Source organism: Zootoca vivipara, chromosome Z2 (genome assembly GCF_965207765.1).
Source record: "Zootoca vivipara chromosome Z2, rZooViv2.hap1.1, whole genome shotgun sequence".
Lineage (NCBI taxonomy): Eukaryota > Metazoa > Chordata > Lepidosauria > Squamata > Lacertidae > Zootoca > Zootoca vivipara.
In genome coordinates, this window is record NC_142585.1 from 18,149,885 (window position 1) to 18,221,451 (window position 71,567).

Genomic DNA, 71,567 nt, shown 5'->3' on the forward strand with positions numbered 1-71,567 from the left:
ATTCATTTATTAAATTTCTATACCGCCCTATACCCACAGGTCTCAATATAAAATGACAACATAAAATGATAATATAAAAACACAAAATGCATAGTAAGAATAAAAACAAGAACAACCCAGTAACGCCCCCATCTCCTACTTGAAAATGTTTGCAGTCTGCAGCTTTTTCCCAAAGAAGCATATTGGGCCAAGGGTGGCCCTGCCAAAACAATGCCATGCAGAGGTGGGAGTCTGGGTTAAGCTACAAAAACAGCATTTGGCAGCATTCAGGTCCACAAGTTCGGCCAGTTTCTGGCTGCAAGACGTGCTGGGGAAGAGCAGTATTCCAGTGTTTGACTTAAAAATTCTCTTTATTGAAGTAAAACTGGACGTTTCTGGGATCTAGGCTGGAGTGTTGATGGCAGTACTTTTGCAGAGTCTTAGCCAGGCTCTCTGGTCCACACAGAAACACACCTACTACAGACCTGCAAACCCCAAGGAAGAAGCAATTAATGTCAGGAAACAAAGCTTACTAATGGATTGCTTTGAGGAAAGGGAGAAGGGAAGAATAATGTGCAGCAATGTTGTGCAAGCTGAATCATTCCATTTAGATGACAGAATCTGGGTGCCTTTTCTGCGGAATTCCCTACAAATGGGAGCAATAGAAAGGAAATCTATATGTATAGCTATGGTCTCCGCTCCAACAACCTGGGTATACAGCAGCAGACCTCACCTGGGATGGGCAGCTGCCACCACTGAGAATTCATTGCTCCACATGGGCCTCCCAAAGAAAGTTTTCTGCCGCAGGCCCGTCACCATGTCGGTGGACCTGTCAAAGTTGACCGCTGCGTGACCAACCTACAAAAGCAGCAAAAAATTGGGCAGGCCTCACAGCAGCTGCATAAATATTCCATACAATTTCTTAAAATTGACCCTTCAGCTGCTTTCTGATGTTCATGCTAATGGGCTAATTTATGGACCTCAGCACAGTAGTTTTCACAGTAGTGCCACCCTGGGAGGGGGGTAACAAAGTGGCCCGCTGCCTCCCCCCCAGTTGTAGAGCTGCCGAAGGCCGCCCGTGCGCAGTCCTGCCCCAGGGGCCGGAGAGGCTTCCTCCACCATTGTCTGCTCCACAAACTATAGAAGCTTTGTCCCCTAGGTATCTGAACAAGCACTCTGCTCCCAAAGGAACCTGCCGAGGCCATTTTCTGAGGCTCTGCTCCAGAGGCAAGGGGCTATGGTATCACTTTTAAGGAGGAAAGTTTGTGCAGATTATGGGGAAATGAGCTTCAAATAACCAACATGCTTAAGTCTAATTAATACAGGAAGGGGTTAATAGCATAGACTAAGCTGTTCTGCCAGGCTTAGGTATATCCACTTCCCCTTACCTTGGGAGGAACTAGGTAATCAAGCTTTTACTGTCCCCTAGTCTACCTGAGAAGCTCAGCGGGTAAAGAGGTTGGACGTGGTTGCTTCTGCTCAAATTCATGGCTGTTGCATGCCATTCCTGTGTTCTGATACTAATAATTTAGGAACTTTCACCATTTTGTAACTAAGCTTAGTTTTACAGCCTGTGCAACTATTCTGAAGTACATAGACCTTTGGGGAGTTTGTTAGTAAACTATTTCTTAACTTACCACACGTGTGGTCTTTTTCCTATACTTGGGGATGAGGGAAACTTTGGAAGGGAACTTTTTAGGGAGCGTTTTGGAACTCACTTTAAAGAGCACATATTAAAGTTTTACAACCTATATTTCCATGCTTTACTTTGCTACATGTTTTGTGACTTTAAATCTCTGCTGGAGTTCTCTCATCAAAGAGTACTTGCAGCTTCTCCTGCAAGTTCCAAAGATCTCAGAAGTCTGCTCTGCAGTAACTTGAAACAAGGCTTTTAGTGTGGCTGCCCTTGTAAGCCTACAATTTATGCAAGGGTTCTGTTCCCAGGAACCACATACTAACGTCCAAGCACATGAAGCCAGGAAAACACCTTAAAACAGGGGTCAGCAAACTTTTTCAGCAGGGGGCTGGTCCACTGTCCCTCAGACCTTGTGGGGGGCCGGACTATATTTTTTTGGGGGGGGGGAATGAACGAATTCCTATACCCCACAAGTAACCCAGAGATGCATTTTAAATAAAAGGACACATTCTACTCATGTAAAAGCACCAGGCAGACCCCACAAATAACCCAGAGATGCATTCTAAATAAAAATACACATTCTACTCATGTAAAAACATGCTGACTCCCGGACCATCTGCGGGCCGGATTTAGAAGGCGATTGGGCCACATCCGGCCCCCGGGCCTTAGTTTGGGGACCCCTGCCTTAAAGCAACCCGTAAAACAACCCAAAAATGTAATAAAAACAAACCTGCACCTCCTCTTTCTCAGATCACCTCCTCTTTCTGTCTGTTTGCTCTCCATGCTTTTGCACAGCCCTATCTCACTCTCCAGCTCCAACTCTCTGACGATGCCCAAACACGCTCCCAAGGTGAGTGCAATGGCTAATGCCAACTGCTGTGTTCCATTCTCCCACCTCCTAATGTTTTTCAACGGTGTATTTTGATTTTCTCAGCATTATCTCTATCTACCTACCTACCTACCTACCTATTTATTTATTTCAGATACCTGCATAGGGATGCCATCACATAAGAAAAATGATTTTAAGTTGCGGTCTTACTGCATTGATACTTCTCTCTGAAATCTAGTATTATTTCCATATTTGCACCAATACCTTTTATGCAAATCAATCCCATCTTTTATCAACTTTTTGTGTGTGTGAAGCTAATCTCTCTTTTTGGGCAATGCACAACTGGCCACCCTAACCTCTGGCCATCCACGTATTGTTGGATTCCAACTCCCAGCAGCTCCAGCAGCGGACAGGGATGACCAGAGTTGTGGTGGCACAGCAGCAACCAGAAAGTGCCGCTGCCTCATAGCTGCTCTAAAAGAGACTGGTACTTGAAAGTGCCTTGGAACTTCAGCCCTTGCAAAAGGACAATGTGGTACATTGCTGACATCACAAATGAAAGCTGCTGCACGTTTTGTGCGTGTTTCCTTTGACAGAAGGATCGGGGCACTTTCAGAAGCTTGCTCTTCTGAGAAGGGTGTGTATAGCCTGCCAATGGAAGTAAAGTTCACAAGGGGGATGCTGCGTGACTCACCATACTGCTGTTCCAGCCTGTGAGGTAGAGATGGTAGCTGAGCATGCCTGCTCTGCCAGACTCATCCATCTCTTGTTCCAGAGAGGCCAGCAGATCCCTGAACCAGGCAAAGGCCCCTGTCTCTCGACAGATCCAGTAGAAGTAAATCTTAAGAACACAGGAACACAGAGGAAGAGAAGAGCTATTGAAACTGGAGACAACTTTTAAGACAATGGTTTGCAACGAGTAGGTTGGTTAGCTGACTGTGGAAGGCACCAGCGGCTTTGCAATGTTTGCTGCTGCTTTTTTTCTTTTTCTAATGTGAAGTAGAAGGATTATAGGGGATGAAGCAAGAGAGAGGCTATGGGTATAATACAAATTTATACTGGTTGTGTAATAGCTTAGTTGCCGTGTCTTCCTTCGCACCCGGGAACGTAAACTTGGTGCTACGAATTATACACATCTCTGCTTCCCAGAGCTTCATAATGAGAACAAATGCTTCTCCTTAACCTTTATAACTGTTAACTGGGAAACACAAAGATTTAGCACAGCAAGGGCATTTTAGAATTAGACCCAGTTCCATTTTACACATACACCCAGTGCTACACCCCCTCCTGGCGGTACTCAAGGCAAGGGTACTCAGTACTGGCAACTTTTTTTTACCAAAGGTTAAAAACATGGCACATACTGTAAAAACTTCATGGTGAGAAGCATCACCATTTTAATTTTAATTTTTAAAAGCACTGCATACTGCCCATCCCATCTTTGTGTTTGTCTTTTGGTTGCAAAATGATTTTTTAAAATGTTTGTTTTTCATTTTAAAGGCACAGGAAAGGCAAAGTTTCAAAGGAAAACTAAAAGGTGAAGAGGAAGTTTTGTTCAGGAAATTTTTGCAGGGGAGGGTCAAAGATTCAGCCTAGTTAACCAGGCGAGGTGTGTTTTCATGGTGCCCGGTGTGTGTGTGTGTGTGTGTGTGTGTGTGTGTGTGTGTGTGTGTGTGCAGGGGCGGGTGTGGAGGGCAACGTGAGGAAGACACAGCAGGGCAGGCATGCACCCTTCCAATCAGTCCAATGTGACTGATTTTGAGGGGTGCATGCCTGTTGCATCCTCCTCACACCACCCTGCCAACGCCACCAGAAAAATGCACCCAGCAGGCCCACTCACACGACGCCCCCCAGTCCAACTTATTGCTTTATTAAAACTTTAAGAAAAAGCTGGGGGAGGGGAACCTGTCTGCAGCTTGTTGCTTAGCAATGTTTAAGCGTTCCACCCAGGTTGGGCCAGTTAAAGTCCATGAGTTTTAAAAGTTGTTTAGTGGAGGCAACCAAAGAAAAACAGACATCCATTTAGTGACAGAGGTCGAGTTAAGGAGGAGGGCTTGGTTTGACTGGGTAGCTTTCCCACTTTTTCCCCATAGTGCAGGCAACCATCTGTGCCATCACAGAGACCTTTTAAGAAGATACAACAGAGCCATGGTTGCCTATGATGTTATACTCATTACTTCTGCCCTGTTTTGTTTTGTTCAAATGGGCGCAGCAGGTTTTCAAAAAATGCAAATACTGTAGGAGAAACCTTTCACAAAAATGCCAACTAATATGCCTCAGTACAGCTTAGCCATTAGGCTTTATGTGACAGTTCAATGTGCTTGTACCAATGCTAATTATCTACCTTGCACTATCATCTTCCTCATGGTGCTAGATAAGACAGCTAGTAATTTGGAAGGTGCTTCATGTACTCTGTAGAGTTTGTGATATGAGTTTGTGGGGAACAAGCCAAAGCTGGGATAGCTCAGTTGGTAGAACATGAGACTCATAAACTCAGGGTTGGGAGTTCGAGCCCCACGTTGGGCAAATGATTCCTGCATTGCGGGGGGTTGGACGATATGACTAGTGTGGTCCCTTCCAACTCCACAGTTGTATGATTCTAACTCCTGCACCCAGCAAATGTTAAAATCTAAGCCAGGCTGGTTCCATCAATAGAGACAAAGGGGAGATAACCCATTAAGAAAGCCATCAACCAAGCCAGCAAACCAAGCCAGCAAATGGGTGGAACCCCGCCATGGTCTTTGGGAAGATAGCAGAAGACAGTGTGAGAGTTTCTAGGAATGAGTTTCAGGACTGCAGAATGAGATGATGTGAGCTGGAGGAAAATTAGTTGCAGTTTGCAAGTGGCAGAAAATTTGAGAAAGGGGGCTCAGAGTACAATATGCTAGAAGCTCCTCCATCATAGGCTCAGGTTGTGTGTGTATATGTGTAAATAAACCATATATCCAAAAGGCACCACTGCCTGTGCCTCGTTTCCAAAGGAAACACGAACCCTGGGTAACTGCCTGGACCCCTGGAATCTCAGACCACTCAGAGACTGGGATGACATGTAACAGTCTGAAAGCTTTTAAGTGCACTAATAAATCCAAATGGTTGGCACTTTTGAGAACAAGTTCCATTTCTTTTTCATTTCATTGCATCTTTCTGGTTTATTGAAGTGTGTTTCTGGCTTGTACATATTTGAAGCAATCCAAAACCTGCATAATTGTTTGGAAAAGAGGTGGGTGGTGATGCAATTACATTTCCAGTCATTTTCAATATTCTGAGCGGGGACGGGGGGTGGGGTGGGAATATAACCTGTCCCTAGTTTGAGACTGCAAGATACTATGTGTCAGAGGGAGTCTTCACTCCCTGCAACTCAAAGACTAGCATTCTCTAGCAAACCAAATTTGTTTCATATTGGTCTCAGTGCAATGGGGCGATCCCACCATACCGTTTTTGTTTGGAGACCCTGGTCACCATGCTGGAACTTGTACCAGATGGATTTCAGCACAGAGGCAAATGGTGTCACTCCAATCCCAGCTCCCACCAACATGGCCACCTCGTACTGGAACACATCTTCGCTGGCAGTGCCAAAGGGACCATCTACTTCAATCCTGGAAAGTTGAGAAAATCTATGTGCTGCATAGAACTTTGTGCACACAAAAAATTTAGTTCCACAAACTGAATCAATAATCAATTTATTACTGAAAGTATGCAGCCTTTCAGGGAGAGCCTTCTCAAGAAAGTCTGCAAAAGATAGTTTACCTTAATCAGGAATGTTATTCCGGTGCATTCCACATTTAATGCTTCCAGGCCAAATGATCCAGATCACCCCAAATGATCTTCCTTTTACCCATAGACCTCACCTATGAGCAGTTCTGCTGTGCCTATCCACCAACGTTTCCCCCAGTCCTTTTGCCTTCTCCTCACCCTGCCTCCAAATCCCTCCTTCAGTGGCCCAATGCAAACTTTGTTCTAATGATGGAAATATTTTGGGATTTGTACAGCAGTTTCTTTCCTGTTTGGCTGGACTGTCTTGATATTTCTCTTCTCCAAAGCCCTTCGCATCTGCAGGCCAGGCAGTAACAGAGCAGCTCATGTACCTTAGCCTGAGCATAACAGGGAGGTTGCTGCTGCTTCACCCTCCAATGGCCTCAACGAAGGCAAATGGTTGCTGGTTTATACAGCTACTCACCTGGGCATCACTGGGTTCGGCTGCTTAAAGTTGTCAATCAGAGCCTCTGTCCAATCGCCTGCTGCCCTGATGTGGACAGAGAATAACTTTTCCTCTGGAGCAGATGTGAGGGTGAATGGATGCCACTCCAAATAGTAGATGGAAGGGCAGTTGAGGAAAACATACTGCCCTACTTCCATGCTGAATCCTTTCTTGTACAACTGCAGCTCAAGGACATTTGAAGGGTGCATGATGGCCTGCAAACAAAAGTCACGCTGACATCGAAAGGGTGAGGAAAACTCCCTCTACCATCCCAAAGGAAATATTAATTAGACTTCATAGTAGCTGGCCTTCTTCTGGGTCCAGATGGAAACCAAGAACATGCCAGAAATCTCAATGCCTGAGGTCTTTTCCTGGCACTTAAAAGCATCTAAGAGGCAACAGACAAGCCACCTGACTACAAAAGTTCGCTATTGCAAGCCCACACGCTAAACCCTGTCCCTGGAGCCTTCCCCCACCCACCGCAAGATGCTGAGATGGGGGCAGGGCGATGGCCACCCTGTAGCCAAGGTGGGTGGCACCCTGGTCCCAGGAAGCCCTGTGCAGTGTCGCAAACCCCACCCACCTCTTGGAGGACGTGAGCGGTAACTGTCATTTTGGCACCTGCTGAAGATGCCAAAGATTTTTATGGGAGACTTTTATCCTGGCTTGCATCTCTATTGGATTTTAATTGGTTTGATATACGGTTTATTGTTGTTGGTTACTCTTTTAAGATTTTTTAAATATTCATATGACTTGTTTAAAATTGGTTTTTATATATGCAAAAAATTTCACCGCTTTTAAAACATGCCATTTGTCTTTTGTTGTTGTACTGTAAATTGTATTGGGTGCTTCATGGGAAGTCATAAATAAATAACCTGTGACTCAAGGATCTCACAGCAAGCAACAGCCACAGGCTTCCACATTCCCACATTATGCTCAGTGTGCAGAAGTAACAAAACTCATTTATTTATTATTTAATGTATTAAATTTGTATGCCAACCTTCATTCGAAGGGCAGTTTACAGTATAAAGACACATAACATAATACTGTACAGTGGAACCTCAGTTTTCAAACGTAATCCATTCCAGAAGACCATTCGACTTCCAAAATGTCCGAAAACTGATAACTGAAAGCGTAAGCCTCAATACAATAGGGAAACTCAAAACGGAATCTGCATGGCATGTTCGGCTTCTGAAAACTGTTTGAAAACCGAAGCAGTTACTTCCAGGTTTATGGTGTTCGAAAGCCGAAACATTTGTCAGTGGAGATGTTCAACAACTGAGGTTCCACTGTAACAAACGGAACAATAACCCAACCACCACACACACAGTTTAAAAAGCCATAGTTTCTTTAATTAGTCAAAGGCCTAGGGGAAGAGGAATGTTTTTGTCTGGTGCCTAAAGAGGTGTAATGAAGGTGCCAGGCAAGCCTCCCTGCGGAAAGCATACAACAAATGGGGAATATTCGATTGGGAGCTGACCAGAGTGGCTGGGGAAACCCAACCAGATGGGTGAGGTATAAATATATTATTATTATTATTATTATTATTATTATTATTATTATTATTATTATTACCATTATTGATGTGTTAGGGAATTTTCAGGGTTCAAGCCTGATACAAAGGGCTGCCTGGAAACAGCCAACTGAATCTGGACACAAATTGTCAACAAAACAGGCCATCTTTATTGAAAAAGCATTGCAATGCATTCCAACTCGCTCTCACCAAGCAGGCGGGGCACCCCGAAAAAACAAAAAAATTGCACCTCTATTTCTACTAAGCAGATGTCATGTGACACCAAGGTTGCAGAGCAGAATCTTTTCCTCATAAGGTTTCTGCCTTCTCCCCTATTCATTTATTCCTCACCAGACTATCTTAACAAATAATAAATCCTTGAGATAAGAGTTGAAGCCTACAGTGTTCTTTGTCAAGGATTCCAGCTGTTATCTATTCACAGATTGGCTATAGGGCAGGCATGTCCAACACAGGTAGATGTGTTCCTGGTAGATCTCTGGCCCCTCAGTGATCTACTCCCCCCCCCCAAAAAAACCTCAATAACTTTGGCTTCCCCCAAAAAACTCAAGAACTTTGCCTTTCCTAAAAAAGCTCAGCAACTTTTGCTTCCAGGCAAAAAAGTAGGCCATCAGATTAAGTTCCACTATTGGACTGGGGATTCAGGATCCTCAACTGTGTTTTATATAATCAACTTTTGATTATGTTCTGTGTATATCACAATGCTCATTCAGTTCCATTCATTCAGATATTCAGTTCCATTCATTCATTTGCTCCCTAAAAAAAAGCTCAGCCACCGTGGCTCCCCCCCCAAAAAAAACCTCAACAACTTTGTTTGCCTCTCACAGAGCTACAATTCCCGACAACCATAACAAACAACAGTTCCATGATTCTTTGGGGGAAGGTGTCTTGAGGCACACTTAATGTATCCTATGTATCCAACTCAAAGTGAAGAAGAAGAAAGAAGAAAGAAGAAAGAAGAAAGAAGAAAGAAGAAAGAAGAAGAAGAAGAAGAAGAAGAAGAAGAAGAAGAAGAAGAAGAAGAAGAAGAAGAAGAAGAAGAAGAAGAAAGAGGAAAGTAGAGATGCTTACCTTTACAACAACCACCTTCTGGCAGGAACGCCAAATCCTCAAGGCTCTCTCAAAGGCATAGAGAATTATCGGGGCCAACACCCACTTCCAGGACTTTAAAGAAATAACATCCATGTTAGAATGGCAGTTTCATTGCAGGGCCAGCATTTCCCCACTCTTGTGAAACCTTCCACCTTTGTCACTTCAGTGCTTTCCTCGTGTTGCATGTCATTCTTACCTCAGCAGGAAGACCCTCAAACTCAGGCACTTTGCAAAGATGAGTGCTGCTGCCTTGAGCCCACTCTGTATACTGCCCAGCACAGAGCTTAGGATTGCTCTCCTCCAAGCTTTTGTCTGTCTGCCCACGAACAAGACCTCTGAAAAAAAGAGCAGAACCATCAAAACTGAAAATCTGAAAGAAAGGAACAAAAGCCCAGCAGTGGAAAAGGAGGTTTGCTCATACAGGCCATGTGGGCTAAGCAAACCTTTGCAATGGACCCTTTCAGCTCATATTGTGTTTGGTTTTCGGTTGTAATGTGTGGGTTACGAAAAGGCTGCTCTTTGCTTTAAATCAGCAGTGGGGAAGTGTGCACATAGAAACACGTATTAGTGAAAATAACATTAAAATGCATCATATGTGGATCAATTGTTTCGCAAAAAAAATGTGTATATTACGCAAAACAACACAACAAGATGTGCATGTTAGGAGAAATTTGCACTAAAAAACTAATGAATTTTCAGGAAGACTACTTAAAACACACACACACACACACACACACACACACAGACAGACAGACAGCTGTAGATTTGTGGAGAGCTTAACATTATGCTTGGGGGAAAGAGGAACATGAAATGGTTAGATTTGCCCACTCCTAGCTAGCCTATCCCACAACTGCAGAAGTGCCTTACGCAATGCCATGGATGATGAGGCCCAGAAAGTAGATAACAAAGAGATGATGGGTGTACCAGAAGACCTCAAAGTAGTTTCTGCGGATGAACTCCATAGAAGAAGTGACCATAAGGATGAAGGACAAAGTGATGATCACACCTGTTAGACCAGGAATGGTGGTGAATGCCACATACAAGGGTGTCTGCAGATGAAAGCCAGATTATGACATGTAAAGCTGTGCTGGATAAAAGCTCTGGCTTACAGGCAAGGTTTAATTATGACATTTATATACAGTGGTACCTCGGTTTACAAACACAATTAGTTCCGGAAGTCTGTACTTAACCTGAAGCAAACTTTCCCATTGAAAGTAATGGAAAGTGGATTAATGCGTTCCAGACAGTCCGTGGAGTACTTAAACTGAAGCGTACTTAACCTGAAGTGAACTTTCCCATTGAAAGTAATGGAAAGTGGATTAATCTGTTCCAGACGGGTCCGCGGAGTACTCAACCTGAAGCGTACTTAACCCGAAGTATGAGTGTAATTGGTTCTGGAAGTCCGTACTTAACCTGAAGCGTACATAACCTGAAGCGAACTTTCCCACTGAAAGTAATGGAAAGTGGATTAATCTGTTCCAGACAGGTCCGCGGAGTACTTAAACTGAAAATACTCAAACCGAGGCGTACTTAAACCGAGGTATGACTGTACCACCTTTTCTCCCAGGAGCTCAAGGTAGTGTACTGTACATGGTCTTTGACACTGAAAGATAGTTGTATACATGAAGGAGCATCTCCATCCCCATCGCTCAGCATGGACACTGAGGTCCAGCTCTGAGGCCTTCTGGTGGGTTCTCTCATTGCAAGAAGTGAAGTTACAGGGAACCAGGCAGAGGGCCTTCTCAGTAGTGGTGCCTACCCTGTGGAATACTCTCCCATCAGATGTCAAACAGACATACAAATATTTTACTTTTAGAAGACATCTGAAGGTGGCCCTGTATAGGGAAGCTTTTAATGTATCATTTTTTTATATACTCTATTGGAAGCCGCTTAATAATAATAATAATAAGAGTTAGGTTAGGTTGAGAGATAGTGATTGGTCCAAGCAAGGCTGAGTGGGGTGCCTTCTTCATAAGTGCTATAGACTCTTAGGTTGCGTTCACACATCCTGGTAACCCAGAACATACAAGCGTGCCACTGAAATTCTCCTTAAAAAAAACACCAATGAACTAATAACACCCAGATGAAAACTAATCAACAGTAGACTCTAAATGGAACAAAAGGCACAACACTGACAGTCTAATAATCCAAAAGGAAAGAAAGCTTTCAGCAAGGCTGAAGCACCAGCAACTTTCCCTTTCAGAACTTCAGTGATGCTTATTGAACAAAGCTTGTGAGGCACCAACCGTAGTGTTTGAATGGATGGGGTTTAGCCACAACCCATCGTCCTCATGTAAGTGAGAGAGGGTGGAAGCCAGGTCTCCGTCTGTTGCTTGCTTGGCACAGTTGTACCACTCAAAGTTGAGCAGGTGAGCAATGATGTGAACCGCTGGAAGAGAGGGCAAGAAAAACCTGAACCGCATCCTTACTGACACCAGCAAAGAGGCTATTTCTATACTGATGTTATCTTTCTATACTAATTGGGCTAAATGCACATAGCTGTCTGCCCTTGCTGGCTCATTGTGTATGTGTAGTATACACAAAAAGTAGCAGGTGTGATGACAATTATTATACAACAAACCAATAACACCAAAACTGGCTTATGAATATAAAGGACAAGTTTACTAGAATATAAACTCATAAACCTACTAAACAATGAGCAATTCGCTCTACATGGAGCTACCTTTGAAGGTGACCCGGAAACTACAACTAATCCAGAATGCGGCAGCTAGGACCCGGAGACCAGTGCACTAAAAGCACTGGAACTGATCCAAGAGTTTGGGCAGCTTGCAGGATTTAAATTGAATAAAATGAAAACCAAAGTATTGGGGGAAAATTTAACACCAGAGGAAGTAAAAAACATTCAGGAGGTTACAGGTTTGAAATTTGTTAAAAATGTGAAATACCTGGGTGTAAACATGACTGTGAAGAATATTAATTTATTTAAAAACAACTATGATAAATTATGGATGAGATTAAGCATGATCTAGAAGGGTGGACTAATCTGAAATTGTCTTTAATGGGTCGAATCTCAGTGATAAAAATGAATGTATTGCCAAAAATGCTGTTTTTATTTACCAATTGTTGATAATGTGGGATGCTTCAAGGAATGGCAAAAGGCTCTATCAAAGTTCATATGGCAAGGGGAAAAAACCAAGAAGAAGAAGAAGATTGGAAAAAATTTAAAGTGTATTTAAGAAATAAACATATCATTGAAAAGAATTAATAGAAGTTTAGGAGGTACAGGGAGGTTGTAGAAATAAAAGATGTTTAGATAAATATGGATATGGAGGTGTAGTTATAAATAAGCAGTATGTGTGAGATTTTGTGTTATGATATAAGATAAGATTAGAAAAAGAATAGTTATAAGGTAAACAAGGTATAAGAATAAGATTTAGAAATTACTACAGAGGATTTACAATGTAACACAGTTGGAAGGGACATGAGGAAGTCACAGCCATTAGAATTGATATAAGCTGAAGTTTTGAAGTTTTTCTTTTTCTCGTCTTTTTGTATTTTGTATTTTGGTATTTTGTATTTTTTGTATACTGTATTTTTTGTATTTTGTCATTTTTTCTTTGTCTTTCTTTGTTACAAAATAATAAATATATTTGAAACAGAATGCGGCAGCTAGACTGGTGACAGGGGGCGGCCGCCAAGACCATATAACACCAGTCCTGAAAGACCTACACTGGTTCCTAGTACATTTCCGAGCACAATTCAAAGTATTGATGCTGACCTTTAAAGCCCTAAACGGTCTCGGTCCAGTATATCTGAAGGAGAGTCTCCACCCCCATTGTTCTACCCGGACACTGAGGTCCAGCGCCGAGGGCCTTCTGGTGGTTCCCTCACTGCGAGAAGCCAAGTTACAGGGAACCATGCAGAGGGCCTTCTCGGTAGTGGCACCTGCCCTGTGGAACGCCCTCCCACCAGATGTCAAAGAGAACAACTACTACCAGATTTTAGAAGACATCTGAAGGTAGCCCTGTTTAGGGAAGCTTTTGATGTTTGATGGATTGTTGTATTTTAATATTTTGTTGGAAGCCGCCCAGAGTGGCTGGGGAAAGCCCAGCCAGATGGGTGGGCTATAAATAAATAAATAAATAAAAATTATTTTTATTAAATAAATATATTATTATTATTATTTTGATTTTGATTTCTCTAGAACAGAAGTCATTTTACCTGTGTGCAGGGCAATCATGTAGGCCACCAGCTTGTGGAAGGTCAAATTGTGATCTAGTTGTTTCCTCATGGTGCGTCTGCAACACTGAATGGAAACAAAAAAAACAGGCCAGCTAGCAGACTGGGATGTAAAATTCAATGTGGGTATTACACAGGGTGGGGACCCCAGCATTGCCCCCAACGTCACCCAAAGGATCACCCAAGCAATGCTCATCTGCCTCACACCTGACATGAAAGCAATTTCAAAGCAGGAATCAGGAGCTTAACAGGAGATTGCTCCTTTGCAAACAGGACTCCCTGTGATATGCAGCTGATCAGCAGAAGGGAATGGAAGAAATTATTTGGATTATTGTTACAATTGTAACATGATGATGATGAGGGGGCTGGAGGAAATGGTTTGGGTTGTTGTAGTAGTACAGTGGTACCTCGGTTTAAGTACACAATTGGTTCTGGAAGTCTGTACTTAACCTGAAGCGAACTTTCCCACTGTAAGTAATTGAAAGTGGATTAATCCGTTCCAGACGGTCCGCGGAGTACTTAAACTGAACGTACTCAAACCGAAGCGTACTTAAACCGAGGTATGACTGTACAGTACTACTAGTAGTAGTTGTTTCATGTATTTATATTCTGCCTCTCTCCCAAGATTTAAAGGGCTTCTTCCATTCTAATGGCACAGTATGAGAAATACACAGAGAGCTGTATCCAATGTACCACTGTGTTAGCGTCACTTAGCGGTGCACTTGTTTCGCCGGTGAAATGTTTTGCACCTGCAGAACGTTTGTCCCCAAGAGAATCCATAAGTAGGTTGTGGGGCTGAGCTATCTGTTGCACAATGGGTTTCAGCAAGCCACAACTATTGTGTTGGGTTCCTCTCTCTGCACAGCCTTGAAATTCACCTGTCCATTAATACAACAGATATTGGGGTAATAAATAGCCCAGAGGTCCCAAATACCAGGATTTCCTCAGATGATGAAAATTGGACTAAGGAAACCTAGCTGGAAAGGCAGCCTCCTTGACCACATTCACAGTATACATTCACACCATAGCTGCCAAATTTTCCCTTTTCTCGCGAGGAAGCCTATTCAGCATAAGGGGAAATCCCTGTAAAAAAGAGATAACTTGGCAGCTATGATTCACACCACTGTGATACCTCTTTAAACAGTTATTACCGTACCTCCCCCCCAATAATCCTGGGAGCTGTTGGTTGTAAATGTAAGGTGTGAATGTGGCCTCTATGTTTTTTTATTGTAAACCGCCCTGTGATCCTCAGATGAAGGGCAGTATAGAAATTGAATAAATTATAAGTAACAGTGTTCTCGAAGCTACCAACATGAGCCAGACCAGGATGCGGGAGGCAGAGGAAGACAGGAGTGCCTGGCATGCTCTGGTCCATGGGGTCATGAACAGTTGGACACGACTAAACGACTAAACAACAACAAAATAAGTAACGAATTGGAAGTGCAGTTGAGATCAATTTCTTGCTCACCGAGCAGCTGCCCCTCAGAAAGGAGAGAAGGTTCCGGCAAACAGGCAGCAGGATCAGCATGCTGTTGAAGTTGAGGCATTTGGCTGAAGCACGTGCCCAAGGAAGGGCGGACTACAAATAAAAAGAGGAGAAGCTGCAGAAGGGTGGGGTTTTTTTTAAAAAAAAATCATTACAAACTTGTAACTGTTTTATACTCCAGGCTGGCTCTACCATTAGGTAAAGAGAGGCAGCTGCCTCTAGTGTAGGGATGGAGGGGGAGGGGCAGAAATTTGGTTCGGTTTGCATTTTAATATGAAACTCCCCAGTTTGTTCTTCCTGAAACAATATGCAAACCTTAACACAGGCATCTTTCCACTCTCTCACTTTTCCGAATTTTGCGCTACAGTTCTCCAATAAAATAATCGGTAATAAAAATGTGTGCCTATTAGGGGAAAGTGTGCCTTAAACTGCACGTTAGTGAAAATATACATAGAAAAATGCATTGCGTTTGGGAAATTTGTTTGCAAAAAAAAGGTTTATATCCAGAGAAATTTGCACGAAGATGCTAATTAAAGAGAACTTTTAAAAAATAAAAATTGAAATTTACAAACTAATGCAAAATTTTGAAGAGCTGAGGGCTGCCATACGTCAATCAAAATTTTGTGTTTCTGGTTGTTGTTTTAAAAAAGTTCAACAATATGGCAAACCTAGAAGAGCTGAGCTTAAGATCTGGAAAATGAGAAACTGAAATTGATAGGTGGAATATGCTGGGCGGGGGAAAGTAGAAAAGTGTTCAAGGGCATATGACATATGACCTGCTCTATGCAAATCACACTGCATGCCTTGTCTTTTCCTCCCATCTACCTATGCCACTTTTCCTCCTCCACCTGCCTTCTCCTCACACCATGCTCTCAGCCTGTGCACAAGAGCTAACTAGTTGGTAATGCTTGTCATCATTTGTAATTTAGGTAGTTTATTATCCCCAATGGCCAGTTGCAAGGCTTATTTTGCATCAGTCCAATTAGGGCAAATGCGGTGCTATCCCCAACAACATAAGCCAACCCCCAACCAGCCTCGAACTGCTAGGTGGGCAGGAGCTGGGACCGAGCAACAGGAGCTCACCCCATTGCAGGGATTTGAACCGCCGACCTTCTGATCAGCAAGCCCCAGACTCTGTGGTTTAACCCACAGCGCCACCTGGGTCCCTAATTAACAATACATATGGTATTAATCCTGTCAATATACATAGTATTAATCCTGGTATTAATCCTGGCGTGCTCTGGTCCATGGGGTCACGAAGAGTTGGACACGACTAAACGACAACAACAATCCTGTCAATGAATTAGGATTTTCAAACAAGCGTATCTTGCCAAGATTTTTCATCTCCTAAGAACAGAGGCAATCAGAAATTGAGGAGATGGTGCTCACCCCAATGATCTGGCGGGTGTAGAAGTACTTTTCACCTCTGTCAAATGTCAAGAAGTAAACCACAAAGAGGGAAATGTTTACTCCCAGCCAAGCAGCCTAGAGCACAGAAGGAGAAAACATAGTTGAGTTGGCCTACTAAACCCGATACACTTACATTGTTTAGAACATTGGGGGGTTGGGGGAATGGGCAAAGGTTTTAGCCCCATAACTGTCACCTATAATTCCAGTACAACTTCATCCTTTATTTCAAAATAAAAATAGATCACATCATGCAAATGTATGGCAAGAATACCAGTTACATTATTTGAAAGATTATTATAGCAAGGGGCAACTTCTTAAACAGTAGCAGAGATGCAAGTGCGTTTAGAAAATAATCAAATCAATGGCATACTTGTTAGGATATCAGTTAAGATAATTTCTTATAAATACATAAATCACATGGCACAGTGAACACACACTACAGTCATACCTCGATTTAAATACGCCTCGGTTTGAGTATTTTCAGTTTAAGTACTCCGCAGACCCGTCTGGAACGGATTAATCCACTTTCCATTACTTTCAAAGGGAAAGTTCGCTTCAGGTTAAGTACGCTTCAGGTTAAGTATGGACTTCCGGAACCAATTACACTCATACCTCGGGTTAAGTACGCTTCAGGTTGAGTACTCTGCGGACCCGTCTGGAACAGATTAATCCACTTTCCATTACTTTCAATGGGAAAGCTCGCTTCAGGTTAAGTACAGACTTCCGGAACCAATTGTGTTTGTAAACTGAGGTACCACTGTATTTGAATGGGAATGTCCATCAATTGTGTGGGGGCTTAGCCCCCTCAAATATTTTAGGGGGGGGGCAAAGCCAGGAGTTGGCTCCTATGTGCCTTGCATGCAGAAGGTTCTGGGTTCAGTTCCTGAAATATCCAGGAACAGTTCAGCCTCCGGTGCATGACTCTGGGGCAGAGGCCCATCCAGCAGAATGCTCAGGAGAGAGCTCAAATATAGCAGGGTCAGCTATAAAGCAAATGAAGCAATTGCCATCTAAAAAGAGAGAGTCCCATAAAAACCATTTATGTTCAGAGTCTAAGATTAGCTAACTGCTCCACCACTGAGACTGATCTCCTTTTTATTGCTCATCCATCATTGTTTGTGCTCATGACGCTCTGTGTCTCTTATCAATTTCTGATCAGTCAAATACAGACTTAATATGTAAACTACTTACAACTTCTCTACTAGCAGCTGCTTGTTTGACCATATCACATATTTGAACCCCCTTTCCGGTTCAAACTACTTAGGAACTGATCCAGATTACATTAAAAGCAATGGCTGAAAACAGCTGCAGGCTTCAGCAAGCTCTGGAGCTACTGCTCAGGCCATTAGCTGTGTTCCCACAGCCAGCAAATGCCACCCAGTGTGCACAGAAGCAGCAGCCTTGGCAGGGAGGAAGAGAAAATTTGTTGTACTGAGTCAACTTTGCAACTGGCTCCTGGACATTCCTGCACCATCAAGTATGAGGAAGTTAGGATGTTATGGAGGTTTTGAATGGGTTTTCTACTTTCTCTCTTTGCTCTGGTAAATATTGATTTTATTTTATCATTGTAGATAAAGGACTCGTTGCTTGTGACAACACTTGTATTTTGGAACTCCATGCCAATTGATGTGGGAGATGGCCTTCTTGGTGGCTGCTCCCAGGTTTTGGAACTCCCTTCCCAAAGAGGATGGACTGGCTCCTTCCTTGTTGTCTTTCAGCTGGCAAGTATAGACTCCTTTATTCCAGCAGACTATGAGGAACCAATTGTTTTTAAGAAAAGGGTTTTAATAATGTGTTGCACGGTTTGTGTTTGTTTGCTTTAACTATCTGCATTTTAATAGGCCCATTATTTAGACTGTTGCATTCCATGGATAATTACTTTTCAACAGTAATATTGTATGCGCTTTAAGCAACCTGTGCTTTATCTGCATTTGTGAACTGCCTCAAGTCCAGGTTCTGGGGGAAAGACAAGATTTAAGAAGGATATTGACAAGCTGGAATGTGTGCAGAGGAGGGTGACCAAGAAGATCAAGGATCTGGAAACCAAGCCTTATGAGGAGCGGTTGAAGGAGCTGGGTATGGTTAACCTGGAAAAGAGGAGACTGAGAAGAGATGCGATAGCCATCTTCAAGTATCAAACGAGCTGTCCCATGGAAGAGGGAACAAGCTTTTTTTCTCCTGCTCCGGAGGGTAGGATCCAAACCAATGGCTTCAGGTTGCAAGAACATCAAGAAGAACTTTCTGACAGTCAGAGCTGTTTAACAGTGGAACAGTATCCCAAGAGAGGTTGAGGGCTCTACTTCCTTGGAGGTTTTTAAGCAGAGGTTGGCTGGGCCATCTGTCATGTATGAGCTAGTTCAGATTCCTGCATTGCTGGGGATTGAATTAGATGAGCCTCAAGGTCCCTCCAACTCTACAATTCTATGGTTCTTTGAAATAAAATAAATAATATTGACATTGGGCAGGCACCATCACCGTCTTCCATCACTCACCCCTGCGGACACATGATTTAGTTGCATCTGTTATTCAATTTGCTTTAGATGTTTTTAAATGTTTTTGGCAGGTTTTTAAGATGTTCTAAATTTGTTTTTATTAAATTTATTTGTTTTTCTTGTTGTTGCAGAAATGTTTGCCTCCCTAGACTCCTTCCGAAAGAAGGAAAAGATACAAATGTAATAATCAAAATTAATGAATTAATGAATAATAAACAAAATAAATAGACTAAACAGTTGTAAGAACTGAAACGCAGCCATCTTCAAAATTTGCAATACATATCCAAATTTGCAATACGGTTTTCCAGCTAACAATGTTTACAGAAAATACAAGTATGAGGAGAAAACATGCATTAAAATGAAAATGTAAGTGAAAATAACACTCAAAATTGCATTATATTCGGATAAATTACTTGCATAAATGTGTACTTCAGTTAAGACTGGGTTAAAAATGCATTGATTGGGAGAAATTCACTCAAAAATGATGAAGAATTTTAATGAAGATTTTTTTTAAAAGGAAGTCACAAATTGCTGCAGAAATATGGGGAACTGAATATAAGATTGGGGTGGGGAATAGAATTTGTGAGAAATGAAATTGACAGATCATTCCATCCCCAGTCTAGATTCCACTTCACCAGATGCATGAAGTGTTCACTTCAGCTTGCATTTGGCCATGTATTTATAGACATACATGGAGAGGGAGAACATAAAACCAGTTATCTTTCAGGAAAAAAATGATCCATCCTGGAAAACAGAAGATCACTGTCCTAGGGCATCCTCCTAATTGTACAGAAACAAAAAACAGATCCCTTCTACATACATACAGTGCTTTTTTTCCTTTTTAAAAAAAGTTTAGGAGTACCTTCCTACTCATTTTGAAATACTGCCCCTCAATGAGGCCAAATTTAGACTCACAAAATGTTTAGGGGAATGCATATCCCTGCGTCCCCCCAGAAAAGAAGCAATGCATACATATTATGTTAGTAAATGTCAAAAGATACCTTGCATGTTTAACTGGGAGCAGGTGCCTTCTCAATAGTGGCACCACAACTGTAAAATTTCCTTAAAATACCTAAGGTGAGATACCTGTGAGATCAAACAGAAATCCTATTAAGGTACCTTAAGACTTTCATTATTTTGTAGGAGCGATTCAAGCACATACCTAAAACTTAAGCCCCATCTGCACGATAAGATGTAAAACAGCATCATACCACTTTAAACCATCATGGGGACTGTAGTTTGTTATGGGTACTGAGTTATATGGAGACCCCTCTTCCCCTCACAGGGTTACAGAGTGTGGCATCTTCCTTGCTTCTCAAATCTATCCATTTAGAACCTAACAAGAGTTACTTACAATCACAAGAGCTGAAAACCAATGGTTGACGGCCCAGTTCCCCATCATGGAGTCTGCGATGTCTCTTATCTGGCACGCCTGTGACCCTAGGAGGGCTTCCTTTTTTGGAACTGCTCTCACGAGTCCTTATACCTGTAGAGTCTCCTTCTGGGAAATAGAAAATGTGCTTCTTTTCACCTGCTTCATTGATTTTATGAACTGGGCAGGGATGTGATGTCCTAAGCCAAGCCCATAAGTATTGTTGGGTTTTCCCCTGCTCAATTTTTTAAAAGGAAGTGGTTGGTTTCTCTCTCTCTCTTTCTCTCTCTCTCTCTCTCTCTCTCTTTCTCTCTCTCTCTCTCTCTCTCTCTGTGTGTGTGTGTGTTAACTCCAAAAGCTACAAAAATGATTTCTCACCCACTTCGGTTCTGGTAAGTACTTGTTCAGAATAATCAAGATGAGTTCCAAATTCATTATAAACACTTTCTATGAAATTCTTTGAGTACTTCTAAGTGTTTCTTTCATTTAAACATTGTAGTGTGCTTTCTAACCACAGCAAAGGTAAAGGTAAAAGACCCCCTAGATGGTTAAGTCCTGTCAAAGGTGACTATGGGGTGCAGTGCACATCTAGCTTTTCAGGCCTAACCGCAATAACCTCTCAAAGCAACTTAGAAACATAAATCCTTCTAATAAAGGGCTCCTCCAGACTTGTGATATCACATCCACACCTGACATTTAAAGCACTCTCATGCCACTTTAACCATCATGGCTTTCCCCCAAAGAATCCTGGGAACTGTAGTTTGCTAATGAGTCTTCTAACAATTCCATTTAAAGTGGTATAAGAGTGTTTTAAATGTATGGTGTGGATGTGACACTGTTTATTCGCATTCATCCTGATTTGCTTGGTAGCCTATATTGAGCATTCATTCAGATTTGGTTATGACAATGAACATTCATCCTGATCTTGGTTGTGGGGTGTTTAAACATCTTCCTTTTCATCGTTTGTTGTTCCCACACCTTTTAATGCATTTGCTCATCATTTTTCTAATAGCAAAAACTATGGGGTGAAGCTGGTTCATAATGGATTTGTTGTGTTAGAGCAGCAGCGCTTTAATCCACATCAAATGCACAAACTTGAAGTTCCGGTATGTTCTTGAGTCCCTTCTACAAAATAATGTCGGTCTGGACCTTGTGTTATCATGGGCAGGATGATGGCATAGCAACAGCAGGGATCATTCAGTTTGTAATGCAACATAGGGGTGGGGAAGCTGTTTGGTTTCACAAACCATATTGTTATCAGGATCCACTCCACAGGCCAAATTTGACATAGTTGTGTGTGTACCCAGCTGCCCAACATCTGGTATCCTCTCTGAGGATTTACACAGTGCTCTTTGAAGCATCTTCCTTCAAATGGGGTAGGGGGGTTATTTCTAACAGAGGACTCAGATAGATTGGTAAAGAAAAAGTGTATTATATGTGTTGTATATGTGATATAGCACTGTGACACCAGGTGGTGCTGTGCAGTCCCGTCTTTCGCAACCAGATTTCCTTGTATGAGTTTACAACGCGTTTATCTGAATCACTTCTTTGACGTGTCTAGATCGAGCCAGAGCTTTGCAGTCAAGCTATTTAAGACACTCTGTGACAGAGCTATAATGTTGTTACCAGTTGCAGGGGATGCAGGGATAGGCTGCACGCTTGAGCCTCCTTCTAATTCCTGGATCCAGCAGGCATTAGCTCAGTTGGTAGAGCATGAGACTCTTAATTTCAGGGTCATGAGTTCGAGCCCCACGTTGGGCAAAAAGATCCCTGCATTGCAGGGACTTGGACTAGACTACCCTTGTGGTCCCTTCCAACTTTACAATTCTTTGATCCTATCAATTCCTATACTTAGAAGGCCATCACCTGACCAGGAAGCTAGCCTGGCTTTTCTAGGAATTCGTGTTAATGCTGTGTGAACCCCTAGATTGGATAAACGTCTGGAACCACTTGGAGATTGGGGTGGCATGTAACAATATACAGAATAGTTTAACAATCAATCCCTCTTACTAGGGAACTGTGGGATCTGTAGCTCTGGGTGCTATTTTTCTAGGAAAATAGGTGCCAGAACTCACCATGAACTCCTTCCTTATTCTCTTATAATGGCAATGGCACTCACCTGAGAGGGGCCAGAACTGAGTTCCGGTGAATTCTGGCTGGGGGAAAAAGCCCTGCTCAGTACCCTTAAGAATTATTTGAAGGAATGACTGTTTAAAGCGGTACAATGGTGCTTTAAATGTATAGTGCAGTTTAGGCATTAGTCTGGAGCAGATGTGAGGTTTCACATCAGATTGCTGGTGTCTGTCTACATCTCTTTGTGTATTCCACATCAGAAGCATGAATAGCTGCCATCCTGTATTTCTGAGTGGCCTAATATCTCTTAAATATTTCTTAGTCAATAAGAGTGTGGAACCTGAACACTGGACTTAGCTGCCAAAACAACTGCTACTTCTACATTTGCACTCCAAAACATTGATGTTAGAATAATTTACTGTTTACTTTAGGTGTGTATAGATTTCTTGTAGTGATAAAAAACTCAGGCATGCTTTATTTTAATTTTACAATGTGTGTCTACCCTTTTAATGAGTGATGACCAGCCTTTTAACGTGACAGGTTTAATGTAGCAGGTAAACTAGGCATACTTTGTTTCTAGAATGTAATTTGGAAATGACTTGTTTTTTAAAAATAGAACAAGGATATGAAAAATTATATTGCTACACCCAGCAATGGCATGGTCACTGCTGCCTATAAATACTGCCTATAAAGACCCAATTAAAAGCAAAACAAAACTTGAGCTATAGAAGGGTAAGTATAGACTACAGTGGAACCTTGGTTTATGAACACCTCGGTTTACGAATTTTCGGTTTACGAATGCCGCGGACTCATCTGGAACAGATTAATTCACTTTCCATTACTTTCAATGGGAAAGTTCGCTTCAGTTTATGAACGCTTCAGTTTATGAAGCGTTCAGTTTCAGTTTACGCTTCAGTTTATGAACAGACTTCCGGAACCAATTATGTACACCCATGCTTCAGGTTAAGTACGCTTCAGGTTGAGTACTCCGCGGACCCATCTGGAACGGATTAATTCACTTTCCATTACTTTCAATGGGAAAGTTCACTTCAGTTTATGAACAATTCAGTTTATGAACAGACGTCCGGAACCAATTGTGTTCATAAACTGAGGTACCACTGTATATCAATCACCTTTACAGCAGAACCACTTTTTGCTTTCAGAAAAAAAGCAAAAAAGTTGGAACTGAAGAATTATGACGGAAGTGGGGAGAACTGTAGTCAGGGATTTTCAGCTGAGTAGTTTTCTGTTTCCCTTCCCCTACTGGGGAAAGCAAAAAGATGCTGATCAGCATACATACATACATACATACATACATACATACATACATACATACGGTATATACATACATAAAAAGGTAAAGGTAGAGGGGGCCCTGACCATCAGGTCCAGTCGTGTCCGACTCTGGGGTTGCGGTGCTCATCTCGCTCTATAGGCTGAGGGAGCCGGCATTTGTCCGCAGACAGCTTCCAGGTCATGTGGCCAGCATGACAAAGCTGCTTCTGGCGAACCAGAGCAGCACACGGAAACGCCGTTTACCTTCCCGCCGGAGCGGTCCCTATTTATCTACTTGCACTTTGATGTGCTTTCGAACTGCTAGGTGGGCAGGAGCTGGGACCAAGCAACAGGAGCTCACCCCGTTGCAGGGATTCGAACCGCCGACCAACCTTCTGATCAGCAAGCCCTAGACTCTGTGATTTAACCCACAGTGCCGCCTGGGTCCCATATATATATATATATATATATATATATATATATATATATATATATATACACACACACACACACACACACACACACACACACACACACACACTAGGGGTGGAGGACAGATTTCCTTGTTTCTGCAAACCAACCTAGTTTATACATCCTGGACTAATAAGCAAAATGCAACACAGTTATCCTTTGGAACTCAATATTTCTAATTTAGTGATACAGTTTTGTAACCCCCCAAAAATGTAAGAACATCAAAAGAACCTGCTGGGTCAGGCCCATGGCCTATGTAGTTCCCACAGTGGCCACCAAGATGTCCATGGGAAGCCCACAAACAGAACCTGAGTACAGTACAACAGCACTCCCCCCACCTGTGATTCCCAGAAACTCGAATCCAGAACCATTACTGCCTACGACCACGGAGGCAGAGCATAGACATCATGGCTAATAGCCATTGAAAGCCTTCTCCTCTGTGAATTTATCTAATACAGTGCACCTTGGTTTTCGAACAGCTTAGTTCTTGAATGTTTTGGCTCCCAAACGCTGCAAACCCGGAAGTGAATGTTCTGGTTTGTGAACTATTTTTGAAGTCAAATGTCCGACAGGGCTTCTGCGGCTTCCGATTGGCTACAGGAGCTTCCTGCAGCCAATCAGAAGCCACACTTTGGTTTCTGAACGTTTTGGAAGTTGAATAGACTTCCGGAATGGATTCCGTTCGACTTCCAAGGTACAACTGTACTCCTTCTTTATACTCTTTCTATTTTCTTTAACCTCTAGGTTGGATTACTGCAATGTATTATATGTGGGGCTGCCTCCGAGAACAGTTCGGAAGCTCCAGCTGGTGCAGAATTCAGCAGCCAGGATGCTCACTGGGGCAAGATGATTCGAGCAAATTACACCAATCCGGGCCTGACTGAAAGAACCTGGCTTATATTTGATCATGATGAGTTACTTCCAAGGCAGGCATAGGAACAAACCACAATTTTTGTTATTTTTAAAAGTTTGCCACTACCAGGTAGTTCAGAGATAAATCTCTGTGATCAATCTATTCAAATTAGCGCATGAATACTAGCTTCAAGTTTTTAATGGGAGCAGAGGGAAACTCAGCATTTTTATGTGTGTGTTTTCAATGATCAAAAGTGTCATTAACTAAAGAGAGAGAGAGAAGGGAATTTACTACTAATTCTCTTCGGAGTACTGGATCCAGATGGTAGGCTAGATTCTTTTTCTCCCTGCCCCCAATGGACCTGGACAAGTTTACAAAGGTCCTCTTGCATCTATTGGTTAAGTCTCAGGAAGCAAAGAATATGAATAAATGGACAGTTATCCAAATGGAGAGGTGTAAAAAGTAAAGTCTCTCGAGGTTCAGTATTGGGGCCTGTACATTCTAACTTTTCATATATGATCTAGAGTTAGGAGTGAGGAATGAGGTGATGATACTAAATTATCCAGGTCATTAAAACATAAATAGACTGTGAAGCACTCCAAAAGGACCTCTCCCAACCTAAGTGAACAGGCAGAAAATGGCAAACGTGATTAAATCTCAACAAATGTAAGGTGATACGTGTTGGAGCAAAAATATCTTAATTTCACATATATGCTCACTAGTGTGCAGCAGCTGTGAAGTAGGCAAATTCATGCTAGGAAAGGAACTTAAAATAAAACTTTTGCCAGTATAATGCTATTATCCAAGTCTGTGGTGAGACCACAGTTCTGGTCACCTCACCTCAAAATGGGTGTTGTACGGCTAGAAAATGATACAACTAGAATTGGACACAATTGTTGAGTAACAAAATGTAATATTTAAGCTTGAAAAATTTTTAATTGTGGGGGGGGGGAATGCTCATTGTTGTATAACCTCCCCACAAACAATGCAGAAAGAAACATAATTTGCAGATGCCTTCCTCCCCCGAAAGTGAATACTACTAATACTCTCTGGCATGATTTCTGTTCCTGACCTCCAGCAAACACAGAAGTGCAGTAATTTCTACTCCCCTTTCTATTGCTGATGGAATTCTCCAACATCTCAGACAGCTAACTTGCAAATACTTCTAAGCAAAGTCTTATACTGCTGTTTTGTTTTCTATCGTTTGATTTGTTTGGAAGTTTCTAGGTTTTTCTTGCCTGGAAGAACCTGTTGGGCAAGATAGTGCTTGCGCCCACATTGTGCTGCTATTGCAGTGCAACTTCTGCAGCTAGTCTTCAGTAGAGCTGAACTGAAAGTTGTTTCCATCTTGCCCAATCAAAACAACAACAAAAACAACTCCTCAGAATATTTCCTCTGCCACTTTTGTGAAATAGTCTCTAGATCATTTTCTTAAGTAGGATATTTGCCAAGTATTTGACATCCTACAACAATTTGTTTCAGTAGTTGACCTTTCACAACATTTGATGCCTGTCGTGTAATGATTCAACAATATTTTATGGTTGGCATGCAATAGTGTTTGATTGCATACTATTGTTAACATGAAATAATATTTGGCACTTGATAACATTTGGCAGACAACATACATTTAGGATTTGACAGCTTATGAGATTCCATATTTGATATCCGATGAGACACAATATGAATAAGCATTTGAATATTGAGGTAAAATTTCAAATTCAAAATGCAGATTTCAGTGTTGAGAGTTCAATTTTTCACATTCCAAATAGGAATAGCAAAACTTGAAATTCTGGACAATTTCAAACTTTCTTTTCAGCTCTACATTTTTGCAGTATTACTCTAGGTCACAGTGGGGAAAGTGGGGCAGCACCCAAAACCAAAAGAAGTTGAGGAAGGGCTAAGATTGCAAAACGGTGCTTTTTTTAATAAAAAAAAACCAACAAGATATCAAATAATATAATTATATATAAAAACAAAAAGCCCAATACACTTGAGAGCAGAATGTTAACAGAGGAAACTGCCTTCTGCTGAGTCAGAGAATTGGTGCATCTAGGTCAGTAGTGTCTGCACTGACTGGCAGCAGCTCTCCAGGATGATGTCAGACATAGAATCTTTTCAGACCTACTTGAGAATGCAGGGAATGAACCTGGTAACTTCTATGTGCAAATCAGATACTCTACCATTGAACTATGGCCTTTCTGCAACCTTTAAAACAAAAGCACTGGGCTGTTCAGTAATTATATACTGTAACTATATTGTTTTACAAAGTTCAGATGTTCTTATTGTTAGCACCGCTCTGAGACCTTGCATCTTTCTCTGCTTCTAGCCTAAACCAGATCATGTGTTCACATCTGCCATCTAGTGGTTGATTTCTGCATCTTCTCAGTTTTAGACTGAGGAGCTTACTAAACCCATGTCGATGTGAGATTCCATAAAATACCATTCCGGAAAACATGTGGGCCCCAGTTCTATTATGCTAGCCTCAGTGGCAAATGGTGCTGCTTGACTGCCCAGAGCGGCGCCCCCTGGGGGCGGGGCCTCGCTCCACAGCACACATGCGTCCTGACACATGCGTCCTGACGTCATGATGCACGACACGCCGCCAGGACATGCACAGTCTGTCTGGGTTGGTGCTGCTGCTCTGCTCAGGCAGCGGTGGTGCTCGGCCGGCAGCGGTTCAGGCGGAGGAGGCAAGGGGTGGGCCAGGGGCTGGGGGCGCTGCCCCCGCACGCTGTCCCCGCCAGACTGGAGCTAGGGGTGACCCGCCCCCTACGCCCCTCCCTTGCTACACGTCTGGCTAGCCTTACTGCATTACAGGATCAAGGACCAATCTTTTGAGAAGAGAGCTCCTCTTCTTCTGTTTCGTTTCAAATCTGGAGAAAACTGAAAGCACTAACTTAACGTTCCAAAACAACCTTGGCTGCCGCCGCTCTCTATTTTAGGCACCTGATAAGCATAATGCTTACAGTAAAACATGAGCAATATATTACTGTACTTTTAAAATCAGGGGTGTTTGCTACCTCCTCCGAAGGACAACTCTTAATGACACAGGGATAGGGAACAGAGGGGTCTTCAAATGTTGTCGGACTCCCAACTGCCATCAGCCCCAGAGAGCATGGCCAATGGCCAAGAAGATTTGAGAGCTGTAGTCCAGTATCATCCTGAAGGCTGCAGGTTCCGCTCCCTTGGACCAGATCAATAGATCAATATCTATCTGAAACCCTGGAGAGCCACTGCCAGTCATTGTAGACCAAGGATGGGGAACATGTGGCCCTGTGGATGTTGCTAGTTTCCAACACCCATCATCCCCAGCCAGCATGGCCAATGGACAGGGATGATTGGAGTTGTAATCCAAGTAATATATAGAGGGCCGGAGGTTCCCCACCCCTGACGTCCCCATGAAAAGTGATTGCATATAATGCATCTTGTAACATTTCTTTCTGCAACACTTGACCAACTTGTCCCCACCTCTGTCTATGTCTCCATTAGCAATCCCTAAAACCCCTGGATTAGGGGTTCCCATACTGTGGTCTATGGACCCATAAGCCTTATTCAGGTAGCCAGCAACATGCCCACATTAATGATCCATTACTTAGTTTTAATTGTATTTTTATTGCTTCTTTTATTGCTTATATTGCATTTTATTGATTTACAACTTGAATTCTAAGGAATGCAAACTGTAATTCAAGAAAATGCAATATAAGGAATAAAAGAAGCAATAATTTTTTTAAAAAAAATAAATCACACCACATTGTAATTGCTTAGGGTTACCAGAAGTCTGAAAAGTACAACCTCTCTGTCCGGATTTTCACTATAACAGTATAATTGCTAGAAGAGGCAGAAAAATCATTAAGTGGTTTGCGAAAACCAACGGTAGTTTTCAAGTGACTGGCAGACAGCAGGAAGTTTGAAAACCTCTGGCCTAAGTCTCCAGTGCTGCATTTAAATAACCCTTGGTAAACAGAAAATCTTTGGGGAGATATGTGTTGTTGTTTTTAAGAAACATGCATAAAAGCAGAGTATATCATGTGTGACACCTGAACCTAGAGTTCTCTGAATTCAGAGCCCTGTTGGTCTGTCAGTCTGGTGCAAAGCAATAATCAAGAACCAGAAAGTTGTGATGTCCAAACTGAGATCAAGATTTTCCTAAGGGCTGGTTTGCACTCATCTCTATCTCTATCTCTGGCTAGGTCTTCCATTGCTGATGTTGGTACATGCTAGATAGGAGACTGTGAAATTTTGAATTGAATTGAAATACTTTATTGCCACTTGTACAACTTGTGTACAGTAAGATTACACGAGCACCCCCACTCAGCTCTCTTAGTCTTAATTCCCCTTGTTTACTGACGCACACCCACCAAAACCGAAAGTCAGTTGCTCTGTTGTTATCTTTTCATTCAGCAGCCTAACAGCCCATGGATAAAAGCTGTTCTTTACCCTGTTGGTGCAACTAATCATGCTTCTATATCTTCTGCCCAAGGCCAGGAGATCAAAAAAGTGCCAGCCAGGGTGTGAATCATCCCTAAGAATTTTCCTCACTCTCCTGAGGCAACGGTCTTCAGCGATGTCATCCAGCGGATTCACAGGACAGCCCATAATATCTTGTGCTATATTCACCACCCTCTGTAGGCACTTCCTATCCGTTGATGTCAAGCCAGCATACCACAGCAGGGCTAGTTCTTCTCTCTTTCTCTGAAAGTCCAACACCATCTCCTTTGTCTTGCTGATATTAAGGTGCAAGTTGTTCTCTAGGCACCATGTAGATATTTTTTGGACCTCCCCTCTATACGCTGATTCATCTCCACCTGTTATTAAACCCATTATGGTGGTGTCATCTGCAAACTTAATAATTGCAGTAGACTGTTCAGATGATACACAATCGTATGTATACAATGAATACAGGTAGGGACTTAGCACACATCCCTGTGGTGTGCCAGTGCTGATTTTTAAGGAATTAGGTGTTACTTGTCCAATCTTCACTGTTTGAGTCCGATCTATCAGAAAGTCTTTAATCCAGCCATATATGATAGAAGAAAGGTTCATGTCAGTCAACTTTTTAATGAGGATGTCTGGAAGGACGGTATTAAAAGCCGAGCTATAATCAATAAACAACATCCTGACCTAGTTCTCTGGTTTCTCTAGATCAGGCACCCCCAAACTGCGGCCCTCCAGATGTTTTGGCCTACAACTCCCATGATCCCTAGCTAAGAGGACCAGTGGTCAGGGATGATGGGAATTGTAGTCCAAAACATCTGGAGGGCCGAAGTTTGGGGGTGCCTGCTCTAGATGACTTGCTGCAAGATGAAAGCCGGTAGCTCTCGCATCCTCTGTGGACCTATTTCTTCTATAGGCAAAACTGATGTTTATCAAAGTCCGGTGGAAAGCAAGTTCTAAGGCAGGCACCCCCAAACTCAGCCCTACAGATGTTTTGGGACTACAATTCCCACCACTGGTCCTGTTAGCTAGGGATGATGGGAGTTGTAGTCCAAAACACCTGGAGGGCCGTTTTGGGATGTCTGTTCTAAGGTGTTGAAGGACCAGTCTTTCGAAGCATTTCATCACTACAGATGTTAATGCAATAGGCCTGTAATCATTCAGGCAGGTAATTGCCATTTTCTTTGGAACTGGGACAATAGTAGCTGCTTTTAAGCATGATGGAACACAAGCCATTTGCAGGGAGGTGTTAAAAATATTTGTCAGGACTGCTGCTACTTGATCAGCACAATTTTTAACCACTATCCCCAGCACCCCATCTGGGCCAGCTGCTTTACTGGGATTCACTGCCTTCAATGCAGCTTTCACTTGATGATCATATAGAATGAGTGAGTGGCCAAGAGTTTGAAGGCTGGCAGGCAGGGGCTAAAGTGTTCAATCTTCTAACCTCGAAGCGAGCAAAGATGATGTTCAGCTCCTCTGCCAACGAATCATCAGCCTTACCATGTTCCTCATATTGCCCTTGTAGTTGGTTAAGTGCTGCATTCCTTGCCACACTTGTTCCATGTTGTTATCGGCTAAATAATTTTCCACCTTAAGCTTATATTGTTGTTTTGCTGCCTTAATGCCTTTTTTGAGATTTGTTCTCGCCTCTCTGTATATGACTATATTCCCTGTCTTAAAGGCAGAATCCCGGGTTTTCAGGAGTGTTTTTACCTCAGCAGTCATCCAGGGTTTACAGTTCCCATATACAGTGGTACCTCGGTTTAAGTACACAATTGGTTCCGGAAGTCTGTGCAGTGGTACCTCTACTTACAAATTTAATGCGTTCCAAACACACATCCATAAGTAGAAAAAAATTGTAAGTCGAATCCCATAGGAATGCATTGGGAGAAAAAAACCCTATCTAAAAATTCGTAAGTAGAAAAAATCCTATCTAAACTACATCCAAGATGGCGGACGGAGCTCCATTCGTAAGTAGAAACATTCGTAAGTAGAGTTATTCGTAAGTAGAGGTACCACTGTACTTAACCTGAAGCGAACTTTCCCATTGAAAGTAATGGAAAGTGGATTAATCTGTTCCAGACGGTCTGCGGAATACTTAAACTGAAGCATACTTAACCTGAAGCGAACTTTCCCATTGAAAGTAATGGAAAGTGGATTAATCTGTTCCAGACGGTCTGCGGAATACTTAAACTGAAGCGTACTTAACCTGAAGCGAACTTTCCCATTGAAAGTAATGGAAAGTGGATAAATCCGTTCCAGATGGGTCCGCGGAGTACTTAAACTGAAAGTACTCAAACCGAAGCGTATTTAAACTGAGGTATGACTGTACTCTGAGGTATGACTGTACTCCGACACAGGTGGCGCTGTGGGTTAAACCACAGAGCCTAGGGCTTGCTGATCAGAAGGTCGGCGGTTCGAATCCCTGCGACGGGGTGAGCTCCCGTTGTTTGGTCCCAGCTCCTGCCAACCTAGCAGTTCGAAAGCACGTCAAAGTGCAAGTAGATAAATAGGGACCGCTCCGGCGGGAAGGTAAACGGTGTTTCCGTGCGCTGCTCTGGTTCGCCAGAAGCAGCTTTGTCATGCTGGCCACATGACCTGGAAGCTGTATGCCGGCTCCCTTGGCCAATAATGCGAGATGAGCGTCGCAACCCCAGAGTCGGTCACAACTGGACCTAATGGTCAGGGGTCCCTTTACCTTTACCTTTATGACTGTACTCTAATGCATCTCTTTGATGTTACATTATCAGCGCACACTTTAATATAGGAAAGTGTAACCTCTGTGTATCTATGCAGATCTTGATGTTCACACTCACTCTAATCAGTGCTCTCAAAACAATCCTGGAGCTGACTAAGAGCACCCTCTGGCCAAATGTAACTGTTTTTATAACTGGCTGAATCCTTCTCCTGAGAGGGATGCACTTTGGACATAGAAAAACTGAAGAATGGTCGGATGAGCCTAAGTGGGGGAAGGGGATTGCCTTGTATGCTTATTTCAAATTGGAATACACGCTATCTAGAATATTCTGCCCTCTAGTGGGAAATTTCACTAACTGTTCAAACCTAGGAAATACCGTACAGTGAAACCTCGGTTTATGAACACCTCGGTTTATGAATTTTCGGTTTACGAACGCCGCGGACTCATCTGGAACAGATTAATTCACTTTCCATTACTTTCTATGGGAAAGTTTGCTTCAGTTTATGAACGCTTCAGTTTATGAACAGACTTCCGGAACCAATTACACCCATGTTTCAGTTTATGAACGCTTCAGTTTAAGTACTCTGCGGACCCGTCTGGAACGGATTAATCCACTTTCCATTACTTTCAATGGGAAAGTTTGCTTCAGTTTATGAACACTTACCCGCAGACTGTCTGGAACGGATTAATTCACTTTCCATTACTTTCAATGGGAAAGTTCGCTTCAGTTTATGAACGCTTCAGTTTATGAACAGACTTCCGGAACCAATTGTGTTCATAAACCGAGGTACCACTGTACTGTCTTCAGGCAGGCTTGATTGAAGTCCCCTGCCACAACAAGGGCACCCTCTGGGTGGATTTGCTGCTGCCTAGAGATGACATCATATAGCTTCGAAAGTGCTGCACTGACATTAGCATCAGGTGGAATATAAACAGCTATAATAATAACGACAGTTAATTCTCTAGGCAGATAAAATGGCAGACATGTAACTGCCATCAATTCTATATCTGGGGAGCAATACGTGTAAGCTACTTTGCAGTTAGCGCACCAACCATTGTGTATGTAAATACAGACTCGTCCGCCCCTAACTTTACCAGAATCACTGTTTCTATCAGAGCGATAAATTACTCGATTTATCAGCTCTACTGCCACATCCGGTACTGCTGAATGTAGCCAAGTTTCTTTAATAATTACCACACAGCTCTCACGAAGAAGCTTGCTTGCCGCCATCAGCAACTGTAATTCGTCAATTTTATGGGCGAGAGGTCTGATGTTGGTCAGGAAGACACTTGACAGTGCTGGTCTGATGGGTCTTTTTTGAAGCCGGGTTAACAGACCAGCTCTGCAACCACGCTTTTGCTCTTTTCTCTTTCACTTCTTTCGGCACTTCCCCCTCCTGATGACAATCCATAGGGAGTTTGGAATACAGTGGGACTTTTGAAACTCCCTAGTTATCTCTATTTTTCTTGCGAGCCCGATGTTTACCAGTTCTGTGTGTGAGTAGGTGAAGTAGATAGGAGATTGTGAAATTTTACCCATGGGTGTAGGAGCAGGCACCCCCAAACTTCGGCCCTCCAGATGTTTTGGACTACAGTTCCCATTATCCATGACCACTGGTCCTGTTAGCTAGGGATCATGGGAGTTGTAGGCCAAAACATCTGGAGGGCCGCAGTTTGGGGATGCCTGGTGTAGAGATATGTTTCTGTGGAACTCTTCAACAGTTACTGAATTGGCTTCCTTGAGATATGTTGTTACTTTGTACCATGTGTTGTATGAGAAAGAGAGAGGTTTCAGATCAAAATCATGATGGATAGAGGTGTCCAGATCCTATCTGCAACCAATTTTCTATTCTCTACTGCAATCCTTAAGGGTTGGCAACCTTTTGGGACCAGTGGATACACATTTGGAATTTTGATTAGTAGTCACAAAATAGCTACACGGAGTGGGGTGGGGTGGAATGGCATAACACAAAATGGCTGCCACTTCTAAAAGTGCACATCCACTGCCCGCTGCAGTGTTTACGCATTTTGTGCCTCTACTCTATTCAGAATGGAAGGGAAGGTGGGTGTTCAATCCTTGCATCCAATGAAGGAGTCGTGTTCAAGGTAGGAAAGGCTGAGTCAGTGCAAGCAGGAACCAAGCAGGAAGAGTAAACTGTCTCTTGTGTGTTGTGAATTTTTTGAGGGGTTATTTACTGAGACCTTTCACAAGTGCCACAGAAAGCATTGACAAGCACACCAGTGCCCATGGGCACTGTGTTGGAAATCTGTGCCTTAACACATATAACTAATAAATTAAGGTACTTTATTTGTGGAAAAGAAAATTCACAGGTCATTAAGAGAATTTAAATAACATATATTTGAACAAGGTAATCTGAAGGCCCATCAGGTCTTGAGCAAGAAAATAAGTTTTTTTTAAAAAAAGAAAATAAATGTTTCATGTCACCAAAACATAGCTGACTGGAAAACAGCTGCAGTCAAGATACTAAACAGCAAGAATCCAGAAGTTCTGAAGGAACCTAAATTGTCTTTATGGAATTGTCTTTGATAGGGAAACTTGTGGTCTACCAGACATCATTAAAACTTCAATTTCCATCATTCCCAGCCTGTGTGGCCAATTATCATGGACCAAAGCAGTTGCAGTCCAACAACAACTAGAGAGTCACAACCCTATCTATTAGCTACACAAAACTGAAGCTCCTTCTAAATAAACACTGTAGGGACTGGATGCTTTAAAACAGTGTGCCTGATTCCCTGATACAGTTAGCTGAATGTGCCAAAGGGCTCTCACACTTGCATGTCTCACATCTGTTAGGAGCCTCCTTTCCCACAGGGTATTGCACAATGGGGACTGTTGAGGGTGAGCCTTGGCCAGACTGAGCAAGCAAGCCCAACTCCTATTCATGTAGTAACAAACTTGGACAGCTCCCCCTCGGCCCAGACCTGTGGCTTAAAATTTCTTCAGCATAATTTGCACATGGGGGTAAAACGCTTGACCCAGTTCAGAAGGCACAGCATCAGTGGGGGCTGATCTCAGCCCCAGACTCCACCACACCAAGGTGGCCACCTTCCACACAAAAGTGTCCTGCTAAAGGGCTGCCCCTTAGATTGACTCGCCCTGTGAAAAGTACAAATATGCATTTGGTTGCAGCACTCCAATGGGTTTGAAGGCACATCGCTGCCTTCTTCCCTGGACTCTACTCCTTACCCAGCACTCACTGACTAATTAAGTGGTTGTGCTGCTCTGAATGACATAGAAGAAACTAGAGGATAAAAAGAGGCCAAATTCCTTTAAAATGAAAAAAAGCACTTTAAAATGTCTATTCTCAGCTCAACAGAACTACAAATAGCTGATGAGCACCAAGGGTGCTGAAAGACAACCAAGTCTTAGAGGCTCAGCTGTCACGACTGTCAGGACTATCCTTGAAAATGTGGGGCCACAATTATATCCATCCTAAGACAGACCATGCTGCCCACGTGGATGCAGTTGGGTAAACAGATGGCTGCTGCAGCAAGACCCATTAAAACCCTTCCAAAGGATCTCCCCTTACTTAAGCTAATCATGAGTTCAACCCAACTGAGTATCCTTCAACTAGGCTTTTCTTCTTCAAACATCAGACATAACATCAGTCAACAGTTATCATCTAGAAATGACAACACAGTCCTTCTGAACGTAATAACTGACCCTGCTGCATTGGTGTGCAATGCAGACTACTCCAGGCTCTGCAGGCAGATAAGGAAATTGAAATTGCCCCCCTTATTGTCCATCCCAATTTGATCTGTCAGTTCAGATGATGCTCTGGAAGGCCCAGTCCGGCCACTATGACTCCCTGCACTGCCCCCTTGTTGATAAATTATACCCAATTCCTCAGGGCAAACAGGTGCTGAGGCCAGGTATGGGGCATGCCCCTCCCTTTAGCAGAATGGTTTACAATTTGATTTCGACTTATGTCCCATCAGACTATGCTATGCTTCACGCCAGGCTCCCAAGGGGGCTCAAGGTCCAGAGGTTCGGGTTCTTTGCCCCGCTTACAGCAGATGCACTGCAAGAAGTCAGAGACGTTGTACATAAAGAGGCGGCGGCAGGGGTGGAGATACTGCATGAAGAAAAGCATGAAGGAGATAGACAAGCAGTAGGCTACAATCAGCTGCAGCACCAGAAAGGGGGGACAGACGTACTCGTAGACCTCCGTCATGAAATTGTACCAGACGACAAGCAGCACACTGTTCTCCAACCCTCGGAACACATAGTAGAGGACCAAGCATTCCCAGTTTTGTGACTTGGCAATCAATTCCCGGTCAGCCAGCCTGAGCTGCACAGCTGACCAGCAAAAAATATTGATGCCAGCGTAAAGCAAAGTGATGGAGAGCAGGACCGAGAGGGTGCCCACCAGGCTGAAGTTCTTCTCCACATTGTCAGGCAGCTGGGCACCACTCCACCAAAACTGCACCCAGGGCAAGAAGAAGAAGAGCAGGAAGTTGACACCACCTATGGCCATGGCATAGTGCTTGAAGACGCTCCCAAAGAGGACCAAGATGGTGATGCGGGTGGAGATCTCCAGGCTACGCCACAGGATGATGCAGATGAAGGCCAGCGGGTGCAGGTGGATCTTGTAGTCGTCATACTTGATCTGGATGGCCAGGACGTTGCAGACCAAAGCTCCGTAGGTGACCGACACCAAGCAGATGCACATCAGGATTGCTAAAAGAGGAAGGGAGGAAGGCCAAAGAGTGAGCACTCAGAACCGGCCCAATGAGTGTTCATTGCACAATTATTGTTGCACCTCGGTGTACTTCTGCCTTGCAATTAAGCCCACAAAAGCTACTAGCCCATTGGAGCTCACTTAGGAGCAACATTATTAGTAACTTGGTGCTAACTGGTTGCTCATTCTTCTCTGCAATGTGTTGAAACAGCAGCTGCTCAGATAGTTTACAGAGTGTCAGCTGGGACAAGAGGCACACACTGGGAGATGGCAGAGATGAGATGGTTAGACAGAGATTGCTCAGGGCAGGTGTTGGGTCAGCTGCTGCCAAAGAGGTAAGAGCGCTAGATATTCAGGCCCGAAATAGCCCAAGTAGTAGCTCTGTTGAAATGGGGAAAGAATGTCCTGATGCAGAGGTTTTGGCTTGTTCTGCAATGGCAAGTACCATATGTCTCTCTCATCATATGATTTCTACATCTGCTGAACATAGCTGGAAAATGTGCAATCAGCCACATTGTATAGACCAGTCATGTACAATAGCAGCCCTTTAGACCAAATCAGGTCAGCAGCCAATCACCAGCTGTTGGTCCAGCAAACTACCCTTCATTTACTTTGTCTTACCATTCCAAGGTCACTGGTGGCTGTTGCTGTGCTAAATATTTATGTAACAACCATAGAAACAAAGCCAGAGGTTCATGTAAAGGGATGGCTAAAGCAATGGGGTGATCTTTATCTTTTGTGTAGCACAAGCTTTGGTTTGTTTGTTTTTAAGAAAATAATCAAGCTGTTTCCTGCTGGAAACCCAACAGGTCTTCCTGCACATACAGATGAAAAACGTTTAAATTTTGAAATCAGGTGTACCAGCATGGCCACTTTCCTTGTTTTTCTTTTCTTTTCAAAGGGGACTCTAGATAGGGGAAAATGTGTTCTGAATTTCCTCATTTAGAACTGGCTAGGTAGCCTCATTCAAATGGAAAGAGGCTCTGCTTAGGGCTTTGGTCACACCCAGTTCCAAATACTGCTCCCAGGAAATACCATTTGGCTTTCAAAATAGATTATGCAAATCAGCAATAAGCAAACATGAATTGTGAGGCAGAAACATCAGGGAACAAGATACCTGCAGAGTGACAAGACTTCTATAACACTGGGAACTGATTTACAGGAAGATCAGCAGCAGTGATGTGGAGGTGGGGGTGGGGGGGTAGGACTCTTCCCTTTCTCTGATGTGCTGTCACCCCACATGGAAACTATGCAAGCAGTATTAACTCCACAGAAGTGGCTGCTGAGTTACTGTTCATCATTCAATACCTAAAGAAGCTAAGAGCTGGTAAACCCATTATTATTCCATCACCTTGACCCACACTTCCAGATTGTCACTATTTTAATATGGCAGTGGTTCCCAACAGGTGGTCCGTGGACCCCCAGGGGTCCGCGAGCTATGCCAGAGGGGTCCGCAAGATGCTATTAGAATAAAAAATATATTAAATATATTTTGTATGATAACAGATTTTTTGTTTTGGCCGCTTCCTGCATGAGCAGAGTCTAGCGCAAAACTAGAATTAGATAGAGGCCGTAGTTCTGCTGTATGCCGTTAGGTGGCGCTTTACAAACACTACTGTTTTGCAAAGAGGCAGCGCGCACATTCTACTAACGCTCACCTCCCCAAGATGCTTTGCGCGCGTCGGCTTCATTTGTGCGCTACTGCGCAGGTACCCTGTCTTCTCCATTCCCCTCCCTCCTCCCTGGCGCGCGCTGCCTCATTGCAAAACAGTAGTGTTTGTAAACAAAGCGTTGTTTTTCGCAGAAGCTACAGTTCGCGTAGTTAAAAATGGACCGTTGGTTAAAAAGTGGTTCATCTCATTAAGAACTGAAAATTAAAACTAACTGTATACTGATGGAGTACTCTGTGGTAACTGTAAAAAAAACGTATAAATATAAAATATAAAAAGACTCTTAATTTGGCTCTCACTTTTTAATTTTAGGATTAGGAATTAATGGGGGTCCTTGTCACAATAGCGGCTCGATGAGGGGTCCTCGAGAAAATTTTGTTGGGAACCCCTGTCATATGGGATTCAATCACATGTATTGACAAATTCAGGTTGTTCAGTTAAACATAAACAGTGGTAAGGGAAAGGTATTTTAAACATGGGCAGAGGCACTGACACTCACCCAGGGAACTTCATAGCTGAGCAGGGATCTGAAGCTGTTTATTCCATAACAGATTTAATTGCATGCTTCACATCGCATAGTAATTAGGCCAGAGCTTTCCAAACTTTTCATGTTGGTGACACATTTTTTAGACATGCATCATTTGGCGACACAGTAATTAAGTTTTACTAGCAAACCGGAGGTTGAACTAACCATTTTCCACCTCCAGGAGGAGCACGGGGAGAATTCATGCAACATACCTACACACTGCAGCCGACACACACACGACACACAAACTTCGGCCCTCCAGATGTTTTGGGCTACAATTCCCATCATCCCTGACCACTGGTTCTATTAGCTAGGGATCATGGGAGATTTAGGCCAAAACATCTGGAGGGCTGCAGTTTGGGGGTGCCTGCCCTAACGTGTCTCAACATACAGTTTGGAAAGCTCTGAATTACGCTTACCAGGACTGGCTCCCAGTGAGGAGCTCACAGCTGCTTTGCTGCCTCATCCTTTTCACTCTCACACTGTGCTATGCTAAGCCAGGATTCAGTGTGTCTTTTTTTAGTGTGCTAAACTCTCTCCTCACTCACCATGAGCTACAGCCATGAACAAACCTTGGTTAATTTGAGGAGAGAGAATAACCAAGAGGCCCAGTTCAGAAGGCATGCTATGCTAAACCTTGGCTTAGCTCAGTGCAGCAGGGCAGAAAGAAAGGCCAGGGAGGAGCAAAGAGCCTATGAACTCTCCGGGAGCTTGCATATTCACACATCCCATCAAGCTACGGTATGGCTCAACATGCAGTGTGACCCAGGCCAGTGTTGTGGAAGTATTCTTGTTTGTATGCTCCAAGGCTGATCTCAAGCACCGAAAGCACCGAGCAGCACTGCTTAAATCTATGCAATGGGAACACCTGCTGCCTCTTGACAGGTATTTATTACTGCAACCACACCTCTGGGAGTTGGGCAGAATCCTATATTAAACAGGTGCCAGAACTGAGTCACACCCAAAGTGTCACTCTCTTGGTTGCAAAGAGAGCACTCTTGACTCACAATCCAGAGAACTGCTTCTGTGGAATTTACCAGTTACATCACTTGCAGATGATCTAGGCCAGGCATCCCCAGACTTCGGCCCTCCAGATGTTTTGGACTACAACTCCCATCTTCCCAGACCACTGGTCCTGTTAGCTAGGGATCATGGGAGTTGTAGGCCAAAACATCTGGAGGGCCACAGTTTGGCGATGCCTGATCTAGGCCTAGGTGCATTTTCAGCATCAGCCAGAAGTCTGTGATAGCCTTTAGCTCCCTTCTGGCACATCCTCATTGAAAGAAACATGCAGATTTGTAGAGGGATTGATATATACTTTGGGTTACAATTTAATGCATAAAGCAAGGATGCGGAACCTGTGGCTCTCCAGATGTAACTTGATGGCAGCTCCCATCATTCTTGACCATTGTCTATGCTGGCTGGAGATAGTGGAGGTTGGAGTCCCACAGCATCTGGAGTGCCACAGGTTCTCCATCCCTAACATAAAGCATCACACATCAGGGGAAGGGTTCAACTAGTGATTTGGCAGCTACTTTTCAGTCATCCGTGGCAGCTGCAACATATACAATAGCTAACCAGATGGATCACCATTGCTGATTGCATGCCGATCCTATGCAGAAAAACCCTTTCCATAATGACAATTCACATGAAAAGCTGTTTTGCATTTCACAACCAACACATAGTTCACGGAAAGGGCAGGTGCGTTTGTTGCATTTACGGTATAACTTACCGTATTTTTCAGACCATACCATGCACTGGACCATATCACGCACCTAGTTTTTAGAGGAGGAAAACTAGAAAAAAAAAATTTTCTGGTTTTCCTCCTCTAAAAGGCTGGGAGGCGGCAGCAGCAGCAGCAGCAGCAGCATTTCGGCCGCTTCTCTCAACTCTCAGCTGCTGGCTGCGGCGGCTGCAGTGGCAGCACCAGCCTGGTTTGGGGCTGATGCTGCCTCCCCCCTTGTCACTGTCGGCGAAGGGGGAGGAACGAGCAGCGCGAAATCGGCTGCCTTCGCTCCATAACACGCAGCAACATTTTCCCTTCTGTTTTAGGAGGCGGGAAGTGCGTGTTATGGTCTGAAAAATACGGTAGCTGTCTGAGCAGCTGATAGACCCACATGTGGGTCTTCAGATTTAGCGATAACTATCTCACGATTGTTCCATGGCAGGTCAGATGACTGAATGCTTTGCCAATACACATATTTATTGTGTGTCTGTGTAATGTAAGTTGAGCAGTTATTGGGCATAACAACCAGGCAATGTGCACCAGGCTTCATGGAAAATGTATACATAATCCTTCTGTGAAGAGGGAATTGTGTATGTACATTTCGCAATCTATCTACATAATATTCAACAAGTCTTGGGGGATGTGCATATCTCAGCTGAATTTTATATGCATAACCACACAGTTTAATTTCCCTTAAAAAAGACACATATTAGCACACATATATACAAAATACTTTAACAAGCACTCCTGTCTATATAGCTGAAACTTTAGGCTTGTCCACACTTCTGCTTCTGCCATGCCTAAAAAGCAGGGCACTCAGGGGTTCTGATAACCTTGGGGGAAAGCTAAATGGCCATTTACACTTTGCAGTTGAATCTGACACCAAACTATTAGCAATTTTAGTTTGGTATTCCTGTTTGAGCCAGGTTCAGTCAGGCTTCCCCAGCTAAGCCAGCCTGTTTCTCCTTTTCAAGTACACAAGGTGAGATCTAGGCTGTGGGAGACATGGTTGATAGAGGATTTGACTGAGAAGACCTAGGTTCAAATCACTTCTCAGTGGTAAAGCTTACTTACGGATAGCTTTGAGGACAAAGTGAGGCAATCCCAACCTCACTACCTTGACTGCGGGGGCAAGGGAATATAAACTTAGGGAGCTTCCAGACTACAAGCTCCATCCAATGTTCTATGTCTGCTAGTGACTAGTGTAAGGCAAATTTTGATGTAAGACAAAGCCATTTCCCATTCCTGGAGAGATGAGTTTTCGGGCTGGGAGCAAGCCCTACCCACGCGGCGGTATAACCCCTGTGCCATTGGGGAGTCCTCGGCAGCATAATTCCTTGGCTGTCCAATCCAGATGGTCCAGGGGTGTGGCGCAGGCTATTTAAACTGGCCGTGGCCGAGGACTCGCCTCTTTCCTCCCTGCTCGGTCAGTTCTCCCACCCTCCCTCCCTTAGGCTCTTTTATTTATTGACCTTGCTATGGACCTCGGTTGGTCGCCTTGGTTGTCCAAGGGGCCAGGTAGGAATTTTCCCACTTGGCAAATTGGCACTGGCCATTGGTTTTTTTTGCCTGCCTCGTAGCAAATCATCACAACTTTGTAAGGTTTGGTGGTTAGGCATTGTTGGAGTATTAAGTTGAAGGGGAGGGGAGGTAGTGGCCATCACCTACCCCTCCTAATTCAAGGGTATTCCATTAAAGGAATCCAAGGGGCGTGGTCTCTGTCCGAAGCCCTAGGCGGGGGGGGGGCTAGGGCCATAGCATGACCCCTAGCGGTGAACCTGGGGGAGTTCCTAGTTGACGTGCATTAGCAGGGCTCTCCCTACTGGTGGTTAACCCTTCCAAAACTTCCTGTAGACGGGCAGGAGTCAGATATAGTTGTGTGGTTTCCATTGCCTAAGCCAATACCACTCACATTCTGTAACCAATAAAGTTGTGGCCTTTTTCACCCATTAACTCTAAATACTGTTTTACATGTCTTTATTCCAACTTCCCGGGAGGGTTTGGGACCTTGCCACACAAAAGAGGAATCCAATGCATCAGCTGTACCAGTGGAAACTCACTGTGCATTGCACTATCTATTCTGCAATGAAGTTAATCTCTGGAGCACCCTTATACTGGCACAAAACATCACACCCTCGGAACAAGTAGGTTGCTAGTGGCTTTAACCTAGCGCTACATTGGATCCAACCCTTCTAGTTTATTAATTGTTCATCCTTATTGGTCGGCAGGGAATTTTCTGCAACCCTACCTATTTAACGAGTAGTCATTCTGATTTGTTTGCAGGGAAGCTTAGCTGACATTGTGTCAATGCATTTTCCCAAATCTTCCCTTATTGCAAAAAAAAGAAAAGAAAGCCCCACCTTTTTGGGAAGAGGGTTTGCTGTGCAAGACCTCCCATTCAATTATAGTAGCACAACCTGAACTTGCTGGTATGCAATTGGAATGCCACCTGGAAGCAGGCTAAGAAAATATGGCTAACTCTCATCTCCCGCCCTGAAAATGCCAAACATAGGTAAGTCTCATCTCCTGCCTTGATGCCTTCTCCTCCCTGCAGTCTGCAGTTGTCACATCTCAGCCCTCTTCATCTTTGTCCAAAAGTCTGCCGCCAATATCCAGTCTGTGCAATAGGGCAGGTCTCCGAGGGCAGCAGTCCAGGGCCCCAATAAGCAGAATGAGTTGGAAGGCCTCCAAGCACAACTCCATCCTTTGGAGTAAGTGGAGCGATACACATTACCATCTAAAGCAGGAGTGGGGAAATCTTAGTGTGGGGCTGAATGTGTTCCCTCCAAGCATCTCTAACTGACTCTTAGAACTCTCCCCAGGCCACACCTCCTCACCAGCTCTGCTTCATGATCTTGAACTGTGACCATGCCCTCTCCCTTGACTGGATGGAGGACAGTGAACAGTGGTGTAGCTAGCTGCTCGGTGCACCCAGGGACGGGGCAAGCCAGAGCAGAGCACTCTGCGTGGAACTCCATGGAGGCCGCAAGCCCCACATTGTCGTTTTGGGCAGTGCAGAGCTTGCAGGTGCCTGAGCCACCGCGTCACTCCCCAGGAGACGTGTGGCTCAAGTGCGCTGCAGGCCAGGCCCTGCGGTCACCCCCCTCAGTGATGACACCCGGGGCGGTACGCAGCCACCGCACCCCCCTTCCTACGCCACTGACAGTGAAGTATGGGCAAGTGTGCAGAAAGTGCTGGCTGTTGTGTGGCTGCATTGTAACTCTACAAAGGTTAAGCATTGGATCCATGGCTCCACTTACTTTTACTACTAGCACCACGCACCAGTGGCAATGTGACCTCCAGGCTGCAAAAGATTCCTCACCTCTAGTTCAAAGAGAGGCTCCCCTGAGACCATTGAGCTCAGAGTCTAAAATTACCAAGCTGCATCACTGCCAAAACATCATTCTAGCCAAAGGTGCACATCCTTAAATCCCTATGGGGACATCCTGTCCAAATCCTGTCCCCTTATCCCTTGCCTTCCGAGCCTTTCGCAATCTTGCCCTCTCCCTGTTTACTCTTGTATCACATTACAACTCTGCCTAGGATCTCCACTCCTCTAGTTCCATCCGCCTTGGATATCAGACTCGCACAAATGAGTGCCCCTTATGCCTGGAGCAGCCTCTCAGAACACTCCTAGGATGCCATCTCTCCTACTTCCTCCAGTTCCCTCTTCGAAGCCCACCTTTTCCATGAATCTTTCGGCACCATCTCCTTACCTGCCTCCCCCTCCACCCGATATCCTTCTGCACACCACCCTGCAACCTGGTGCCCTCCAGACATTTGGGACTACAATTGTCATCAGCTGCTGGCTGGGGCTGATGGGAGTTATAGTTCAAAAACATCTGGAGAGCACCAGGTTGCGGAAGATGACCCTACTGTAAGTGAGCCTAAGAATGTGTAGCTGAAATAAATGCATATTCCCCCTTGTTAACCCATCTCCATTTTCCCCGTTTTGAATTTTAAAGCCAAATTACATGTGCCTGGAGTGCTCAACGGTTTGGTTTATCCAGGAATGGAGCCTCAGGTGACCCTGATGCTGTACATGTATTAATCTTCCCCCAATGCAGGACTTTTAGGAGTTTGGAGGCATGAATTAGATTAGGGGTGCTCCTGTCAAAATTCCCATGTAGTGTCCATATGAAATTTGTTTGCCAAAATCCTTGATATTTGCAGATGTTCATGCACTTTACAATTACGGTATATTCCTGTAGCATGGAGATTAACGGCAAGAGAAAAGAAATTTGCAATACTTTACGGTCACCAAGAGACTTCTACTCTGAGCCTGGAAGGACAAACAGTGCCATGTATTATGCAATAGTCTGGTGACCTTAACACTCTTGCTACATTTGAACATACATACAGTGGTACCTTGACTTACGAACGACTCGACAACCAAATTTTTTGACTTACGAATGGGGGTAATGGCCGCACGCTTATGAATGTCTCAACATCCGGAGAAAAACTGTGGCGGTTTTAGATAGGGATTTTTCAACTTACGAATTTTTAGATCGGGTTGCTTCGACTTACGAATTTTCCCGTTTCCAACGCATTCCTATGGGAAATCGCATTTCCAATGGTGTTTTCGACTTATGAATTTTTTGACTTACGAAGGTGCCTTCGGAACAGATTAAATTCATAAGTTGAGGCACCACTGTATATAAATATTTAACAGGGTGGCAAACAGATGTTGTTGTTTTCTGGAAACAAGTAACACAGAACACCTGTGTATCTGAAGAAGTGTGCATGCACACGAAAGCTCATACCAATGACAAACTTAGTTGGTCTCTAAGGTGGTACTTGGAAGGATTTTTTTTTAAAATTTTTTTGACTACGTCAGACCAACACGGCTACCTACCTGTAAACAGAAATGAGTGCTAAACTTCTGCGGGATCCAACTGCATTTCCAGAGTGGCTTTTATGTCATGCGAAAAACCACATAAAATGCAAATATTAACAGGTCAGGAAGAATAATGTTCTGCCCTCTGAATGATGTATGGATGAGGTATTGTATTGTTAACGTGAGCTGCATTTTATGTGTTTACTTCCGGATTTCGCCGCATGCGCAGAAGCGGTCTGCCCGATTCGCGCATGCGCAGAAACGCTCTATCGCGCTTTGTGCGTGCGCAGAAGCGCCGCTCTAGTTGTGGACTTTTCGTGGTTCAAATGGCACCCCTGAATGGATCGTGTCCGCAACCAGAGGTAGCACTGTATTCTAAATCAGGTCAGGAAGAATAATGTTCTGCCCTCTGAATGATGTATGGATGGGGTATTGTATTGTTAACGTGAGCTGGCAGGGCGGTAGAAGAAGTTCTCTGTGTTTGTTTTTTCTCTCATTTTACTCTTTCTTTCTATTCTTTCTGTTCTTTCTTTCTTTCATACATTTGCATTTAAAAAAATACTCTTGTAGCTGCTTTTAAATTCTAACAAACAAACAAAGTCATGATTAAGTATATCTTGGCTCTTAGATTGTATGAGCCTCAGGATAGGGACCTGTCTCTCCCCCCCCCCCCCCCGTAAAGCACCATGCTCATTCAGAATGATGTACAGCATATTGCTATAAATAATGAAATGGCTGATAAAATTTAAGAGTGGGGAAAATATAGGATGAGTTTATTGTTTTGTTTTGATTTTTCTAGTTTTGGAACAATATTCTGAGGCAGCATCAACAAGTTTTTTTCCAGAACTGCAAAAGAGAACTTGGAGTCCCCACATAGTTATTATATATGAGCGGCAGTCTGAAAATAAGCAATAAATCTCACTCGGCTTATGATGAAATTGGAAGTGGCCTCGATGCTGCAACTTCCCCAGGAATGTTTCAATGGGGACCTATATCCAGCCCTGTTTTGTTTTTTTTAAAAATAAGCTGAAGTGGAAACAATAGCTGTACCATCCCGTTTATCTGTTTGCTTTGTAACACAAAACCCACCTAATAAAAACTATTTTTTTATTTTATTTTTTAAAAAAAGTTCAACGTCGAGGCCCCATTTTAAAAATTTTCATTTTGCTTCCAAGGTAGGCAAGTACTACATCCTGATTCAGCAAACTGGCTCCTAGCAAAAAACAATGCCACCCATTGCCCTTTAAGTCCCCTCCCATTCTGCACAGTAAACACCTGCCACGCTCTGCTCTGCCTTTTACCTCTGCTGATGGGGACAGACTGCTCCACAATGCTGACATAGAGCTGCAACGTGAGCTGAGGGGTAGAGCCCAGGAAGGCCTGGATGACAGCCATGCGCTTGAAAGCGTTGCGGTGGGTGACCAGCCTGCGCACCAGGTGACCCACTTCCTGCTCCAGCTCAATCTCAGAGTCCTTGTGGATCTGCTTCTTGCGAGTGATGGTGACATACGGCTCTTCCTCCCTCCCCAGCCTGTAGAACATCACTGCGGCCTCTAAGCACCTGCATGAGAGAGAAAGAGTCAGGATCAGTACAGAAGCCACCAGCCCTTCTCTTAAGGTCTTCACAAGGGACAAGCAAACAGAAATATACTCATGAATATTCATGCGTTGATTTGGGGGTGGGGGGGAGGGTAAAAGTCTGGTGGGGGAGCTGGTATTTTGAGCTAGGGTTTCAGCAATAAGACTTTAGGGTTGCAAAGGATATTAGGAATACCCTTAGTCCAGCCTTCTTCAGCCTTCAGCCCCCAGGTGTAGTTGGACTCCAGTTCCCACCATCATCCCAAACCATCAGCTAAGGTGGTTGGGGATAATGTAATCCCGAAACACCTGGAGACCCAAAGCTGAAGAACTCTGATAGAGTCTAACACCATCATTCTCAACCAAAGTCAGGTATAAAGTAGTGATGTGGAGGGAAAGAGAGAAGAGCAACACTTGCTGTAGTGGCTACAGCAGGCATCCCCAAACTGCGGCCCTCCAGATGTTTTGGCCTACAACTCCCATGATCCCTAGCTAACAGGACCAGTGGTCAGGGATGATGGGAATTGTAGTCCAAAACATCTGGAGGGCCGAGTTTGGGGAAGCCTGGGCTACAGTGTTGTACTAGTGCCCAGAAGCCCAGGTTTCAAATTCCCACTCAGGCATTAAAGCTCAATGGATTACCTTGGACTGTCGCCATTTCTCAATCTAACCTACCTCGCAGGGTTGCTGTGAGAATAAAATGGAGAGGGAATGAACCATCTACACTGCTCTGAGCTCCCTGGAGGAAATGTGAAATGTAAATATAATGAAATAATATTTCATACTAATAATACCACCTCTGGATACATTTTAGCCCAGGAAATAGGTTATCGTACCAGATCTGAACTCAGTGTCATTTTAGACACAAAGGCCCACTATTTTTCAGCCTGATTTAGAATACAGTAGTACCTCTGGTTGCGGACATGATCCGTTCAGGGGTGCCATTTGAACCCCGAAAAGTCCACAACTAGAGCGGCGCTTCTGCGCACGCACAAAGTGCAATAGAGCGTTTCTGCGCATGCGCGAATCGGGCAGACCGCTTCTGCGCATGCAGCGAAACCCAGAAGTAAACACTTCCAGGTTTGCTGCGTTCTTAACCTGAAAAGATGCAACCTGACTGTAGTTAAAAAATGATTTTTGTTGTTGCTGCTGCTGCTGCTGCTGCTGCTGCACAATTTGGAGTCAGATCTACAGCAAATCACCCAAAGGTCTGCACATTGAGCTTTCTGCCTTCCTTTCTGCCCTCCACTGGGGTTGCACATTTCCTTCCGGTTCATTATCTGTTGCTGCAGAAGTAGTAACTATAACAAGAAACTGCCAATCTCAAACGTTAGCTAGGAGCAGGTGATAAACATCCAGCTTCCGAACGCGTCTGCTGCTCAGGACTTTCCCACAGTTTTAAAAGCAGCACACCCACAACTGTCTCCCAAGGCAAAGTATGAGACTGAGAGCACACACCCTTTTCTAATGATCCAGAAAGACATTTTGATGGGGACAAAGCAGAGCTTCTCCTCCAGAATGACTCACCACGACTAGAGTGAGATGCTTTCAGTGTTTTGTCTTTTTTGGCTTTTTGACCACTTATTTTTTTTAAAAGCAAACAACTTCTAATGCACTGAGCTCTAGCAGTGCCAATTAAAAGAAGAGAAAGAGTGGATAGGCCTTTCAGGTAGCTACGGGGAAGGTGGTGCCGTGTGTCTTGAGGAAGCCATGAGGTCATTCCATTAGAATGAGGCAAAGACCCCCCTCTTTCTCCAACTCAGACTCATATGAACATAGAAAGCTGCCTTATTCTGAGTCAGAATAAGCCACCTAGCCTTTGGCCATCTAGCCCAGTATTAGCTGTGTGGACAGAAAGTGGCTCTCTAGGGCACGGGTGTCAAACACAAGGCCCGGGGGCCAAATCCGGCCCGCCAGACCTCGTCATGTGGCCCGCCGAGCGCCCCAGCCAGCGGGACCCAGCAGCGGGACCTTGCTGCTGAAGCGCCGCGCCGACAAAGCGCCGACAAACAGCTAGGGCGGGGGGGGGGTTAGAAAGGCGGCCAGAGCAGCACTGCGTAGAGTGCCCCGAGCCACAGCAAGAGAAGGAGGAGGCAGCTTGCCGGGTCAGCGCCCGGCAGCGCCACACGGAGAGTCCCGAGCCTTTGGGACGCAGCAGTGCTCTGTAGCACTTTGAATCCTCCTCCTCCTGCCATGGCTCGACGCCTGGAAACGGCTGCTGCTGCTGAAGCATGGACAAAGCACCCAGCAGCACCGTGTGGAGGAGGAGGATTCAAAGTGCTACAGAGCACTGCTGCGTCCCAGAGGCTCGGGACTCTCCGCACGGCGCTGCCGGGCACCGACCTGGCAAGCCGCCGCCTCCGCCTCCTCTTGCCTCACCTCCTCCTCCTCCTGCCGCGGCTCAGCCTCATGAACGTGAGCTCAGCAACGGCTCAGCCTCACGAATGTGCAACTCTGAGGCTTTACGCACTTCTCCTAAAACGGACACCCGCTGCCTCACGCTGCACGGGAAATGCTTTTTGCCCCTGGGTCCCTTCGCGCTCTTTTCTGGCGCTGAATCAAGGCAGCGACCCCCCCCTTCCCTTTCTTTCTTTCTTCCTCTCTCTCGTTCTTATTCTTTCTTTCCCTCTCCTTCCTTCCTTCTTTATCTCTGTCTTCTCTCCCTCTTTCTTTTTCTTTCCTTCTTTATTCCTTCTTTCCTACTCTTCTTTCTCTCACCTCTTTCCTTCCACTCTCCCTCCTGCTCCCTCTTTTCTTTCTTTCTTTCTTCCTTCCTTCCTTCCTTCCTTCCTTTCTTCCTTCCGTCCTTCCCATCTTTCTTTCTCTCCCTCATTCTTATTCTTTCTTTCCCTCTACTTCCTTCCTTCTTTCTCCCTTTCCGTCCTCTCTCCCTCTTTCTTTTTCTTTCCTTCTTTATTCCCTTCCTTATTTCCTACTCTTCTTTCTCTCCCCTCTTTCCTTCCTTCCTCTCTCCCTCCCACTCCCTCTTTTCTTCCTTCCTTCCTTCCTTCCTTCCTTCCTTCCTTCCTTCCTTCCTTCCTTCCTCCCCTCCCTCTCCCTCTCTCTCTCCCTCTCCCTCTCCCTCTCCCTCTCCCTCTCCCTCTCCTCAGAAACATAGGATGCTGCTTTATACTTCTGGCCCTTAAACCCTGGAAGCAGGAGAGCAGCTCCAGTGAGTCAACCTAAGCCAGTCCCTTTGGTGAAGGGTGGTGGCTCACTGGCAGAACATCTGTCCTGCATGCAGAAGGACCCCAGCATCTCCAGGTACTGGTAGCTCTGCAAAGGTCTTGCATGAAACCCTAGTGAGCCTCCACCACCCAGTGCAGTTACCAAAAATCATTTTTCAATAAATTGTACAATAATTGTACATTTGAATATCTACTTGCCATTATTCTGACTATGTTTCTGCTTTCAGAGCTAGTTATTACTTACATTATTACAAAAAAACAGTAATAATTGAATGCAGTGACAAGAATTTATGATAATAAAGAGTGGACACATAGTCCTACAGATACAACCGGCCCTTTGAGGGTGACCAAACTGCTGATGCGGCCCCCGATGAATTTGAGTTTGACACCCCTGCTCTAGGGTATCAAAACAGGGTCTGTTTTGATCCTACTGAACCTGGAACGGTTTGTATGCAAACAAGTGCTGAACCTCTGACCAAGGCTACATATACACCACAAAGTACATTTATAGCACATGACTTCCCCTAAGAACCTGGGAACTGTAGTCCCCCCCACAGAACTACAATTCCCAGCACCTTTGCAAACTACATTTCCCAGGATTCTTTGAGGGAAAAGCCATGTGCTTTAAATGTATGGTGTCTACACCCCCACCCCCAGACATAGATCCTGTGCTTTTCATGGCTACACAGCGGCCAGAATATCAACTGGTAAAGCTTTCCCCATCCCTGAACTACCATACACAGGATTCTCAGATGTAGGAAGCAGCCTTATATACAGAGTTAAACCTTTGATCTGTCTACCTCAGCACTGTTTACGCCAACTGGCAGCAGCTTTTCTGGGTTTCAAACAGGAAACTCAAGTCTTTCCAGGCTTCTAGCTGGAGTTGCAGGGGACAGAACCTGGAAACTTCTGCATAACTCAAAGGTTACAGGGACTTGGGATGTGACCAGGAAAGTACGGACAGAACCTGTGTTCAGCAATTGCAGAACATAACCTCACAGGACATTCCAGGTGAATAGATCCTGGGAATTATTACTCAGATGCAAGTATGCACTTGATTTCGACATGTGTCTGTCACTGTTTTTGTAGGCTAGAGCCTACATCAGATACATGAGGTGTGTCCTTAGCTGGAAGATTCGTCAATATGTTTATTTTGTATACATCTCAGCTTTGCATAGAAACATTTGAGACTGTACCCCTTGTCTTTCACTGACTTCCTGACTTCACTGTTTACCATTTTATTCCTTTATGTGTGTCTGTCTGTGTATCCACTTCACACCCCTGATGAAGTGAACTCTTATTCATGGAAGTTTATGTCACAGCCTTGTTAACTTCCCTGTGTTTCTCATGATCATGTAACTGCTGCTCATGGGACGAGTATGCAACTCTCCCCCACCATCTAAGATTTAGTGCAACATGGCAGTTTGATAATCAAAATGACTGGTAATGCAGTATAAATGGGAGCATTAGACATGGATACAATAAACCTCCATGTCTGAACGCAGCCTAAATTTGGGCAAAAGTTTTTTGGGGGCCCACCAAATTGTCAGGAAAATGTGGCAATCCTTCAAGTTAGAAGCCGGAAATGACAAACCAGGTATTAATTTCTCAGAGGGTGGGGAGGAGCAGCCATGGCTTCTTCACCTCAGAACCATAGGTGTGTGACTTCATACCTGTAACACCTGGGAGGGACTCAACGTCAGCCTGCAATTATCATCTTGGAATCAAGTCTATAATCTGGCCTCATGGCTACCACATCCAGCCTAATATCTGCACTGTTTTGGTTTAGATTTTCCTTCATTGCCACCTCCCATTGCCACCCTCCCTGTTTTGTATAATACCTCACCTGATGGGAGAATTCAAAAAGGTGCCACATCTTTGTGGCATTTTGGTTGGTTCTAATAAAAGTTACGACCCAGTTTTTGGGTTTTATTTTTCCCCCTTATGGACTAACCTGGCTACATTTGCCTTTTATGTCACAAAATAAGTGTTAAAGTCTTTAAGGTGCCACAAGACTTTTCGTTATTTTGGGGAATCAGGGAGACTCTCGTCATCTCACATGAATGATCCAGCCCCAACCCATGCTAAATTTGCATCCCTCTGTCTTTGGCCACTCCTCCCAAGGCCCCATGAAGTGCCTTGTACATTATGCTTTCAAAGCTTTGTTCAACCTGGAATGAAAGGGAGGTGAAGTCCGCAAACAGAAAACTTAATGAATGGCTCTTTGACGAGTTCCATATGCTAAGAATAGTACTGAGGGCAGCTTCGCTCCATTCCGTCACCAGTGAGAGAGGGAGTGGGAAGACTGAAATTGAAGGGTAGAACACAGGGCAAATGAGGGCTAAATAAAGCACAGGGTAAAAGCAGACAGGGAAGAAGACCTTCCTGGCTTGGCCAGTCAGAGGAATGCTGTCCACCAGGGCTGGCAGGACACAGAGGGAGAACCCTAATGATTTGTACTACAGGCTTAAGCTGGAGAAAGAAGAAGCATTTGGCATGAAGAAGCTGGCTTGCTTAAATGAACCATTAGTTGCAGCAAACCACAATCCTTGGGTCAGACACAGGAATGTGCTAACTTTAAGGGAAACCGCAGTTAAAGTCGTACACCTAGCCACGTGGAAGAAGGGAAACACACAACACTGGGGCTTGCCTGGTCTTGTTCCAAGCTGTGCATGTTCCACTAAACCATAAACAACATCACTGGCTTCAAGTTAGTTCCCCAGCCCAATTCAAAGTTTGAATTCTTAAATCCCAAATGATCTGGGGCCAGCATACCTACAGATCCGCTCCTTTCTCTTACGTATATTACACACTTTTACCTTGGAGCAAGTCCCATTGAACTCAGTGGGGCTTACTTCAGAATAGACGTGCATAGGATTGTTTGGTAACTTAAGGTGTGGGTTTTTTGGGTGGAGGCTCTGCTCCATGGGCTCTCACCACCCAAAGTACAGTAGATGGTTACATAGGACTCCTCGTCAGGTCCACTGCAACTGTGGTACTTCCTTTGCAGGGACATTTGCCTTGCTCCTGCCTTGCTGGCTTTTAGGTGGCCACCCAAGGCAGTTCTCTTCCGAGGAGCTTTTGGAGAGTCCTGGCCATTTTAATTTGTAAGGAGTGCCATTTGTGGAAGCTTTTGCTGTTTTGCTTAGCTAATAATAATAGATGATGATTTGATAGTCTGCATCATTTAATTGGAGCCAATTCATTGTAGTGATTAGGAGTGTACAAACTAGAACCAGGGTTCAAATCACCCACTCAGCTGTGAAATTCACTGGGTGAAGTTGGGCCAGTCCTATCTCTCTGCCTTATCATCCTCACAGGGTTGTTGAGAGGATAAAATGGAGTTAGGAGAATTATGTATGCTGCCTTGAGTGCCTTGGAGAGGTGGAATATTAATGCAGGAAGTAAGAAAACAAAAGTATTTTGTTAAGCTGCCTTGGGGATTGTAAAGCAGGTAGATGGCAGGCTACAAAGCAGCCTTCCCCAACCTGGTGCCCTCCAAATGTTTTGGACTACAACTGCCATCAGCCTCCAACCCATGCTGGCAGCAGCATGATTGCAGTTGCAGCCCAAAATATCAAGAGGGCATCAGCTTGACAAAAGCGGATATAAATGTTTTTAATTAATAACATAAAGCCTTGTGTCTTGAGCAAGGAAAACCACATCTGTCTATAACAATGAATGTAAAATTTATGCACGTTATTTCTCTTCTGCACTGTGTTCCGCAACAACCACATTCACAAGTGACAGAGCAGCAGCCTCCAAAGTTTGTGTGGGGTGGGGTTCCAATGTGAAGAGCATTCCAAAAAGAGCTCCCCACCCCTTCCCTTCCCTTCCTGCACTCAAAGAGCTGAAGGAAGAGCAAAGCAGAGACTGTGGGTGGGGAGTGAAGAATGAAACATCTGGACAAGCAGAGGCAGGGTTAAGAATTACAGCCTTTGCTGACACCCACCCCCCTGTTTGACTCATGGGATCAAACCAGTTTCCTTGCTCTGTTGCCTAAAGGAGGCAGCCAACGACCTTTCACCTTGGAAAGCAAGCAGATTGAAAACAGCATGTTCCCATCATTACAGAGAGCATATGATTCTCTGAAGGCAGCTGGGATGTGCTCACAAGGCAAAAAGAGGGATCTCCAAGAAACTGACGGGAATACCCCACCCCACCCCCAAGCAGTATCATACTTTAAACCAGGGTTTCCCAAAATTGGCTCTCCAGCTGTTGTTGGACTACAACTCCCATCATCCCTAGCTAGCAGAAACAGTGGTCAGGGATGATGGGAACTGTAGTCCAGAAACAGCTGGAGACCCAAGTTTGATGAACCCTGCTTTAAATGGCCAGGCTTTCTGCAAAGAATCCTGGATACTGTAGTTTGTTAGGGGTGCTAGGGGTTGTTAGGAGATCCCTATTCCCCTCAAAGAGCTTCAATTCCCGTTTAACAGTCAATCCCTCTTCTCCATGAATTGTTGCTCTGTGAGGGGAGTAGGGGTCTCCTAACAACTCCCAGCTCCCTTAAGAAACTAGTGTGAAGCAGCTTATCAAAACTCTGGAGTTCTTCTCCCTTCACTTCTGGGGTCCCACCTGAAAACATTTGGACAAGACCCTTTGGGTGTGATTCTATTGGCAGGCTGCTCACCTTTTACCTGCTCCTGCATTGCCAGCCAATTTACCCATCAGTCCAACTTGCATCTCAGTCTCTGGCCCCTCCACTACACCTGTGTCTGATGTCCTACAGTAGCGTAAACAATGGAAGGTCAAAGTAGACATGATGATACATCTGTGAGGGTGGTAGTTCAATGGGGACCATCATAGCTCGGGGGCAGAGCACCTGCTTTGCATGTGGATGGTCCCTGGTTCAATTCCCAGCTCTCCAGGTAGGGCTGGGAAAAGCTCCTCATCTGAAACCCTAACAGCTACTGCCGGCCAGTGTACACAATACCAAGGTAGATGGTCCAATAGTCTGACTTTGTATAAGGCAGCTTCCTATGTGATGGATCTCCTGCTGTTTTGTTTCTTAACTTGGGAGACATTCATGGAGGGAGGTCAAATTGGATCAGGGCAGCGGCACCGTGGGAACAGGAACTTTTCTCCCCACAGTGGAACTAAAAATATCTTTGGAGAGTAGATTCTGCTTGTGAAAATGGCATGTGGAGTGTGGGGGCTAAATTACCTCCTTCCAACACTGCTGCCCCATTCAGTGTCCCCACCCCCACCCCATGCAGGCTAGGTTTTGCTTGTTTGCGTTGGACAATCTGGCCCCATGTACGCCATGTGTCAATTGCACCAAGGTGTGGAACAACCAAGGGCTGTGCATGCTTTATGCTTCAAAAACCACAGCCCAAAAGTGCAGCGAAATTGGTGTTTTAGCCCTTGCAAAGACAGGATTGGAAATGTGGGGGTGGGGGTCCTGTTAGTTCAGGGGTGGGGAACCTTTGTCAGAGCAAGAGCTGTACAGTATTTCCTTGCTTCTGGAAGGCTGCTTGCTAGTGGTGGGCAGGGCAGGGCAGGGGATAGAATAACAGGTGTGATTCTTACTTTTATATACTGTAGTGGTCTACATTATAGCTGCAAAAAAATTCAAAGGTTCCTCTACATATACACACACCACTTGTGTCACCCTTCTGGAAAGTAAAAGGCATTGTTAACAAGGGCACATTCCAGCCAAGCAAAACCATAGCACTGTGGATGGGGGTGTGGCCTGGAGAAGGGGCGTGGCCTAGTGAGAGTCTCAAGGGCCAGTTAGATATGTCTAGAGGGCCGCATTTGACCCCCCCCCCCCCAGAGCTGAAGTTCCCCATTCCTATGCAATGATGCTAGGAGTGCTGAATGGCGCTTCCAAGTGGACAGGTGAGTTTTTAGTACATATTCTGAATGGCACTTGGCCAGAACTACCATCAGGCTAGCAGTAGCGGACTTTGGGCTCTCAAATTTCAGCACCGCCCTGTGTGATGCTAAAATTGGGGTGCCCTCTGCGTTCCATTCTACAGCATTGTTGTGATGGCCCGTGCAGCACAACGGCCAATGTGGCCGAAAGGGTTGCACTACCCTGAAACTGCCTCTGAGGCTAGAACTGTGTGGTGGGGTAGGAGAGATGAAAATAATGCCGATATATTTCACACCTGCTCCTTTGGTTTCAGATAGTACATGGGTAAAAGAGTCTCAAAAGTCCAGGACACAAATTTTCATAGCTCTCTTACCAGAAGCAATGTATTTAGCAATAACTCTGGAAGTATATACTTGATTCTGACCAAACTCTGCCTCCTGATGTATATTTCACTCTGGGACACTTAGTTTAGTCAGAATTTTTTATTTAGTCAGAATTTTTTATTTTTTTTCTCTTTTTTTCTTTTTTTTATTTTTATTTTTTTTTTCTTTGGTTTTTTTTTCCCTTAGACAATTGATTACAAACGTTCTGTGAGGAATAACTGTTATTAAGAGCTTAATTTTTCTATGTTAAGCTCCTAGATACGGGACTTGTTTTATTCTTATTATTCCTTAATCTTATTCGTCATATGGAAAATGTATATAATATTGTTGTTGAAGTGGAAAAATAAATAAACATTATTAGGGAACATAAAAAAAAAGGAAGTATATACTTGATTCTGACCAAACTCTGCCTCCTGATGTATATTTCACTCTGGGACACTTAGTTTAGTCAGAATTGAGTAAACATTCTCATAAAGGTAAAGGTAAAGGGACCCCTGACCATTAGGTCCAGTCGTGACCGACTCTGGGGTTGCGCGCTCATCTCGCATTATTGGCCGAGGGAGCCGGCGTATAGCTTCCAGGTCATGTGGCCAGCATGACAAATCCACTTCTGGCAAACCAGAGCAGCACATGGAAACGCCGTTTACCTTCCCGCTGTAGCGGTTCCTATTTATCTACTTGCATTTTGACGTGCTTTCGAACTGCTAGGTTGGCAGAAGCTGGGACCAAGCAACGGGAGCTCACCCCGTCACAGGGATTCGAACCGCCGACCTTCTGATCAGCAAGCCCTAGGCTCAGTGGTTTAACCACAGCGCCACCTGGGTCATTCTCATAGTTAACGCTAAATACATTACTTCTGGTAAATGAGCCAACCTAGTCGCTAGAGGGCTATAAAGATTTGTGTTCCAGGCATTTTAGACTCGTCTACCCATGTACTATTAGAAAACAACAAAGGGGCACATTGGCTGCCAAATGTGAATTTTCTTCCAGCTCTCCTGCCCCACTATTGGGTGGCAAAGGTCCAGGGCCCCACTCAGCAGAATGAGCAGGAGCAACAACCTTAAGAAGCGTAATAGGATGCTGTCATAGCTGCAAAGTTCTCCCTTTTTTAAAGGGAAATTCCCTTATGCTGAATAGGCTTCCTCGCGAGAAAAGGGAAAACTTGGCAGCTATGGATGCTGCATCATTTATGGAAGATGTTACCGTATTTATGCAAAACTAATGCACCATCAAATCTAACAACTCATTTTCAAAACCTTGAAACCAAAAAAGTATTTGCTGGTGCCATCAAATCTAATGTGCACCCTAATGTGCATCATAATTTGGCCAAAAAGGGTGTGCATTGCATTCAATTAAATATGGTATTACCTGTTTTCAGGACACACACATACAGTAGCTTGCCACTGCCTTTTGCTTTCTTCTTTCTAAACTCGTTTATGATTGCAGTTCTACACAAAGAACCCTCCAACTCCCTGCTGGGTAAATCTCCCTTCTGAGTAAAGTTGAGAGGGGAGGGAGTTAGGAAGCTGCCTTATATGGAGGCAGGCAATGGACCCTTCTAGCTCAGTAATGTCTGCACTGACAGGCAGTGTCTCTCCAGGATTTCAAGCATAAAGTATTTCCCCAGCCCTCCCTGGAGATGCCAGCGACTGAACCTGGAACCTTCTGCATGCAAATCAGATGCTCTACCACTGAGCAGCTACTATAGTCCTTCATCTAGCTTAGTACTACCTACAACAGGGGTTTCTCCAGGAGTTCAGGCAGGGGGAATTCCTAATGCTACCTGGAGATGCTGGGGATCAAACCTGGGACCTTCCTGTTTGTGAGGCAGATGCTCCACCACTGAGCTATATGGCACCTTCTCCAAACAAAGTTGCTAGCACAGCTCACCTGATGAGAGGACCCAGCAACACAAGATGCATGAAAAGGATAAAGGGCTGGTCACTAGTCAGGTCCCGGTTCACAAAGATGAGGGTAAGCTGGTCCATGACGGCAGGTATCAGCATCAAGAGGAGAGTCAGGGAGAGCCAGAAGACATCATTGGAGCGGCTGTAGGCATAGCTCACAATGCAGGCAGAAGTAATCTCTGCACAGTAGAGGAAGGTGGTAAAGGCGATCCCCATGGGCGGGTTCACCCTGGTCACAGTCTGGGATGCGACTCTGCGCACTATGTGGCGGGGGTGGTACCTTGCCCCCCTCGGAAGGGCGTGTTCTGACCATTCCTCACTGGTAATGTTACACACAGAGGCCATCCTGGGGCCTTCTAACCTGCCAGTCCAGAGCTGATCTCCTCCAATGGAGCCTTTGGGACCCTAAAGAGAAGGAGACCAGTAATTTTGACCTAAGTTCCTTTTTACAGTCAACAGTCTCTTTCCACAGCAGGTTGTCTGTCTCTGCAAACAAACAAGCACATGCACTACTCTACCAGGTTTCTCTTTTTTCAGACTCCAGCCTACAATATGGAGTGAAGAGCGGGCGATAAAGGGGTCGAGCTCCAGGAGCGTTCTTTCCCCTTTACACTTGCACCCATTTCGCGGAAGGGAAGAGGAGCGCAAGGCTGATTCCGCGGCAACCCAGTTTCTACGGCAACCGGGGGGCGGGGGCGGTGCGGCTTCAGAGGCTGTTCTTCCAAAACGCCAGAAAACTTAGTACGTATGGCTCTTTCCCAGAGACAATGCCGGGAAGCCAAGCGCAAAGGCGATCCTAGATAGATACAGAAATCGGCGAGTCAGACGACGCAGAGAAAGAAAGGAGGCCTCGATGAGGTCAAGAACATTCACACGGAGAAACCCAGGCTTGATCCCGGTGGCTTCGCCGACATCGATCCTGCAAAGGGACTTTGTGTTTCCAACCTGCGAAGAAGTCCCTCGCGACCGATCCAAGGCGAAGAGGGGCTTCCCAGAAACAGCCGCCTTTTATTTCCTTCGCTCCAAAAGCCACGTGGGAGTTCCAGCACCCTCTGGCTCTAACGCGCAGCGAAACCCGGAGTCCCTCGCTTTTTAACTGAGGGAGGCGTGTCTCCCTTCTCCGCGGAGAACAAGACGGCGGCGTCCGCAGTCACTCCGCCAGAGCGCGCTATCGCCGTCGGGGATCTTCGGGCCAGATCAGCTCCGCTGAAGGGGAAAAAGAGAAAACGACAAGAAGTCAGCAGCGGAGGGCGGGGGCGAGAAGCGGCCCAGATGCCACGACGAAGGGCGTCGGGCTGGAGGCGTCGGGCGATCGCTTCCTTCCAGCTGCCTTGCTAGCGAGCGATCCGTGCGCCACGCGAAGCGCGCGAATTGGCAGAGTAAGCAGACAGGCAGAGGGAGAGGCTGCCAGAAAGAGCCCCTTTGCGCAACCCGATCGGGGGCCAGACGTGAGATTTCTCCCCTTCTCCGTTTCGCACCCTACACGCTGGCTCGCCCTGTCTGTTTGGTCTTATCTTGGAAAACAGGTGTGTCTGCACTCGCTGTTGGCGGCAACGCTGGGTCCTAGTGCACGCCTGCTGTATGGCAGAGTTCCATTTCTTAAGACACCGCCATCTGCAACTCCTCGCTTGATCAGCAGTAGGGTTGTAACTTAATCAGCGGCCGCCGTTACTTTCTGACGGAGGTCCTGACTTGTGCCTTTAATTGCTGCAGGCAGAAATTCAACAGATATGGCTATCCCAGCATAGGCATGAGATGGAGAAGTTTCACCTGTTGAATTTCTAACTGCTACACTGCTGCTAAAGGAGATGGGGGGAGTGCCTTTCAGCCTCTAGCTTGTGCACCTATGAACATTATCAATACTGAAGTGGGAGAGAAAGGCAGAAGAGAGCCAGGAGGCCTTCTGCATCAGATCAAGGCTAGACTGAGGCTTTTTAAGTCACAATTTAATCTTGCTGTAGACTGCAGGGAGGGAAAACGAATTCCTTGACCTGATGCAAATAGCCTGATTTGTTTTCCTATGCCTGCAATTCCCGCAAGCTTCTTTTCAATGAAGCCACCCTCTGTGCACACGCTGTAATCTGTGTGTGCAATGGATGTCTGAAATGTACACACCTCAGCTTAGCTATGGCTTACATGTCCAAACTGGGTGGAATGGTTGAGAGAAAAGGCATCTCAAGAAACTGAAGGACACAGATGGATTGTGGCTAAACATGTGTGTGGCTTCAAATGCCAGAGCACATTAGAGCTGGAGTAAACAGTAATTGTGTGCACAGCCTGAGAGTCACAGCATCTTTTCCCCTGTTTTGCCACAGTGGCCAACCAGGTGCCTCTGGGAAGTCCATGAGCAAGAAATGAGGGTAATAAAACCTCTCCCAGTGTTGTTCCCTAGCAACTGGTTGTTGTTGTTGTTGTTGTTGTTGCCATCATTTTAATTACATTTACATCCCACCTTTCCTCCAAAAAGTTCAAGGTGGTGTAAGGTAAAGGTAAAGGGACCCCTGACCATTAGGTCCAGTCGTGACCGACTCTGGGGTTGCGCGCTCATCTCGCGTTATTGGCCGAGGGAGCCGGCGTACAGCTTCCAGGTCATGTGGCCAGCATGACAAAGCTGCTTCTGGCGAACCAGAGCAGCACATGGAAACACCATTTACTTTCCCGCTGTAGCGGTTCCTATTTATCTACTTGCATTTTGACGTGCTTTCGAACTGCTAGGTTGGCAGGAGCTGGGACCAAGCAACGGGAGCTCACCCCATCACAGGGATTCGAACCGCCGACCTTCTGATCAGCAAGCCCTAGGCTGAGTGGTTTAACCACAGCGCCACCTGGGTCCCCTCAAGGTGGTGTACATGTGTCTTTCCTCCATTTTACTCTTCCCAGCAGACCCTACAATCAACTGGTGCGCATCATTGCTGAGTGATGATTTCAACCCATGTGCAGGTTTTTCAGTGGCCCACAAAGCCCACTTTCTGCCCAACCACATCTTTACCTGCCCCACATCTGATGTCACACGGATATCAGGTGTAGGGGCAGGTACATGTAGCTAAGCTTAGCCAGAACAACCTGCAAATGAGGATGCCTAGCATCTGCCCAACTGACCATCAACACTTGCAAAATGCTGTTTCTTTGCTTCCAAACTGCATCATGGGTCACCTGGCATCACTGTGACATCATGTGAGTGACAGGTGGGCAGGGCTCACTTGTCAAAAACATGACCCATGGAGGAAGTAAGGACCTGGTGTGACCACCGGATCCACGTCCCCACCCCTAATTGACCCCTCTAACCTCGGTTAAGTTAGTTTTTTCCAGTGTGTTTCACAGCTCTTCCCCACCCACGCACATAACAACTGTTCACATCAGCACAGCTTCATTAGTATCAGCTTCATTTCTGTGCACTCCAGGAGGTGTTGATGGGGTGAGGGGATATATTTGCCCAAGCTGTTCACACCTTGACTAGAGATGACTTAGGAATGGCTTAGGGACTCCAATGGGTGTGAAGCTGGTTTGAGAAACAACACATCAAACAGTTGTATTTTCTAACAAAATACAAGATACATATGCCTTTTGGATAACATCAGGTGAACACTGATGTTTCTCAGCCCTCAGAAACACAAACAGGGATGTGTACATGGCCTAATTAAGAAGCATATCACCACTTGGACTGGACCTGAAGGAGCGTCTCCATCCCCATCGTTCTGCCCAGACACTGAGGTCCAGTGCTGAGGGCCTTCTGGTGGTTCCCTCACTGCTAAAAGTGAGGTTACAGGGAACCAGGCAGAGGGCCTTCTCGGTAGTGGCACCCTCCCTGTGAAACGCCCTCCCACCAGATGTCAAAGAGATAAGCAACTACCAGACTTTTAGGAGACATCTGAAGGCAGCCCTGTTTAGGGAAGCTTTTAATGTTTAATAGTTTATTGTATTTTAATGTTTTGTTGGAAGCTGCCCAGAGTGGCTGGGGAAACCTAGTGAGATGGACGGGGTATAAATAAATTATTATTATTATTATTATTATTATTATTATTATCATCATCATCATCATCATTCAGTAACCAGCCATCATGACTAGAAGTTGTTTCCTGCCATGTCCTCCATCAAAGTTGGTGTCTGCCGCAGAGCTACATTTCCCCGAGTGATTTAAGAATGAGTCTCTCTTCCCGGTGAACTCTAGGAATTGTAGTTAATAGGGGATCTTTTAACAACTTTCAGTACCCTTAACAAGCTACACTTCCCAGGATTCCGGGGGGGGGGGGAGCCATGACTACATATGGTTGTATGGTAGTCTTTTAAATGTAGAATGTCTAAATGTAGAACGTCTAAAGAAAAACATGCTTGTTGGAATGGGGGGGGAATGTTTAATGTTTTCAGATTTTTTTCAAGAAGAAGAAAAGAAGTCTGCAAAGTGGTTGTGTAAATCTAGCCATAATATTGTGAAACAGGATATCATCTGTCTCAGTGTTATTTCCATTTGCTGAACTGAGGCTGAGAAAGAGTTGTGTGTGAAAGGGCAGGCTGCAGAAATCTACCCACCCAGTGCTCTCAATAATGACCCAACTGCATAACACTTGCACATCTTAATCATCATGGTGGCCGGGCTGATGCTCCAGGCCCAAGTATGTCTCTATCACTAGAGGCTAAAGTGTCTTCTGTGGCTAGGGGAGTACCTCTTACCATCTTCATATAGGCTGCAACTTTGACTACTCCTGGTCCGGGATACCCTGACCACTGTAGTCCATGCACTGGTCAAGTCTGGGTTGCTGTAATTGTTTTTCTATGTGGGTCTGTTCTTGGATTTCCCTTGGAAGCTCCAGCTGGTGCAGAATGTGGTGGCTGGGCAGTGGACAGCTTCTGGCTGAGATCATGTAAACACCATTGTTCCAACAGCTGCATTGGCTGCCCATCTAGTACTGAGCCAGATTCAGGGTTCTCGTATTACCGATAATTTGCAGAGGGCTCAACAACAATTTAGGTCAAGGGTATCTCAGGGATTGCCTGAACTCTTATATCCCAGCTCAGTCACTGAGACCATCTGAAGGAGCATTGCTGGTTATACCCCAAGTTGGTGAGATCTCAAGAGACTGGAGAACTGGGCCCAAACCAACAAATGAATTTCAATAGGCTCTACACTTAGGCAGGAAAAACCAGCTTTACAAATACAGGATGGGGGATACCTGGATTGCCAACAGTATTTGTGAAAAGGTTCTAGGGCGGGCACCCCCAAACTTCGGCCCTCCACTACAATTCCCATCTTCCCCAACCACTGGTCCTGTTAGCTAGGGATCATGGGAGTTGTAGGCCAAAACATCTGGAGGGCCACAGTTTGGGGATGCCTATTCTAGGGGGTCTTAGTAGACAACAACATGAATCAACAGTGTGACACAGCAGCAAACAAAAAACAAAAAAAACTGCATCAGCAGAAGTATTGTGTCCAGATCAAGGGAAGTAATATTAATGCTCTATTCTTCCTTGGTCAGACCATACCTGAAATACTGTGTCCAGTTATGGAATCTGTTCAGAGGAAGGTGACAAAGGGTCTGGAAACCAGGACTTAAGAGGAACATTTGAGGGAACTGGGTATCATATTGAGCAAAGAGTTGAGTGCAGGCCCATAGCCGGTCATTTTTTTTACTGAGGGGCCCTTCCTGTGGGGTGGTATAGATAGGGGACATGGGCAAGTCAATATAGAACAGCCAGAACCTCTATACATCTGAACAGATTTAGGTAAATATTAATAAAATACATCTAAATAAATTGTAGAGTTGGAAAGGATACCCAAGGGTCATCTAGTCCAGCCCCCTGCAATGCAGGAATCACAACTAAAGAATCCCTGACAGATTACCATCCAGTCTCTGCATTATAACCTCCATGAAAGGAGTCTTCACCAGCTTCCAAGGGAGTCTGTTCCACTGTTGAACAGCTCTTACTGCCCAAAAGTTACTCTTGGTGTTTAGTTGGAATTTCCTTTCTTATAATTTGAATCCTTATTCAGAAAAGTTGTCGCATAGCTAAATTTTGCATGGTGGTTCCTCAGATAAAGGAAACAGATTTCTGTCTATGTTTTGATACATTTGGAAACTTCTGAATCAAGGCGGTGAACTAAACCTTTCAAAGCTGTATTGCTCTTAACCAAATTTAAGATATTGTAAGCAAATTTTGCATGATAGTCCCTGAGAAATAGGAGCGGGTTTTCTCTGTGCTTTGATACAATTGGAAACATTTCAAAACTGCACTAATTTTTAATCACTGATTTCAAAACTGCAATGCTCCCCCCTCCCCTTCTCCAAGATATGACAATTTCTGAGCAGCTGTCATGGTTTGCACCAGAAATTCTTGCATCACACTAATTGAACACACTCACATGTGCACAACCTGTGACTCCTGACTGAGAATTCAAAGCTACCAACCTGAAGGAGGTAGCTGAGTCAAGGTTTGATGCCAAAGTGCTCAAGTTGCATAATGCATAAAGTCGGCAGCTTTTCAATTTAGAAAGAAGGGGGGGTAAAATAAGAGGAGACATGATTGAGATGTATAAAATTAAACATGCCATGGAGCAAGTGGGTGGAGAAAAGTCCCGTCCCCCTCCCCAACCCATAATACTAGACCTTGAGGCTTGTCTTGAAGCTGCACGCTTAAATATTTCAAGACAGACAAAAGAAATTACTTCTTCAAATAGTGCATTGTTAAACAGTGGATTAGTTAGACAAATAAGAGTCTCGCAAACCCAATCAGCAGAGCTTTAAACTGGATCTTGAGGGAGAGGGAGACAACTTTACAGATGAACAGAAGAGCACCTGGTACTGGGGATACTCGCTTCATAGATGCACAGGAAACTGAGGTGGTGCTCCAGAAACCTGCTCCAGAGCAAGAAACTACAAGGAGGAAGCAGCTGGAGGGAACTACTCATGGTTTCAGTTGCCTCTACACCAGGCACCCCCAAACTGCAGCCTTCCAGATATTTTGGCCTACAACTCCCATGATCGCTAGCTAACAGGACCAGTGGTCATGGATGATGGGGATTGTAGTCCAAAACATCTGGAGGGCTGAAGTTTGGGGGTGCCTGCTCTACACAAGTGAGTATACTCTACAGAGTATAGGAAACAAACAAGATGAACTGGAACTTTTAATACAGGGTGGCAAGTATGACCTGATAGGCATTACTGAAACTTGGCAGGATGAGACCCATGACTAGAATGTAGGAATTGAGGGGTATAACCTGTTCAAAAGGAATAGATCAAACAGAAAGGAGATTCCAGCCAAGCATCAGGACAAACTATCTGACAGCAAGAGCTGTTCAACAGTGGAACGGACCCAGAGTCCAGGTAGTGGACTCTGCTTCCTTGGAGGTTTTTAAGCAGAGGTTGGATGGCCATCTGTCAGATGCTTTAGCTGAGATTCCTGCATTTCAGGCGGTTGGACCGAATGACCCTTCAGGTCCCTTCCAACTCTACGATTCTATTATTCTTGGAGGATAAGGCTGCCAGTGGCTGCTAACCATGGTGACTATATTTCACCTGTACTGTTGGAGGCAATATACTGGAGAGCACAAGTGGGAGAAGTGGTGTTGTGTTCAGCTTCTGTCTGCAGGCTACCTATGGGTATCTGGCTGGCCACTGTGAGAACAGAGTTTGGGCCTGATCCAGCAGGGTTCCTATGTTCTTGCGTTCAAGTGGAGTATGATGCAGCAGGCTTGGCAGGACACACTTCTGACTGATTGCTGGAACTGGCTTGTGGGGTTTGTTGAGAAGTCCTTGAACCCTCTGTTCAAGACAATGTGTAACAAGGAGAGATGAATCTGGCAGAAAACAAACCTTTGCTAAGGAACAAAGGTGGTAAATTCCATGGGGGCAGGGAGCTGATAGCAAGGTCAGTCACCACACCACGACAAATAAATCAACTTTGGGACAGAAGGCAGCTGGAACTGTTCCTAGCTAGCACCCAGTATGGGCCTAAATAAGGCATGTTTTTTCAGACCAAATGCAGCCCATGAGCCTTGTACTTGTACAACCTCTATATATAGTCCTAGACAAGCACCAAAACCAGGAGGGCTGTGGGCATTTATTCACATGTAATGAATAATTCACAGCTGGGAGAACTGTTTTTGGTTGACATGTTCTTTTAGGCCTGCCCTGAATAAAAAAGGCAAATAGTGAAAGCAAAGTGAGAAGATAGAAGGGATCCTTCTCTTCACTATTACAAAGCTTCAAGCTATTTGGTATTTATCTTTCAAGCTCAAGTTTTCTTTCTATTCACATCATGAACCTTTGGAACTGACTGCCCCAGGATGGGACAGAGGGCAACAACATTATCCCAATAGTCTTCTCCTTGTGGCTGGGGGAAAGTAAATCAATAACATGCCAGCAGTGGATTTTGGGTACATTATTCCCCACCCCACATTATTTCATATAAACCAGAGATCATTTAAATAAACAAACAAATGAACAAACAAACAACATTCGTAAATAAGTCCCATTGCCTCTATGAAAACTTCAAGATGAGGGCAGAGAATGTTTCTCTGAATTGATTTGATTTTAAATTGATTTGGCCATGCATGTGCTCATTTATTTAAAAATACACCCCCCCCCCTGTTTACAATCCTGAACAATTTTAATTTGTTAACCCTTATTCCCTATGCTTTTGTTAGTCTGGAGCATAAGAAAAAGAATTCCTTTACATGCAGAATGATTTGGTCTATTCATGGGTGTGGGACTTTTTAAAAATCCTGTGATTGCAAAATATGCAGTTAGTCTTTTGCTTAAATATCCCTCTTGCCAGCCATTCATCTTTCTTTTGCCTCCTGCCTGCCTGCCCTGAAAAGCATCTAAGATACTATAACTGGAAGAGAACTGAAGGCAACTTAAATCCCCTTAAAGGCCCAAGCAACCTGCCTTAAGTGCACAGCTGTCTTTGCTCCCCTACCATTGCATTGGATTGTGTTAGGACCCAGGAGGAAACCAATAAACCCTGCCAAGAGACTGACACGGTCCCTTTCCCAAATATAGTAAAGTTCTGGGTCTGGAGGCAGATGGGTGACTAAAGGAAGACAGAGAAACCAGTGTTAAATCGGCCCGTAAAAAACCATTTGTGCTAAGCAGTGGATAATGCTTGATTTGACAAGGCCAAATGCCTGGAAAAGAGATTTCTGAAGGCAACAGGAAGCAGCCCCCAATGCAGACCACTATTACGGTAGTTAAGAAAAGGTTTTTAAACCTGGAAGGGGGGGGGACTAAATTCATTATACATTCGCAGCATAGAAGTCTTATAACATTATGAATGGTGTAGCTGGATATGTATTTTCCTCCTCTCTCATATTTCTAACTTTAAGTCACACACTGATGCTGATTGACTGTAGGCTCGGGACTAACAAAAGGAAGCATTTCTTCACATGCCAGGCCATTAACCACCTATGGAACTTACTGCCACAAGGTATAGTGGTGGCCACCAACTTGGGTTGCCGTTCTGAAAAGGCTTACACAAATGGAATCCAGGTCTATCCATGATTATGAATTAGGGCTGCTACTCAGTTAAAGGCATACACCACTCCAAACATTTTTTTCTCAACAACCTGTGGGATTGGGAAAAGACTCACTATCCCTATTTTAAAAGATGCAGACATATATAACAGGCATCATCATAGAAGAGGCTTTCTTCCTATGTAAGACAGAAGAGGGAATGCCTCTACTGTGGTGGTTTTCATCACCTGCAGTTTCTGTAAGCACATTTGTTAAAAATTGTGCATATGTACATGCTGCTTTTGCCCTTTCAGACAATTAAATTTTCATTGATTACTCTCTAGAGACAATGAACTGATGGAACGTTTCAGATAGCTAAACTGCCACCAGAATCTCCAGCCAGGGCTGTCTCAAGCCGGTCGGGCACCGTTGTGCCATGGCGTGGAGATCGCTCCGGCACCCCCGCCCTGGTGGGCGGGTGCAGGGCGCAGCGCCCTCCTGGCACCCCACACCACCGAGACTACCCCTAGAGTCAGGCCTGTCTCCAGCTATAGAGGCAGTCAGCCTCCAAAGGCCAGACATTGGGGCATCGAGCTAGCAACTTTTAGAAAAAGATATGCTAAACAAGGTGGCCTTTGGAGTAATTGATTCCAGAGCAAGGCCATTCTTTTGTAAATCCCAGAACAGTTGCAAAGAAAGAAGAATAAAACCTAGCACTACGAAATTAGCAGTGCAATCCAGTATATTTCTTCTCAGATGTCACTGGGTTCAATTGTACTTATTCCCGGGTTTGCAGCCCAAGCCAATTTAAACAATTGTGGCAATTTAACTCTCCTCTTCATGGCATAACAGGAAGAGGTAGCCTCATTTATCTATCAAGGGTTGACACTGCCAATTTTAAATGAGTCAGTGGATTACGCTAAAGACAGGCACTGTGCATTGGTGGTGAAATGTACACTTACAGATAGATTGAAGCAAACACTAGTTACAGGTAGGTTAGCCATGTTGGTCTGGTGTAGTTGAAACAAAATAAAAAAAATCCTTCTAGTAGTACCTTAGAGACTAACTAAGTTTGTCAATGGTATGAGCTTTCGTGTGCATGCACACTTCTTCAGATACACTGAAACAGAAGTCACCAGAATACAGTGTCTCAGTATACAGTGACATTTGCAGTTACAGTACTGCGCATCAGACATGAAACATAACTTGTTAGAAGCAGCTGTTTCCCCCTCCCTCCCTCCCCCAGCTCACAGATCTGCTTCTGAAAAAAAGAATGACACTGGGTTCACAACACACAATGAAGAGTGGGGGCATTTGTCTGAATCTACAAGCTCTCCTTATCAAATACATATATGCAAATCTCTCGCCTACCCCTCCAGTTCATGTCTTTTTAGGTATTGCTTGAGGCTGCAATCCTATGTGCACTTACTAAGGAGTAAGCCCCACTGAATTCAACAGGACCTCCTCCTGTTCTGAGTAAACCTGGATAGGATGAGGCAGTGAGGACTTTCCTGCCAACTGAACTTTGCACAAATTTTTGGTGCAATTTGTCTTGTGCTGGCATCAGAAAGCAGGAGTGTTAATCAGAGGCACTATCTGGGTCAGATTACAGTACAAGGGGCAGGTTTGGGCATCCCCGACTGCAGGAGGGTCCCAAATGATTCTGTGGCAGCAATTTCTGCAACATCTTCCTTAAAAAAATTTTAAAAAGCATTTTACAACGTAGGCATGCTACTCTTGAATAAAGTTCCAGAGAATACCTTGAGGCCAGCCACATACTTAGGTCAAAGAAAAAGTGAGCTTGTGCCTTGAACACAGGGTATTCAGGAATTAACCAGTGAAGGTTTCCCACCCCTACCCCCAGCAGCATGGAGAGAAAAGCATGATCACTGCCTGTTTATCCCTTGCAAACAAAGATGATGCAGAGGGCAGTAAACAAACTGGCAACTCTCCCAGCCACTCGTCTCCTTCTCTCCACCCCCATTCTGAAATGGAAACCAAGACCTGCCAGCAAATGGGTACAGTGAGTCAGGCCTGGTGTACTTATGATTTCCAGCCAAGAGAATGTATCTGAAGCATCACTGCCAGAGCTGGCTTACCTGCCGTGTAGGAAGAAAGCAGCACTGGCAACCATATTTGGCTAATTGTTTTGAGTCTTCAATTCATGCTAATGCACACTGTGTACTGTACTTTTCTTCTGGCCTGACCGGCACCCTTTGTGATCAAAGGATGACTGTGATCAGAAGGCATTCCAGCAGCCTCTGTAGCCTCCTCCTGGGGCATCTTTGATGCCTGCTCAGTTTGTAAGGACTGCTAGCAAAGGGGTGCTTGCTGGAAGCACTACAAGAGCCTAGGCCAGCCTTCTCTTTGTGTTCAGTCTTCTTCTTCTTCTTTGGTGATCACTCACAGCCAGTAAGATTGTCTTCCATGAACATGGTCTTAACAGTGAGTCTGTAAGTGACTGTGGAAGCCAATTCTGGACCCACATGTCCTTCCACAGTGGGGGCATAGGTTTCCAGGCAGGAGTTGATCATGGCGAGGGTTTCCCAAACGTGCCTTCCTCTTAGCTCATTTCTCCCTTTCATCCTGAGTTGAAACATCTTCAAAGTCCATTACACCTTTGGTAAAGGCTGTTCTCCAGCTGGAGTGCTCACAGATCAGTGTTTCCCATTTGTCAGTGTTTATACTACCTTTTTTTAGATTTGCCTTGAGAGAGTCTTTAAACCTCTTTTGTTGACCACCAGTATTCTTTTTTTCCATTTTTAAGTTTGGAATAGAGTAGTTGCTTTGAAAGACGATAATCAGACATCCGAACAACATGACCAGTCCAACAAAGTTGATGTTGAAGAATCATTGCTTCGACACTGGTGATCTTTGCTTCTTCCAGTACACTTACGGTAATGTGTATGTATAGATTTGGGATCTATACCAGTGGAGGCTGGCCCCCTAGGACAAATAGGGCACTGCCCTACCAACCTCCTTCTATCCTCAGCCAGACCCTGCGTGTCTGCCTTCTTACTTAACAAGCAGTCCAAAAGGTGACACAGCTTCCTCTTCCTTAGTCTCAGCATTGCCCTGGTAGAATTCAGAATGGAAGATGGGGGGAAAACTGGAACTGATGGACTCTGCTTCTCATTGTGGCTCTACTTTTTGGGCTTCCTGCCTTCCACTCCACCAGTCCCAATGGGCACCACCCACCACTGCAGCCCACCTATGAGGAAAGTTGGGGTTTCCTCCCTGCCCCAGGTAAGTGCTCATAGGCTTCTTACAGCTGTGCAACAGGAAAATATTCAGCAATGGTTTTTCTTAGGAAAGTAATGCCCTGATAGGTAAGCATTTCCCTATCTCAGGCTAACCTACCTCATAGGGTTGTTGTGAAGATAAAATGGAGAGGAAGAGAACCATGTATGCCACCTTAAGCTCCTTGAAGGAAAGGTGAGGTATAAATGTAATATTAAAATAAGCAACACAAGAAAAGGAAAACATTCCTCTCTGGCTCAAGATACGATTTCAACCAGGGATGGGTCATTCTTTGCCCTCCAAGTGTTGTTGAGCACCAACTCCTATCAGCCCCCCAGCCAGCATGGTCAATGGCCAGGGGTGATGGGGACTGTAGTCCAACAACAGAAGAGTCACACATTCCGTATCCCTGCATTAAATGAGTCTATATAGGAGGTTGCCAATCAGCCCATTGGTTCATCTAGCCCAGAATTCTCAACACTGACTGACAATGGCTCTGTATGGTTTCAGGCA

The 71,567-nt window shown here is 44.6% G+C and overlaps 2 protein-coding genes across 4 annotated transcripts in view; both read right to left on the reverse strand.

Annotated features, from left to right (window-relative positions):
- Positions 1 to 20,372, reverse strand: part of NOX1 (NADPH oxidase 1) — a 20,391-nt gene extending 19 nt beyond the window's left edge. The window contains exons 1-13 of one of the 2 annotated variants that reach the window (XM_060270324.2): positions 20,205 to 20,372; positions 16,338 to 16,433; positions 14,931 to 15,041; positions 13,445 to 13,529; positions 11,509 to 11,651; positions 10,130 to 10,311; positions 9,459 to 9,597; positions 9,242 to 9,334; positions 6,619 to 6,854; positions 5,875 to 6,037; positions 3,139 to 3,285; positions 713 to 837; positions 1 to 464 (exon numbers count right to left, since the gene is read on the reverse strand). The exon at positions 1 to 464 is cut by the window's left edge and continues 19 nt beyond it. In XM_060270324.2, the coding sequence (XP_060126307.2) occupies positions 338 to 464; positions 713 to 837; positions 3,139 to 3,285; positions 5,875 to 6,037; positions 6,619 to 6,854; positions 9,242 to 9,334; positions 9,459 to 9,597; positions 10,130 to 10,311; positions 11,509 to 11,651; positions 13,445 to 13,529; positions 14,931 to 15,041; positions 16,338 to 16,433; positions 20,205 to 20,252 (1,695 nt within the window). In that variant the 5' untranslated portion in view covers positions 20,253 to 20,372 and the 3' untranslated portion in view covers positions 1 to 337. The remainder of the gene's footprint in view (positions 465 to 712; positions 838 to 3,138; positions 3,286 to 5,874; positions 6,038 to 6,618; positions 6,855 to 9,241; positions 9,335 to 9,458; positions 9,598 to 10,129; positions 10,312 to 11,508; positions 11,652 to 13,444; positions 13,530 to 14,930; positions 15,042 to 16,337; positions 16,434 to 20,204) is intronic. The other variant, XM_060270325.2, reaches the window with a different exon arrangement.
- Positions 20,373 to 34,313: 13,941 nt separating this feature from the next.
- Positions 34,314 to 59,908, reverse strand: XKRX (XK related X-linked). 2 transcript variants are annotated; one of them, XM_035131613.3, is made up of 4 exons: positions 58,352 to 59,908; positions 54,891 to 54,983; positions 46,793 to 47,052; positions 34,314 to 36,731 (listed from the first exon to the last, which is right to left on the reverse strand). In XM_035131613.3, the coding sequence occupies exons 1-4, from the start codon at positions 58,711 to 58,713 to the stop codon at positions 35,986 to 35,988; spliced, it is 1,461 nt and encodes a 486-aa protein (XP_034987504.1). In that variant the 5' UTR covers positions 58,714 to 59,908; the 3' UTR covers positions 34,314 to 35,985. The 2 variants fall into 2 exon arrangements, with proteins under 2 accessions (XP_034987504.1, XP_034987505.1); XM_035131614.3 differs by lacking the exon at positions 54,891 to 54,983 and having other exon boundaries at positions 58,352 to 59,904.
- Between the last annotated feature and the right edge of the window lie 11,659 nt (positions 59,909 to 71,567).

Coding starts and splice junctions, on each gene's coding strand:
- XKRX (XM_035131613.3), bottom strand. CDS start 58,713: ATGGCCTCTGTGTGTAACATTACCAGTGAGGAATGGTCAGAACACGCC. Junction 54,984..58,351: donor TTGCTGGGTCCTCTCATCAG/GTGAGCTGTGCT, acceptor ACGCTACTGTAG/GACATCAGACACAGGTGTAG. Junction 47,053..54,890: donor AATGCAGGAGCAGGTAAAAG/GTGAGCAGCCTG, acceptor TCTCTCATGCAG/GTGCTTAGAGGCCGCAGTGA.